Source organism: Emys orbicularis, chromosome 8 (assembly GCF_028017835.1).
Source record: "Emys orbicularis isolate rEmyOrb1 chromosome 8, rEmyOrb1.hap1, whole genome shotgun sequence".
NCBI classification, from domain to species: Eukaryota; Metazoa; Chordata; order Testudines; family Emydidae; genus Emys; species Emys orbicularis.
Genome location: NC_088690.1, coordinates 31,115,217 through 31,187,305, shown reverse-complemented (window position 1 = coordinate 31,187,305; position 72,089 = coordinate 31,115,217). Strand labels below are relative to the sequence as shown.

At 43.9% G+C, this 72,089-nt stretch overlaps 1 protein-coding gene across 1 annotated transcript; it reads right to left on the bottom strand.

Annotated features, from left to right (window-relative positions):
• Positions 1 to 22,967: 22,967 nt before the first annotated feature.
• On the bottom strand, positions 22,968 to 71,754 carry LOC135882437 (calcium-activated chloride channel regulator 1-like; the record flags this gene model as incomplete). Its single annotated transcript, XM_065409342.1, has 15 exons — positions 22,968 to 23,611; positions 25,643 to 25,876; positions 29,080 to 29,244; positions 30,307 to 30,577; positions 31,148 to 31,378; positions 39,737 to 39,843; positions 41,532 to 41,709; positions 42,629 to 42,853; positions 45,878 to 46,105; positions 52,967 to 53,144; positions 55,911 to 56,028; positions 57,679 to 57,829; positions 65,166 to 65,306; positions 67,372 to 67,516; positions 71,741 to 71,754. Coding segments are annotated over 15 exons (3,030 nt in total), but the record flags the coding sequence as incomplete, so codon positions are not given.
• Between the last annotated feature and the right edge of the window lie 335 nt (positions 71,755 to 72,089).

Here is a 72,089-nt window from a genome sequence, read left to right as displayed (position 1 = left end):
GAAGAGAGCAAAGTGGAGAGCCATCATGAGGAATCCCCTAGCTACCACCTGAGCTGGAACAAGAGCTGTACCAGGTGAAAGAATTGTGCCCAGGCCTGGCAGCTGTCCAGTCTGAGGAAAAAACTTACTCAAGCATCTCTAAGGGTGAGATTATCTGTATTCAGTTTGATTAGACATAGATTTGCGTGTTTTATTTTATTTTGCTTGGTGACTTACTTTGTTCTGTCTGTTACTACTTGGAACCACTTAAATCCTACTTTCTGTATTTAATAAAATCACTTTTTACTCATTAATTAACTCAGACTATGTGTTAATACCTGGGTGGGCAAACAGCCATGCATATCTCTCTATCAGTGTTATAGAGGGCGAAAAATTTATGAGTTTACCCTGCATAAGCTTTATACAGAGTAAAACGGATTTATTTGGGTTTAGACCTCATTGGGAGCGGGGCATTCGAGTGTTAAAAACAAGAACACCTCTGTTAGCTGCTTTCAGGTAAGCCTACAGCTGTTAGGGGACATGATTCAGACCTGGGTCTGGGTTTGCAGCAGGCTAGCGAGTCTGGCTCAAACCAGGCAGGGCACTGAAGTCCTAAGCTGACAGGGCAGGAAAGCAGGGGCAGAAGTAGTCAGGTGGCAGCTCCCAAGGGGGGTTCTGTGATCTAACCCGTCATAGGGAGCTCACTCAAATACAATATACACCAGAAATCTGTTAAGCCTTGAATGGAAGTACTCACATGCTTAAAGTTAAGCACATGCTGAAGTGCTTTGCAGAATAGGGACCTAAACCAGGAGTAACTCTACTAAAGTGTATCATACACTGCATTAGCAACTAAGATAGCCCTTTAATTTTATTTTGTAAAATTGCCAAATGTATCACAAGATCTTCATTACCTGTACCATTGTCTAAAAGTTCCAGGATAATTGAATCCCCCTTCTCTGGTTTGATAACACTGGTCTACAATTTTTGAGAAGTCGTCTGCTTCAGAGATAAAATGTGCTATTTATTATGTATTTTGATGTGCTGAATTCAAATATGACAATTAAAACAACTGATTGGCTACTGTTTCTAAGATATTTAAGTTTTTACATTTTATGTCTATGTATATTGTCTAGATAGTAGAGTTTTAATCATAAATTGTAAACCTAGGTCTTTTCATGTGTTTATGGTTGCTTTACATGATAATATTTCACCTGTCCTGTTTATGTAACACTTTAAAAATCAGCAAAAGGGTTATATAAATAAAATGTATTATGAAACAAAAGGCAAAAAACTATTCTGTACATAGTTTAGTCCTATTCAGTGTCTACTCGGCGCTTCTTGGCTTGTCTCTTGTATTCATTAAATGGAGCATCTCTTGTCACTGTTCAGCAATAGTCTGCAAGCATTGATGGGCTCCATTTGCCCTGATAGCATTTCTCCATTGTTGCAATGTCCTGGTGAAATCGCTCGCCGTGCTCGTCGCTCACTGCTCCGCAGTTCGGTGGAAAAAAATCTAGATGAGAGTGCAAAAAATGTATCTTTAGTGACATGTTGCAACCAAGGCTTTTGTATGCCTTGAGGAGGTTTTCCACCAACAACCTGTAGTTGTCTGCCTTGTTGTTTCCGAGAAAATGTATTGCCACTAACTGGAAGGCTTTCCATGCCATCTTTTCCTTGCCACGCAGTGCATGGTCAAATGCATCATCTCGAAGAAGTTCACGAATCTGAGGACCAACAAAGACACCTTCCTTTATCTTAGCTTCACTTAACCTTGGAAATTTTCCACGGAGGTACTTGAAAGCTGCTTGTGTTTTGTCAATGGCCTTGACAAAGTTCTTCATCAGACCCAGCTTGATGTGTAAGGGTGGTAACAAAATCTTCCTTGATTCAACAAGTGGTGGATGCTGAACACTTTACCTCCCAGGCTCCAATGAGTGTCGGAGTGGCCAATCTTTCTTGATGTAGTGGGAATCTCTTGCACGACTATCCCATTCACAGAGAAAACAGCAGTACTTTGTGTATCCAGTCTGCAGACCAAGCAAGAGAGCAACAACCTTCAAATCGCCACAAAGCTGCCACTGATGTTGGTCATAGTTTATGCACCTCAAAAGTTGTTTCATGTTGTCATAGGTTTCCTTCATATGGACTGCAGGACCAACTGGAATTGATGGCAAAACATTGCCATTATGCAGTAAAACAGCTTTAAGACTCGTCTTCGATGAATCAATGAACAGTCTCCACTCATCTGGATCGTGAACGATGTTGAGGGCTGCCATCACACCATCGATGTTGTTGCAGGCTACAAGATCACCTTCCATGAAGAAGAATGGGACAAGATCCTTTTGACGGTCACGGAACATGGAAACCCTAACATCACCTGCCAGGAGATTCCACTGCTGTAGTCTGGAGCCCAACAGCTCTGCCTTACTCTTGGGTAGTTCCAAATCCCTGACAAGGTCATTCAGTTCACCTTGTGTTATGAGGTGTGGTTCAGAGGAGGAGGATGGGAGAAAATGTGGGTCCTGTGACATTGATGGTTCAGGACCAGAAGTTTCATCCTCTTCCTCTTCCTCGTCTGACTCAAGTGAGAATGATTCTGGTGCATCAGGAACCGGCAGTCCTTCTCCGTGGGGTACTGGGCGTATAGCTGATGGAATGTTTGGATAATGCACAGTCCACTTTTTCTTCTTTGACACATCTTTCCCAACTGGAGGCACCATGCAGAAGTAACAATTGCTGGTATGATCTGTTGGCTCTCTCCAAATCATTGGCACTGCAAAAGGCATAGATTTCCTTTTCCTGTTCAACCACTGGCCAAGATTTGTTGCACAAGTGTTGCAGCATATGTGTGGGGCCCACCTCTTGTCCTGATCTCCAATTTTGCAGCCAAAATAAAGGTGATAGGCTCTCTTAACCATAGTGGTTATACTGCGCTTTTGTGATGCAAAAGTCACTTCACCACAAACATAGCAGAAGTTATCTGCACTGTTCACACAAGTACGAGGCATCTCTGCTCACTTTGGCTAAACAGAAATGTGTCCCTTTGCAAAAATCAAACACTGACAAATAAGCGAGCACGACACTGTATGATTTCTAGAGCTGATATAGGGCAATTTGTTCAGCAGAGTGATGTAAGCTTCGTTATGATTGCATCATCCATGACTTCTAGGAATAACATGATGCAATTCATATCATGTATGACGCAATACCAGCTTCAGATTGCATCATTCATTGTTTTGCCTAAAAAGCAAGTACTGTCCAAACCCAGTCATAGATTTATTCATAGATCCAGTCAAAGATGTATTTTAGTCATTTCTGGTTTAAATTGAGATCCCTTCTCTTTATAACTCACTTATCCTCCGCCATTCCCAAGTCAAGGGTCGTATATACTGACCCAATAGCATATCTTGAAAACTAGAGCCAATCAACAATTTTAAGCATCATTTTCGTTCTCAGTGACCCAGAATTAGTAAAGTTTGATTACATTTATTTCAGAAGCATTTTGGCTGTAGAGCAGTGTAATCACAGTCACATTTCAATCCTTTCAGTGGTAGATATCAGACAGGGAAATAAAAAGGAAGAAAATGGGCTCGCTGGATAGCAGTGAGGGTTGGGAGATATGGAGGTGAATTCTACTATACAGGAAATTTAAAGTAAAATGGATATAAGCTTTAAAGTGTCTTTTTTAAATCTAAAGAGACCTATTCCTCAGCTCAGTGCGTAAAATAAAGGTCATGAAATTACAAGGTGGAAGAGTCACCTTATCATACTCTGGTCAATGATTCCATATGTGAATACAATTTAAATAATTCATGTTTTACACATTGGTTATGATTATATGAGAAAGGAGAGAAGTTGATTTCTACCTCGATAATTCCTGGCATCTGGAGACGAGCTACCTGCAACACTGTATCAACCCCAACATCCTTATTCGTGAAGTTTTTTTCCTCTGGGAAGAAGGAGAGTGATCTTTGGTGGTTCACTAATCTGTCATGTGCTTTCACACTGTGCTATGAACAGTCACCGTCCTACAGAACTGCTTATAGCTCTCAGTCAGTCCTTTCAATCTATCAGAAAAAAATAGAATGACTAGATATCTATCAGTTCTAAAAGCACATTTTGCCCCAGATAAGACCTTCCATTTTCCCCTTAAAAATAAAATCTGATACTTAAAAAGAACAAAATACATATTAAGATATTTGTCTTAATGATTTATAGTCCTGATTTTCCTCTCACTCTGAGTATATTTCAGCAGTAATTCCACAGAAGTCAGAGAAGTTATACTGGTGTAAACAAAAAGGATCTTCAGGCCCAATGGCTTTCTTCCCATAATGGTGCACACAGTTCCCTCTACTAGATGGAATTTCTGCCATGATCAAGTAAGTGTATGTTGGAGTGATCCAGTGGATATAATGAACTTGGACTTTCAGACAGCCTTTAAAAAGGTCCCTCACCAAAGGCTCTTAAGCAAAGTAGGCAGTCATGGGATAAAAGGGAAGGTCCTCTTATGAATCAGTAACTGGTTACAAGATAGGAACCAAAGGGTAGGAATAAATAGTCAGTTTTCACAGTGGAGAGAAGTAAATAGTGGGGATCTGTATTGGACTAGTGCTGCTCAACATATTCATAAGTGATCCGGAAAAAGGGGTAAAAGTGTGGTGGCAAAGTCTGCCGACAATACAAAATAGTTGACGGCAAAAGATATAAAGCTGATTGCAAAAAGTTACAAAGGGAATCCCACAAAATTGGGTGACTGGGCAACAAAATGGCACATTAAATTCAGTGTTGATAAATGCAAAGTATAATACACATTAGAAAACATAATCCCAGCTAGACATACAAAATGATGGGGTCTAAATTAGCTGTTACCACTCAAGACAGATATCTTGGCCTTATTGTGGATAGTTCTATGGAAACATCTGCTCAATGGGCAGCGGCAATCAAAAAAAGCGAACAGAATGATAGGAATCATTAGGACAAGGATTGATAATAAGGCAGAAAATATCATAAAGCCACTATGTAAATCCATGGTACACCAACACCTTGAACACTGCATATAGTTCGGGTTGCCCCATCTCAAACAAAGATAATAGAATTGGACAAAGAACAAAGAAGGGCAACAAAAATTATTAAGGATATGGAACAGCTTCCATATTAGGAGATATTAAAGAGACTGAGAACATTCACCTTAAAAAAGGGACCACTTCTGAATCCTGTTCATTAAATACAAAGATGTTTTCTACTATACTGGATTTATCTATACAACTGTAACATTACAGCTATCAAATCAGCTGTAAAGTCATATTTTAAGTACATGACTGGGAAGTTTTATAGTAGATCTGGTATGTACTGTATAAAACAGGGCCCTGTTTTACAGGTGTAAATTTACTTCTACTTCAACAAGACTATATCAGGGTTGGTAATTTTTTGCTCTTGATGATGTGTAACTTTCAGCCATTTTATCTGACATGTTTAACAATTGAAGTAAAATGCACAATATAAGCACTGCCATTCCTCCGGACACCTCCCACCTCTGCCCTGGGATGTAGGGCCCGTTTCAGGAGCAGGAGCCGGCTGTGAGTGGCCACCGAGCACGGACCAATGCCCAGCCACCAGGCCCAACAGTGGCTGCCCTGCACCAGGCCGTGGCCTCCATGGCCACCATCACAGGCACAGTCCAGTACTGACCCAGAGCCAGTGCAGTGGTGGCTAGTCTCAGCTTGCCCCCACTGCTGGCACCTGCACTGTGCGGCTCAGGTAGGGAGACCAGATGTCACGATTTTATAGGGACAGTCCTGTTATTTGGAGATTTGTCTTATATAGGTACCTATTATCCCCCACTCCCACCCCAAATTTTCACACTTGCTATGTGGTCAATCTAGGCTCAGGAAGGTGTCTGTGTCAGCAGCCAACTTGTTCATGTTGAAGTTCATGAGGTTCATCCTCGGGAAGCCACCATGGCCGGAGGGGGGGGGAGAGGCAAGAGGGGACTGAGTCAGCACCAGCACAGATACCAACACCAGGTGCCACTCCCCTTCCCTGGTGGAGGCATCAGGTTCTGCCAGCCCTGGCCTGGCTATGAAGAACCCAAAAGCTGATTGGGCAGAGCCCAAAGCATCACTGCCAGTGCCCAGTCTAATGGCTGCTACCCGCATTACCACCCCCTGCCCTGAGAGGCTATGATAGATGAAAACCTTAAAGGGGCCCACACAGCCCGCCTTCCCTCAGGGGAATCTGTGGTGGAGGGAAATGGGGTGAGAGAGGAATAGTTGGAAAGAAGTCTCCCTGCTATGCAAAATCCACTGTTTTATATTGGTCAAATCCTGTTTGTCATCCAAGAGAGTAGTATCAGGTGTAAGCAGAGTCAGAATGAGCTCTACCCTGACATCTGGTGGTGAATTGTGGCGAGTTGTGGAAAAGAACTTCAGGGGCTGATCTTGTTTGCATTGGCACACCCAGCCTGCCTAGCATGAGCCCACAGGAGCCCAAATGGTCACTTTGGCTGCTGTTTTATCCCCAGTTTCTCTGTTATTGGGGCAGGAAGAATAAAGTGTTGTTACCCTGATTATGTGAATCAAGAACAGTGGAACTGTTTTATGACAGAGGGACTCGCCATCAACTAAGTAGCACTCGCTAGACAAGGGACATGGGTTTCTCAACCCAGTGAATTGAGAGGGGGGTGGTGGGTAGGTAGGTATTTGTACCTGATGGTATGGGTCCCTTTTGAGGGCCTGAAACACCAATTCCACCTTCTTCTCTCTCCACTGTGGCATATCAGAGCTAATTTTGATTCTATTAGTTAAAGGCTGCTGAGCTGGATTAACTTTGGGCCAATGGTGCTCCAGCACTGAGGCTCCCCTACTACAAGCTGAAATCTCTAAAGAGCTGAAATCACTGAGTGCTGTGTTAAGTAGTTGGGGGGCCTGAAGCTATATTGCGGAGCAGCTGGCAGAGCAGTTTGTGGAATGACTGGAGTGGCTCACAGGACCGCTGGTGAAGCGGAGCAGCTGGCAGAGCGGAGCAGTTTGCAGAATGGCTGGAGCAGTTCATGGGACGGCTGTGCGGAGCAGAGCGGCTGGCGGAAAGGCTCATGGTGAAGGCTGCAGCAAAACCCCATGGAGAGGTGGGGCAGTTGGCCTCAGGCCAAGTAAGGTGCCCCTTAACACCACTGTGCCCCCTCCTCCGTTGCCACCCAGGCTGGGAGGTAAAACTCTGCAGATAAACTTTTGAACTCTGGGGCTGCACTGACCAGGGACAGAGACTTTTGGGTTGCTGGACTTTTGGGTGATTTTTGGGTTGCTGGACTTAAGAACCTGAGGGGAAAAGGACACTGCCAAATTTACTCGGGGAGTGGGTCTTTTGCTCATGGTTTGTGTTATGAATCCTGCTTGTGGTGTTTCCCCAACATAATGCCGCATTATTTCCCTCTTTTATTAAAAGGATTTTGCTACACTCAGACTCCATGCTTGCGAGAGGGGAAGCATTGCCTCTTAGAGGCACCTGGGGCTGGTATGTAATTGTCCCAGGTCACTGGGTGGGGGTTCGAGCTGATTTTGCATTGTGTTATTGACACGGAACCCCTAGATACTGAACCCGGCCCTTGTTGCTGCCAACTCAGACGGGCAGAAGGATTACACAGAATAATTCATGGCAAAGTACATTCGGAAAGGCCTTGAAAAAGACTACAGAGAATAGTCCATTTCATATATATATAATGAAATTCATTTAGATTTATATACCTATCCATACACTCGAGGTGCCTTTAATGTAACTTTAAAATACATTAATATCCAGATATAACTTAAGTGCAGTAATAAATATAATATAAATATAGCTCACGACCAACAAATCAAGACAATGACAAGCTCAAATTACTCTACCACTTCAACAATTTTTCACTGTTAAAACTCCTTCCTCCCACCACCTCCTGACAATATTCAAATACTTGGGGGGGGAAATGAAGTTTGCTCATACAGATTAGTTTGGTGTTGGCCATTATAGGATGTAACATGTTGTATAAACAACAAATTGATTTTTTTTTTAGTTGGAAAATAAGTTTGTAAACCTGTTGCACTTATGGTGCTTACCCACCTACAGCAGCGGTGATTACTGGCTAAACTCAGTAAAACTGTTTTGCCTTCCATTTGCCCATGGGCAGAGAGATTCTAGAGCACTACGACAGGAAGCAAATTCCAGGAGGAGGAAGTAACCAAAACAATCAACTCATTCTTGTTTATATCCTTTCTATAGTGGGATTCCAGGAAGGGGAGGGGAAAACAAACCAACAAAAAACATTTTTTTTTTACAATGTTGCTATTGTACAAAACAGTTATTGAGCAAAACAGGACCTGAAAGCTACTGTGTATGTAAGTACTTGCTCTGCTTGAATGCAATTTACCATTCTTTACCTTTTATTTTAGCAAGTTTATATCTTTGTTAATTGAATGCTCCTTTCAAACCCTTTTTCTCCTGTTGATTTATCTCCAGTTTGTTGAAAGTATGTTTAGTAATGTAATGTGTCATTGGTTCATGATTGTCTTTCAAACCTCAGAGGAGGCAGCATGCTCCTGTAGTGACTATAGTGTATGGAGAGTGAGAGGAGCAGGTTTCTATTCCTAGTGCTGTCACACTGAGACTTTCTGAAAGTCAGTTAGGCCAAAGTTCTCAAACTTGAGCACCTAGATAAAAGTGGTCCTACTTTCAGGGGTTGAGTCCCTAGAGCTGCCATTGATCAAGTGGGAGTTGTGGTTGCTCGTTGCCTCCACAGACCAGACCACTTATACCTCTACATATGGATTTTGTGTACCAGTGTTTGAAAGACTGAGCTTTAAACTCAGTTAAAATGGGGGCTGAAAGCAACTGAGATCTCTGGATAGAAATGGCTACAGATTGAAGGTAACCCCTCGTTATCAGCTCAGTATTCAAGTTACCTTGTCCTGCCCCAACACCTAACTTCTCTGAAAAGTAACTGATCTTCCTCAAATTTTGCGTTCTTTCTCTCATTCCAGGATAGAATTTTTCTGGGAAGTTTGATTAAAAAAAAAAAAAACTAGTCAAAGCATTTTAAAGCTATGGTATTTTGAAAACTTCCCCAACATGCACTTCTTTTCCACATCCAAAATGGCTTGGCTGATGAACTCAAAATTTGTTTTGCGGGCCTTGCTGAGGAGAGATGCCTTTTAGTTTTGGGAGGCACATGATTGAAGAAAAGATATATAAAGAGTTGTTTTTAAGTGTACAGGTCACCATCCAATACCCATTAAAGTCAATGGGAGTGCTTCCAGATTCCTTCCGTTAACGTCAGTGTGTGTTGGATCTGGCACATAAAAAGCAACATTCATTGAATAATAGTTATAAATATTTACAGTAGAAAGGTTTTTTTTATAACTTAAATGTTTATTAACATAAGCAGCCTGTCTTCTGACCCCAGCTCCTGACTGTGTGAGAAATGGGGGTATGACCTGAAGAGCAGCAGACCAGGAGACTCAAGGCTTTTACAAAAGCTAAGACCATTAAATTCAGTTTAATTTCAATGGAAACCGATTTAAAAAACAAAACTTTCTGCAGTGTTTGTAACCCCAGCATTGTGCTAGCGCAGGGGTTCTCACATTCTTTATAGTGTGGACCACAGCTCCTGCCATTTGTGCCTCCTCTCCTCATCCATGATCACATAACATCCCTGTGGCAACTACAGCAATTGCTTACATGAAAGAGTCACACTGAGCAAGTATTTATGTACAGTATTAGTATTTTCTTTTAATGTAGTTTAGCAGCTGGAGATGAAAGGAAGAGCCACCCCCTTGTGACCAGCCACCCATTCACAGACTGCCAGCCAGCACTCTGCAGAATAGCAGTGGTCTAGGGACCAGTGTTTGAGAATTGCTGTGCATGAAATTAAAAAGTGACTAGACTGTTTTCATTATATCCACTGAGAGAAATACAAAAACTAAACAAGCAGCATGAGCAGTGGAAAATTAAAACAGATATTTAAAATTCTTTGTGTTATAATGATCAAAGTTATTAGTCACACAGGTCAGGCCATTTGTTTCTGTAGATATATAAAAATGCACAGGACTATATTCTCCCCTCTGCCAAAATGAACAGATGTGGCTCTGACCTGGGGGGTAACAAGGTGAGAGGCCATAAAAGGTGTAGGGCCAGCTCCATTACATATTTCCTCTTCCCACGCTCCATTGTATGAGCTTTGTGCAGTTAGGGCTCCATGGATATTTGAGGACGGGAGAGGACAGAGCCAGGCAGCAGCAGTTTCCCACAGCGTGCTTCCATCCCGAATCCATGGATATCTGAGTAGGAACTAATGATACTTCTCGCAGGATAAGATTCTACTGGTCCCTACAATAGTTGCAAGTGGTTATACGCAAATCTGATTGGAGAATCTGGTTGTTTGGAGGGTCACAGTGGACTTTGTTTCAGTTTCATCCCCATGACCTCTCAGAGATCACCAAGATTTCACCCGTTCAGATGGCTTGTGGTGCGCTAAAATGTGCTATAGCTAATGTGAGAGGCAAAGTGGGTGAGTTAATATTGTTTATTGGACCAACTTCTGTTGATGAAAGAGACAAGCTTTTGAGCTCCACAGAGGCATATCCTCTCTGAATGGGAGAGATTAACTCTCCCCACTTTGCAAAATCCACTGTTTTATATTGGTCAAATCCTGTTGTTTGTCTTCCAAGAGAGTTGTATCAGGATAATTCATGACAAGGTAGATTGGGAAAAGCCAAGAAAAAGACTACAGAGAACAGTCCCATTTGTATACATAATGTAATTTATTTATTTACATACATACATATAAATTTCCATACATTCTAGGTGCCTTTAGTGTAACTTAAAATACATTAATATCCAAATATAAGTAAAGTGCAGGCATTAATATAATCTAAATATAACTCACTAACAACAAACCAAAAAATTACAAGCTCAAATTACTCTCCCATTTAAATCATTTCCCACTATTAAAATCCCTTCCCCCACCAACTTCTGACAATTTATAAATGCTGGAGAAACAAATATGAGATTTGCTCATATAGATTAGTTTGGTGTTGACTATTATAGGATGTGACATGTTGCATAAACAACAAATTGTTATTTTTAGTTGGAGAATAATTTGGTAAATATGTTTCACGTAAGCCACACCACAGGCACAATAATTACAGGCTAAACTTAGTAAAACTGTTTTGCCTATGGACAGGGAGATTCTAGGGTACTAGGATAGGAAGCAAATTCCAGGAAGAGGAAGTAACCAAAACAATCAACTCAGTCTTGTTTACATTCTTCTACAATGGGATTCTAGGAAGGGGTGGAGGGAAAAAACAAACAAACAAACAAACTTTCAGCAAAGTTGCCATTGTGCAAAACAGTTCTTGATAAAGACAGGGCATGAAAGCTGCTGAGTATGATGTATGCACTTGCTCTGCTTGAGGGCATTTTACCATCATCTTTCTCTTTAGCAAATGTATGTATCTTTGCTGATTGAAAGCTGCTTTCAAACCCTTTTTCTACTGTTGATTTATCTCCATTTTGCTGAAACTATTTTTTGTAATATAACGTGTCATTGTTTTTCAAACCTCAGAGGAGGCAGCATGTTCCTGTAGAGACTATAGTGTAGTGAGACTGAGAGGAGCAGGGTTTTATTCCTAGTGCTGTCACTCTGAGACTTTCTGAAAGTCAGTTAGGCTAAAGTTCTCAAACTTGAGTACATAGATAAAAGTGGCCCTACTTTCAGGGGTTGAATCTCTATAGCTGCCATTGATCAAATGGGAGTTGTGGTTGCTCATCACAGGCCACTTATGTCTCTAAATATGGCTTTAATAGCTAATTTTAAGTAATAGTCAGTGTTTAAAAGTAGGGTTGCCATCTTTCTAATCCCTGAAACCTGAACACCCCTGCCCCACCCTTTCCCCCAAGGCCCCACCTCTTCCTCTGAGGTCCCGCCCCGTGCCCCACCTGTCCATCCTCCCCCGGTACTCGCTCCCCCATCCCCTGGGACTCACCTGCCACCTGCAGAACTGGGCTGGGAGGAGCCTGCCACTCTGCCCCATCAGGGCACAGCGGGGCATGGCAGGGGTCAGTCCCCGGAACGAGGGTGTGGGGAAATTGGGGCACAGCAGGATGGGAGGGGAGGGTCCGTCCCTGGAGCGAGGGGCTGGGGTGGGGAAATCAGGGCACAATGGGGTGGGGGGAGGTAGACATGTTACTCCCCCTCCCCCAGATGGCACTGGTACCCATAGGTGCTGGAACTAGGGGTGGGGGGATGCTGCAGCACCCCCTGGCTTGAAGTGGTTTCCAGCATATCCAGGATTTACAGTTTGATTCAATGGCTCTCAGCACCCCCACTATACAAATCGTTCCAGCATCCCTGCCGGTACCTACTTTGATGACTCCGGGAGCCAGCCAGTTCTCTCCATCAGGCTGGGGGATGGGAAGAGCAGCAGCTGCTAAGCAGGGCTGCTCCTCCAGGCTCCAGCAGCAGCTGCTGCTCTTCACACACCCCCACCCCGGGGTGGAGGCCAGTTACTGCAGGTAACCAGACTTTTAGTGTCTGTCAGTTTCCCTTTTCAATCAGACATTTTGGTTGAAAACCGGACACCTGGCAACCCTATTTGAAAGACTGGGCTTTAAATGCTCAGAAAAATGGGGGTTGAAATTAATTGGGATCTATGAATGGAAATCAGTACAGATTAAAGCTAGTCCCTTGTTATCAGCACAGTACTCAAGTCCTCCTTCTCCCCGACTCCCTGCACTTAACTTTTCCAAGAAGAAACTGATCTTCCTGAAATTTTGTATTCCTTGTCTCATCCCAGAATATAGTTTTTCTGGGAAGTCTGATAAAAAAAAAATCAGACAAAGAGTTTTAAAGCTATGGTATTTTGAAACCGTCCTTTACATATACTTTTCAAAACTTTTTTGTCCACATGCAAAATGACTTGGCTGATAAACTCAAAATTTGTTTTGTTGGCCTTGGTCAGGAGAGGTGACTTTTAGTTTTGGGAGGAGTATGAGGGATGTAAAGATATATAAAGAGTTGTTTTTAAGTTTATAGGTCACCATCCATTAAAGTCTATGGGAGTGTGTCCAGAGTCCTTCCATTAACCTCAGTGCATGTTGGATCTGGCACATAAAAAGCAACATTCATTGAATAATAATTATAAACATTTGTACTATAAGTATTTCATAACTTAAATGTTTATAAATATAAGCAGCCCTTCTTCTGATGTGTGTTAGAAGTGGGGGCATGACCTGAAGAGCAGGAGGCCATGAGACTCAAGGCTTTTACAACAGCTAAGACCATTAGATTCAGTTTAAATTCAATGGAAACAGATTTTAAAAACAAAACTTTCTGCAGTGTTTGTAACCCCAGCATTGTGCTAGCGCAGGGGTTCTCACATTCTTTATAGTGTGGACCACAGCTCCTGCCATTTGTGCCTCCTCTCCCCATCCATGATCACATAATATCCCTGTGGCAACTACAGCAATGGCTTACATGAAAAAGACATATTGAGAAAGTATTTATGTATTAGTATTTTTTTAAAGGTAGTTTAGCAGCTGAAATGAGAGGAAGAGCCAGCCCCTTGTGACCAGCCAGCCGATCACAGACTGCCAGCCAGCACTCTGCAGAATAGAAGTTGTCCGTGGACCAGGGTTTGAGAATCACTGTGCATGAAAATCTGAAGGTAAATTTGGTAAAAAATGGACTAGTTTATTGGTATTGTCCCCGCTGAGAAAAATACAAAAACTGAACAAGCAGCATGAGCAGTGGAAAAATAAAACAGATATTTAAAATTATTTGTGTTTTAATGATCAAAGTCATTAGTCATGCAGGTCAGGCCATTTGTTTCTGTAGATATATAAAAATGCACAGGGCTATATTTTCCCCTCTGCCAAAATGAACAGATGGGGCTCTAACCTGGGGGTAACAAGGTGAGAGGCCATAAAAGGTGTAGGGCCAGCTCCATTACATACTCCCCCTTCCCATACTCCATTCTATGAGTTTTGTGCAGTTATGGCTCCATGGAAATTTGGGGACAGGAGAGTAGAGAGTCAGGCAACAGCTGTTCCCTACAATGTGCTTCCATCTAGAAACGATGTGTGATGGGGTACCCAGGGTATAGCCTGGGACTGTGGGACCGCTGTGCCCCCTTAACTCTCCAGCCTGGGCTGTCTTTCACAATGCTTTGCTAGAGACAAGCAGCAAACCCCTCCAGGCGCTGTTATCACTCAGTACAACCGCATGTGGAGCCTCACACCCAGCTAGATTGCATGAATGCTCCCAGAGCCACTCATAAATCACACAGAGAAAGGCGCCAGCTGAATCCCCACAGCTCCCAGCCTTGTACCTCAGGAATACACCATCTTGCACTGCTCAAGACAAGCAGTGCAAGTTTATTAATTGGTTCACCACTTCATCAATGGAAAGTGGATATACACCAGCCTTTGTTAACCTGAGCAGATTTACCAAACACTTCAGGCAAACTCACTGGTAAAGATAAACAGTAAAACAAGTTTATTGACTACAAAAGATAGATTTTAAGTGATTATAAGTGATAGGTAAAATGTCAGAGTGGTTACCAAAATAAATAAAGTATAAGCACACAGTCTAAACTCTCAACCCAACTAGACTGGGCAACATTGAAATTAAGCAGTTTTTTTGACCCCACTGAATATTGCAGTTCATAGTACACAGGTTTCACCCTTGAAACCTGGGCCAGTCTCCTCTGTTGGAGTCTTCAGTCTTCTGAATGTCCTCGTTGATCGCAAGATAGGTGGTGGGAGGAGAAAAGGCCAAGCATGGGGTCACTGTGTTCTGTTTTATACCCTTAGTCCATGTGTGTCATAACTATAAAGGGAAGGGTGACAGCTCTCCTGTGTACAGTGCTATGGAATCCCTCCTAGCCAGAGACTCCAAATCCTTTTACCTGTAAAGGGTTAAGAAGCTCGGGTAACCTGGCTGACACCTGACCCCAAGGACCAATAAGGGGACAAGATACTTTCAAATCTTGGGGGGGGGAAAGGTTTTTGTGTGTGTCCTTTGTTTAAGGGGTTGTTCGCTCTTGGGACTGAGAGGGAACAGACATCAATCCAGGTTCTCCCCATCTTTCTAAACAAGTCTCTCTCATTTCAAAATTGTAAGTAAAAGCCAGGCAAGGCGTCTTAGATTTACTTTGTTTTCTCAACTTGTAAATGTACCTTTTACCAGAGTGCTTATCTTGTTTGCTATACTTTGAACCTAAGACAGAGGGGATTCCTCTGAGCTCTTTAAGTTTGATTACCCTGTAAAGTTATTTTCCATACTGATTTTGCAGAGATGATTTTTACCTTTTGCTTTAATTAAAAGCCTTCTTTTTTAAAACCTGATTGATTTCTCCTTGTTTTAAGATCCAAAGGGGGTTTGGATCTGTATTCACCAGGAGTTGGTGAAAGGAAGGAGGGGGGAAGGGTCAATTTCTCCTTGTTTTAAGATCCAAAGGGGGTTTGGATCTGTATTCACCAGGAGTTGGTGAAAGGAAGGAGGGGGGAAGGGTCAATTTCTCCTTGTTTAAAATCCAAGGAGTTTGGATCTGTATTCACCAGGGAATTGGTGAAAGGTTTCTCAAGGCTTCCCAGGGAGGGAATTCTTAAGATGGTGGCAGCGGACCAGAGCTAAGCTGGTAGATAAGCTTAGAAGTTTTCATGCAGGCCCCTACATTTGTACCCTAAAGTTCAAAGTAGGGATACAGCCTTGACAATGTGCTTGGAGAACACAAGTCCAGGCATATCTGGGAGGTATTGCTTGTCCCCGGGCAAGGTTGAGAAATTCCCTTGGTGTGGCCTTATGCAGGTGAGTCATTGAATTGTAACTCCCTTGCTGGACAATGGCTGGTGATGGTTGTTTGACACCCTCCCGGACGTTGGTTACTTTCCTTGCTGTTGTCTCTGGGGAACTAATATCTGGCCGATTCCCCAGCTTACAGCATTTTTTACTCACAACCATAAAACACATTCTCATAACTTCATATGCACTAATGATATACATATTTAGATAGAACGATGACTTTCAGCAGATCATAACCTTTCCCCTGATACCTTACATGGCATGCTTTACATGCAAGATCACAATTATATATAAATGAGGAATATGGGGGTTATAGGGCACTCCCCTGAAGTATAGAATGTTACGCCATGGATATCTGAGTAGGAATTAATGTTACTTCTCGCAGCATGAACTTCTACTGCCCCCCACTGTAGTTGCAAGTGTTCCATCTACTGTTCTCCAATAGGAGTTGTATTGGTAGAGGGAAGAGGAACACGAGAACTGTGTGGCGGGATTGTTACCCACACAAAATTCTCTGTTACTTGCACACTGTAGGGGCATCCACCTTTACCCCATTCCTAGGGCACATGGCATAAGCTTATGCTCTAGGGCACCCACCCCTTGTGTGGGCTCAAAGCATGACCCTATTAATTTAGGCACCCACCCTTACCCTTCTGTGGGCTCAGGGCGTAACCTTACACTCTGCGGGTTTGTGAGGTCTTTTACCAGTGAAAGAGCCTTATACAGTAATATCCTACTTAACCTCTCTTTATTAACACTCACCAAAACTGAATGCACACGCTAAGCTTACAATGTTCACCACTCCCAATAAGGCAGATGGACTTTTCTTGATGGCCAGTCAGGACCAGGTCATCTGGGGGACTCCAGCTTCTGCTCTGCACAGTGCGATTGGCAGGGTGTTGAGGTCTGGCAGCTCTGATCTTGGGGCTGTGTCCTGGAGTTGGTTCCCAAGAACTTCCTTTTGGACTCCAGTTTATATGGTGAAACTTGAGTCCTGCTTAGCTGTACCTTAACCAATCATTTTACTAAATTTTACTAAACAATTTTCTAACCAATCCTAACATATTGTAAAACAATTATTTAACCAATCATACCCCACCACCTTCATTGATTTACACCTAGCAAAATTAGTTATGCAACAGACAGAAACCACACAGATAAACAACAGAGAAGTGGGGACCATAAAGGCAAAACAATAGAAGTATAGATTTTACAATCATAAATGTTGATAAGTGATTTCTTGTCAGACAGAATGCTGTCAGACAAAGTTTTCTTTAACCATCTTAAGATTTATATCTTTATCCGGTGATGGTGGGTACTGTAAGGACAGGATCGCCTTCTTAACAGCCTGATATTACATTGTTTTAATGCAATTTACATGGAATGTGAGAATGTGACGTTCTGCTTTTTAGCTCATGGCTGCTGTTCTCCTAATATGGCTGCAGACAAAGGCCTCAGACCTTACAATATGGCTACAGGAAAAGGCCTTATCCTTACAGGATTGAGAAATGTATTGTAGGCAGCAATCCTGACTTCGCAGGGAGATGGACTGGATCGAACATGCACTGTTGTTATTATAACTCCTGTCCTTCCACTCCCCATCTTCCTTTTTTGTCCTTCTATGACTGTCACTTCTTGGCATGTCAAATTTAGGCTGTAAGCACTCTGGTGCAAACCCCCGCACCCCCCAAGCGCCGCGCTGGGCCGGCCAGACCCCCGACGCCCGAGCGCCGGGCCGGGCTACCCAAACCCCCAGAGCGCCGCGCCGGCCAGACCCCCCCCCCGAGCGCCACGCCGGGCCGCCCAAACCCCGGAGCACTGTGCCGGGCCGGGCAAATCCCCGCCCCCCCCCGGAGCACCACGCCGGGCCGCCCAACCCCTCCCCCCAGCGCTGCGCCACCGAAACACCCCCTGTGCTGCCTGGCCAAAACAAACAAACAAAAACCCCTCGAGCGCCGCCCCGTCAAACAAAACAAAAACACCATGAGCGCCCCCTGCCACCCCAACATTGGCCACCCCTTCTAAGGTGCCGCCCAAAGCACGTGCTTTGTCGGCTGGTGCCTGGAGCCGGCCCTGTCCACCAGGTCAATGTATATTTCAGATCTTACCTAAATACACACTTACAGCCAATTCTTATTAACTAACTAAGATAGAGAGTATTGCGATTAAAGATCATTATATAGAGAGATATATATAAATAAAGTTCTTAGGTCAGATTCATAGCAGAGATGGTGAGCTGCTGAGTTGTATAAAATCTTTCCAGAATCAGTTCATTAGGTTATAGTCCAAACAGGCAATCCATGTGCAGAGTCTGTTTAAATTCTTCCATGAAAAATAGCAGGGTAATCCAGACTGGAGCTGGAGACCTCAGTCTTGTGACTTAAACTTCCCCTGACCAAGTACAAGCAGATCAGGCCCTAGAGTTCTTTTATAGATCTCTAGCAGGCTAGGATAGCCTCTTGACAGCTGATAATACAGCAGGCATTCCTTGTAGGTAATATACATTGTTGCTTTGAAGTAAACCTCCTATTTCCTATGTATACATAGGTAAACTAGTAGTATTAATTAACATAAGGCAATTATCCATTCAAAATATCAAGGCATTCCATTATGGAACAGACAATTTAAGATGAAGACAATGTAAGTAATATTATTTCCTGCAATATCTTATATCTTTGATCTTAAGGATAACTGAACCATCCACATGCATAATATATTGTAATTAAGACATGGAAGGGAATTAGCATCCATAAACTAATCTCGTTACATTGTTAACATCTAATAAGATACAGATAAACACAGACAAATACAATTAGTATTTACCTCTAATTCTCTAACAGTACAGAAATCTCATCCATTTAACATGGGTTTGATTATCGTCTACAAGGAATGGCCCTGTTTACCACTTCAATATGTCCTTAAAGGTTGATTTTGGGTTATTTAGCCTTGCTGCCTCAGTATCACACTTGCATTTAAAAGAACAGTGTCATGTAGGGTTGCCAATTTTGGTTGGATGTATTCCTGGAGATTTCATCACATGACATAATATTTAACTAAAGAGTAATCGTAAAGTCCAGGAGACTCCAGGACAATCCTGAAGGGTTGGCAACCCTAGTGTCATGGTTGCAGACTGAAAATGTTATTTTACTTTAAGGGCTAAATTTTGGTGTTTGAATGCCAGTGGAGCACTGATAAACATGTGTGCATGAGGCGTCAAGCGCTCGTAGTGCACCAAAGGATGTGCACTGAGGTGTAAGGTTCTGTGCATAATGCTTGGCGTGTGTTCTAGTGGTTAGAGCATTGGACTGGGGCCTCAGGAGACCTGCGTTCTATTCCTGGTTCTGCCACTGGCCTGCTGGGGGAAATCACTTCATCTCTCTGTTCCTCAGTTTCCCAATCTCTAAAATGGGGATACTGATACTGACTTCTCTTGTAAAGTACATTGAGAGCTACTGATGAAAAGAATTGTATAAAATCTAGGTATTAATTTATTATTATTACAAGGGTGCGTGGGGACCATGTTTAGTAGCACTGTCTACTATACAAAATGTGTAGCTTTCACTCCACCCTGTGCTGCCCTTGTAGCTAACCAGTGCTAACTGTTGTGTGGCAGTACTGGTGGGTAGTCATGGTCCCACCCCACATTTCCTTTGGAACATACAGCACTGCCAACATGAGCCTGAACCAAAGCTCTTTGAAGTCAGTGGATCAGGCCCACTGTTAACAACCTCTCCTCTTGCACTCAGGAAGCATAAGCAGCCAAGTTACAAATGTGTTGGGGGTGAAGTGACTCACTACATTACATAGGCTGTGAGCTCTTTGGGGCAAGATTGTCATTTACACTGTGTGTGAAAAGCAGCCAAAGCAATGAAGCCCCAGTTGTAGTTGGGTCCTTTAGGTCAGAGGTAGGCAAAGTACGGCCCGCAGGCCCCTCCTGCCTGGCCCCTGAGCTCCTGGACCCAGAAGGCTAGCCCCCAGCCCCTCCCCTGCCGTTCCCCCTCCCCCGCAGCCTCAGCTCACTGCGCTGCTGGCGCAATGCTCTGGGTGGTGGGGCTGCAAGCTCTTGCCGGGCAGTGTAGCTGCAGAGCTGTGGCCTGACCCGGTGCTCTGTGCTGCGTGGTGGTGTGGCTGGCTCCAGCCGGGAAGCACAGCTGCATGTCCTGGTGCTCTGGGCAGCGTGGCTGTAGCGTTGCCAGCCACCGGTGGGGGCAGGGATTCTGGGGGGGCAGTCAGGAAGGAGAGGGGGGGTTGGATGGGACGGTGGCGGGGCAGGCAGGGGCAGGGGCAGGGGGTCCAGGGACGGTCAGGGAGAAGGGGTGGTTAGATGGGGCAGGGGTCCCGGGAGGGCAGTCAGGAAGGAGCGGGGGTTGGATGGGGCATTGGGGGGCAGTCGGGGGGGGCAGGGAGGGGTGTCGGGACAGGGAATGGGGGGGTTGGATGGCGCAGGAGTCCAGGGGAGGCCGTCGGGGGCAAGAAGCAGGGGGCGTCGGATGAGGTCGGGTCACGCCTGGTTGTCTGGGGAGGCACAGAAGTGGCCCTCCATACAATTTCAGAAACCCGATGTGGCCCTCAGGTTTGCCCGCCCCTGCTCTAGGTACTTGTGTAATATAAAGAAGAAGAAGAAGAAGAGCCAATCACAACTGATACATGAAAACTCGGCTCTATCATTTTTAACTGTCCCACTAAATAAGTATTTATATGAGAGATCAGTGCATCCTTGAAGGAGCAGTTTTGGTCTGTTGGGTAAATGTGAGATTTTGGAAACATAATTGAAATTTGTGTGTGTGTGTGTATTTTGACAATCCACTAGATGTCAGTTTAACCAAAGCATTAAGCTGACAGAACAACTCTATTAAATGGAGAACCAGGACAGGGATGTCTGTGGAACAATAGTTATGCTCTATCTTGCCCCATGGACACAATACATGTGGGAACTGCTACATTTTTATGCTACTCTAGGAAATATTTCCAGGAACAATCTCACAACTGATTACTCTGACTCTGTGATGTACTTCCTACCCATACAACTTCTGTGGAGTAGGAATGTAAATACTTCTGAGAATGATGAGCTGGTAGTACCCTCCAGTTTAGAGGTAGGATGAGCAGGCAAAATGAAGTGCTACTGAACAGGTGGAATGCCCCTAAAACTAGGGGCACTTGAGGGGGTTGATACCTGTGAATGTTGCTTTGTGGTTGTAATTTTTCACTTTATTCCTCCCCGAAAGGGGTCTTTCCAGCTTTTCTTCAGAATGTGATGACTATGCTTCCAGACATTGAGGAGTGGTCCTGGATCCCTCCAGAGATTATCAGGGCTGTTCTCAAATCAGCCAGAGAGATTGTTGCAAAGTGCTATGAGGTGCTTCCTCCCTAGGTTGAGGGCATTTTCTCTTTACAGTGCTCCTAGCTTTTGCCATGTCAGGAATGAAGGACCAGCCTCAAACACAGATCTTCAGATGCTAATCAAACTGTCATCACTAAGTCAAATGCTCCTAGGCTCCCAGGTCAATTTTTCTATCAGGAAACAGCTCAGATATATATGATTGGGCAGATCATAATGTGAGAAATCCCCTATTCTTAGAATATTTCTCACCAGGACTAGAGATTAATTAAAAAATAAAAAGTAAAACACAATCCCCAACTCCCATGATCTGTTTTGTTTTACTGGTGTTTATGCATAACACATGTGCATCAAGCGTCCAAGCCTTCTGTTTAATATACAGCTATTCTACTAATCACTCTCTTCTGTCCGATTCACCTATCCCCAAGAGAAGTGAAGAAAACCAACATGCACCAGACAAAACAAAAACGGGGAGTTAAATTGCCTTTATATTTGGAAGAGCAACTATGAGTTCAATTCAATTTCTTACTTTCACTTCATGCCATAAAGAAACCATGTGAGAAACATAGGAATTGCATTACCCAATCAGATCCATGGTCCATATGAGCCCAGATACCCTTCTGCGAAAGGGCTTGTCTTCACTAGTGATTTTCACTTAATATGTTTGTAAAAGCTAACATGGACATTCCCCAGTGTTTGGTCCAGGCATAGTCCAAATGTGGTAACTACCTTGAGCTAACTGTCAGTTAATTAAAATTGAAAAAAATCTGAGTGTAGGCATATCCATGTTGGCCCAATATTTCAATATTTTTAAGTAGATGTCAGTGGAAGCACCAAGAAATCTCATAATGGACAATTATGGAATAATTTGCACATGGAGAAGTTCCTCCCTAGCCCCTGCTAGTGATTAGCTGATGACCTGAAGCATGAGGGTTTATATACCTTATAAAATAATTTGATCCTATCTAATGTAATGATGGATGTTTTCATTATCCAAAGAATGGGTGATCCTTTCCCATTTCTGGAGCGTCACATCACAGGGTTCTACATGCCTTCACTTCTGTCACATGCTGTGGTAGGTGGCATTTCTGCTACCTAGGAATTTAGTGTTTTCTCTTCTACTATTTTGCTTTTGTTCTGTCATTTAGAGTTGGAATGTTGCATGTGTGTTTGATGATTATGTCAGGTAAAAAGTGTTTTCCATATGCTCATTTGTGGATAACATATGGCCCTGATCCTGTGAATATTTAAACACCTGCATTAGTCATAGGATGAGAGTTGAGTTATGCATGTACCTAAGCAGTTGCAGGCTCAGGACCAACAGATGTATACATTTATGTTTCCTACTCATTGAATATAACTGAAAAGAATGTATGAAAACCAAAGATTACAGATCTAATTTCTTCTTAAATCTCCCCTCCCTGACTGCTAAGCCACTGGAAAACAAAATTAGAAGATTTTTTTCCTATTTTTAAAAAAATAAAGCACAGAATACCTAATGTTGCAGAACTCTAGCAAGATTGTAATTAAAGTATACAATTAGATTGTCATTTATATGCTATTCATTATACTGATGTGTCCTAGTTTACTCAGTATATACTTTTAAATTCACTGTTCAGTCTACATACATGTACTGTAACATACTTTACACTCATTGAAAGCAGATCAAAATACATATAAATCCACCTCTATTTTAAAGTCAATGCACTTAATTTTCAAATCTATTACAAATTTGTCTTTCCTTATGTATTTTGAAAATCACAAATAGAACAAATTAGGATAAATATAAATTGAGCTTTCATCTTACAATTAGTTTTATTACATTCTGAGCTCATAGCCTCCCTTTCTATTTTTCTTATGTAAAATACAGATAGTTATACTTACAGCTATTAATACAGCTATTACAGACCCAGTTACTATTATTGAAACATTGACACCATCATTGATAACATCATTAGGAAGCGTATCAGACAAGGATCCCTGTTTAGGAACACTGTTAGTGATAACTTCAGTAGGAAGCGTATCAGGCAAGGATCTCTGTGTAGGAACACTCTTAGTGATAACTTCAGTAGGAAGCGTATCAGGCAAGGATCCCTGTGAAGGAACATTGTTAGTGATAACTTCAGTAGGAAGCGTATCAGGCAAGGATCCCTGTGTAGGAACACTGTTAGTGATAACTTCAGTAGGAAGCGTATCAGGCAAGGATTCCTTTGGAGGAACAAACAGAGCTGCCTGTACTATATTAGACACCTCTGAGGTCAGGGAGGCATTATCAATGGCACGTATTGCAATGTAGATTATGGTGCCATTTTCTATTGTGACATTTTCCGGTTTAAACTGAAATGATTCTTTGGTGCCGGCAGGTTTAGGTACCAGACTAGAGGTATTCACTGAAGTAGCATCCTCAAAGGTGTTTATTAGGTCCAGAAGACTTTCACTCATTTTTATTATGTATCTGTCAGCTGGAAAAAGCGAGGAATACAAGTGTGTGTTAGTATGCCTATTATATTACCTCTAAATGCAAGCACAGTACAGGATTTGTAGGTTTTGTATCTTTATAAGAACTCCAATGATACTCCATTACCATCCCTACCATTTTACCCATCCTCATTATTGATGGGCCTGCTTAATTGACTAACATCCGTTCTCTGTAGAGCTCTGGACAGGATTCCTGTTAGAACTTAACAGTTCCACATTTTATTTGGGTCAATAGTCTACTGTTAACTGATGTGGGGCATTTCCTCCCTTCATGAGCACTAACCACATTATATTACCACCACTCTTAGCTCCTGCTGTGCAGATGAGTCTTCCACATGGCAGTGCAGAGAACTGCCATTAAACTGCCCCCATCTATGCCTCTCTCCCCCACACTTCACATAAGTCTCTATAGTACTAAAATAGAAACATAACTTTTGGATGAGAAATGAAAATAGGATTTCTTTCACTTGTCTCTGTTGAGTTTCCAGGTCAAGTATAAGATCAAACAGTACAGGGAGAGATCCCTGCATCCTGGTCAGCATTCCTTCTCTTAATGTGAGCAGGTTCTAAATCATAGGCTGAGAGACAGCAAAATGCCTGCTCCATTTGCCAGCATAGTTAGTGTGTCAGGGATCTTGCTGCAAATGTGCCTGGCTTCCCACTGTCCACAGTTATCATTTCAAGGCTGTATGGTTCTGTTCTGCTTGTGGGTTTTCTAGTTCTTTGCTTGATCTGAGTTCTACTTCCTGCTCCTCATCTTCTTTTCTATCCCTTCAGAGATGGGGTAAGGGGTAGCATAAGAGTGATCAGAAGATCTTCCTAATTGAGGTTATTCTTCCATTGCTGGCTACTCTAGCTGTAAGGCTGTTTTGAGCCAGACGAGTAGCGCAAAGTAGCCACATAGAAGAACGTAGGCCAGTGTTTTGGGGTTTAATGGAGTTGTTGGTTTGTTCCCTGGTGAGCTGGTTGGCAAGAGCTGTAGGTGTATGTAAAGATTTTAATCTGAAGCTGCTCTCTGTGTGACTGCAGACTGTCTATCTTAACCTCTCTGGCTTGTGCTGATGTGCACACTGTAACACTGTGTAACACTGGTTACAACATACTTAAAATATACATTATGAACAAGACCTAACTGTGTCCCCATAAATGGACTAAAGCCTTGGACTGTCCATGTTGTAACTGGGTCCCCTGACTTATTTACAGTTGCAGTGTCGACAGGGGCTAAGCCTTGGAAGAGTTACTGGTGAGTATGTTTTTGATTTAATTGGTTTGCCTTTGTAAACTAGCATAAGGCTGGTTGGTATACAGGTTTTGCATTTTCTGTTGTACCAGGTTTGGGAGAACAGGCACTGACTTTTGTTTTTCTACACTACTGCTCCACCCTGAGGCCCCACCCTCAATCCACCTCTTCTCCTGAGGTCCCACCCTCACCCCACCTCTTCCCCTGAGATACCACCCTCACCCCATCTCTTGCCACCCCTACTCTGCCCTCTCCCCCGAGCCCCCACTTCTTCCCATCCTCTTCCCCTTCCTCTTCCCACTGTCCACTGCCCCATCCCCTTCTCTTCCCACCACCCCATCCCTCTACCCCTGGCCACCAAACAGCTGATCGGCAGCCAGCCTCGAGACCCTGGCGAGCCACTGTGACTAGTGGGTGCTGAGCTCCCCCTATTTTTCCATGGGTGGTTGAGCCCTGGAGCACCCCACGGAGTTGGTGCCTATGTTTGGGAGTGTTCCATGTTTCTTTAAACATTTATTTAAAGCATTAAGTGGGACTAACGTGAATATCATATTGAACATGGAATTTATTGGTTACACTGAGTCCTGATCTACACTAGGAAATTTTACAGAGAAAATCTAGAGTAGGTCAGGCCATAGTGATGGTCATATTTTTTGCAGATGGGAAAGACATAGCTTTTTTCCTCACCTCTCCTTGGCTGGCTCATTGTATGTAATTTCAGATAACTGACAATACTGCATCACTTCCAGCTGACTAAAACAAAACTTCACCTTACCTTGTCCCTCATCCAAGTCATTCCCGGGAGCCGTCCAAGACAAGTGAATTTTATCTTCTTCAAACTGAGCCTCAAGGTCAGTAATTTTACAGGGTGGGAACATATCAGTAATTCCTCCTGATGGAACATTCTTCACTACAAAAGAACCTCCTGTTGCAACTCGGTTGAAACTTCCTAGCTTTGCTTGAATTTCCTCACTAGGTTCAGGTCTCGGTGCATTCATTTTGATTTCACCTGCCCCCAAAAAGAAAAAAAAATTGCTCATGCTATTTGAACATTACAAAACTCCAAATCATAACACACTTTCTTTTTATCTAGCATTCCCTCTCTCTTTAATCTACTTTTTTTCTTTGGCTTATTGAAGTTTAGTGCAAAAATTAGCAAGGCTAAAAACCAAAGTGAACTTCAGGATCTTGCATCCTTGCACAAAACTAAGGCAGACCCCAAAAGCAAACCAGATTTCAAGTGCAGTTGAAAGTAGCAACAGTGCCCATTACCCGTTAGGGTATTTAAGGTATTAAGCAGGTGTCAATGGGAAGTGGTTGTGATAAGGTCGCTTCCACCCATCTCTTCCTAGATATTGCAGGCAGCATAAGAATTACAACCTTGAAGGAATTTCCTTACTTTTCTGGGTTTAAGTTGGACACATTTTTATGTACACTTTTTTATTCAGTATATTCTAATTTTCTAGGAATACAGAAAATTGTTTCTGTGTGTACGTGCACACACGTGTGCAAGAAGGAGGATATGAAATGCAAAAGCTAACATTAATCTAAAATTAAGGTTGAGAAATCAGGCACTCAAAAGTCAAGAAATTCCAAAACCTAAGTTTTCTGCCACCATAATATATCTATATCTATCTATCTATCTTTACTACTGCGGGAGTTCTGCATGACTGCATGCATGCATAATTAATGAGCCCCGCAGATTTTTATTTTTGTGTGCAGAAAAAGCTTCTGCTGAAATGTTGCTGCAGTTCTGCCTTTTTCCCACCCGAGGGCACTGTGGCGATAGAACAAAGCAGCAGCTCAGGCCAGCTAAAGAAGAAACAGCCTGCCTTCTTCCAAGCGCCTGTCAAGCCAGGTGAGGAGATCGGGGCTATGGGGAGACAGACAGCCTGGGGCGTGTGTGTGTGTGGGGGTCAGACAGGGGCTTATAAGGGCTAGTGGGGGAGAACAGACTGGGGCAGGGGCTGAATGGGAGTGGAGGCACAGGGCCACGGGGGGGGGGGGGGGAGCACGGAAGGAGGTGCAGGGCCACATGGTGATGGGGGAGGGGGTGCAGAGCTACATAGGGACAGGGGGTGGCTGGGTGGGGGCACAGACACATAGGGTTGGGGGAGGGTGTACAGGGACATATAAGGACAGGGGAATGGCTGGATGGGGGCACAGAGACACATCGGATGGGGCGGGGGTACAGGGCCACATAGGGACAGGGGGAGGGGATGCAGGGCCATATGGGGATGGAGGGAGTGGGTGTCTGAGTGGGGGTGGAGGGACACGTTGACAGGGGCAGATGTGCCTGACTGCATGGGAGAGGCTAGGGGTCAGCCAGGGTCTGCATGGGGGAAGCTCCCTAACAATCCCTCCCTGCCCCCCCCCCAGAAAACCCTTGTTCCATACTTTTCCCACCCATATCCAACAACCCTCCAGGTTCACACCCAGGCTCCTTCCCAGCAATTTACTTCCCTGTCCCTCAGCTCCTCCATTACCCCTGACTCCCCCAAGCCTTTGCACTGCTTCTGAGGGCTACGGGAAATACAGTTCCTTATTGTAGTTTAAATGAATTATTACTCAGAGTTCTGTATTAATATGCCTAGTAAGGAACCTACTTGTCAAAAAACATTTCCTGAATCTTTTTTGTTGTCTGTATTGTTACAGACATACTTGCTGACAGGTATTTTGAAATAAATGACCAAAAATAATTGAAACTGGTGTGATTATATTGTGTTATTTTGACAAATAAAATATGTAGAATTTTGCAGATTTTAAAATATTGTTTGCAGAATTTTTATTGTTTTGTTGCAGAATTTTTAAATTTTTGGCGCAGAATTTCCCCAGGAGTAATAATATATATATTTACCATCATATTGCACAATTTGCTGGGGTAGGGTTTTTTGGGGGGGGGGGGGGGGGCGTTACTGGTAAAATAATGTGAAGGTGTATATTTAACAAGGTAAACAGGAATAGGAAATACTACATTGTGTGATGTAGCCAAGTGAACACTGAGGTACAAATTTTAACTGTTGGAACCTCCTGAGGGTTTTGGGTGCCTAATATCTCAAGCTTGGAGTGTGGTTCTTACTCAGTAGAGCTGCCACTCTGTCTACCCAGAGTCAGATCTGCTGGATTAAATGGCAAAAAGTAAGTTACTATTTCCTCCCCCCCCCCCAACAAACCGTTGTTAACCAAGTTCCATTTGCAGAGCAAACTCTGTAATTAATGCCTTCAAATTATGCCCCCAGTTACATTTGTGCAATCCTACTGAAGGCCAGAGGGTTGCATAGATATACGGAGCATGGCATTTGGCCTGCAGACCCCGGTGACAATGCACAAGCCAGAAAGAACACAACTTGATTTTCAGATCCTAGGCTGAGTCTGTTGCTAATCTGTAACTAGAGCAAATTTGTTCTGGAGTGTTTGAGAAAACAAGTATAGAATTTGACAATACTATTTTTATAAAGTCACTTTTCAGAATAAAAGTATATTTTAATGATGAATTAACTGTTTTCATTACACTTGATTTCTTTGAGCCTTTAGATCAAAAAAGAGACATGCAAAAATAATGGAAAGATGAAAAAATATACTAAGTCACAACACACTCGTAACAGACTCACTGTAAAAGTATCATTAACTGACGCTCCACTGATTGAGAAGGCTTAAGCAGTAAGATCTTAATAGCAGTATCCATATCTGTGGTTTCAGGAACTGAGAATCTTTAACTCACACAGGCCTAATGGAAAGAGTCCTGAACAATGTGTACAGAAAACCCAACAGAAGAACAGAAAAATTCTCATGTGGAGGCATTAAATATAACTTTAAAATTTCATAACTTTGAAACTGATTCCCTGAAATCTCATTTTTAAGTCTCAGTGAAACACACATATTTAAAATTTCTAACTTTAGCTGTTTTTTTAATATGATTTTCACTTCCAGGATCTTTGGCAACTCCCATGTGTTCCAAAGAGCACTTAATTATTATAATATATATATTTTTATAAAACATGGTACTATACCTACTGTTCATATATAGCAAAAATACTGTGGTTCCAGCTACTGTTTTCTAAAAGTATAAACCACAATGGAAAAGATACATGTAACAAATGTTAAGGTTAAAAAGCTTTTTGTGAAGCTAAATGATCTCCCATTTACCCATATTTTTACACACGCAGAGAGAGAGAGAGAGAGAATATTTTCTATTTCATGAATGTTCCTTACCATTTTCTATGTAGCCTGGAACATACAAGGCTCGGCTCTGCCTGTGGCCAAGTCTGACAGTCTGATTTCTCTCCTGGATATGCACTTTTAAGTTGTATCTACCGTTTCCCTTGAAAGATGTAAAGTACTTTGAATAGATTCCATCATTCTTGGTAATATCAGCACCTAGACATACAAATAGTAATAATTAACCATCCAAACAAGGTACCTTTGTTAAGCAAGGGCATTTTGTGCTGTTCAGTTCAGAAACACATAGGGCCTACTCCTTCTTCTATTGAAATCAAGAAGAGCTTTGATACGGACTTAGGTGAAAACAGGATCGGTCTCATTGTGGTGACATGAGCTCATAACATATTACAATGTAGCATTAAAACATGTTACTGTGTATTTACTGTTGTTTCCAATAATAACCAATAGGCCAGTAGTTCTCAACGGCTTCTTAGTAGTTCTCCATAGTGGTCTGATCTGTGGAGCCCTTCTTGGTGGTCTGCAGACTAAAATACTTTGAGATTGAAGCAATACTGGAATGTGGGGAGGAGAGAGTCTACAGTTTGCATGACATGGTTCAGATAATGGAGAAGTTGGAGAACAATAGAACTGTGCATTTGAATTTCATCACCTCTGTAGGCACAGTAGATTGGAAAAGGAGAATAATAATCTATGTAATTCATACTTTCGAAGGAGATATTTTTAACATAGCTATACTTCCTATATAGCATGTGACAAGCTATAGAAACAGACTCTCGCTCTCCTGTTCTGCCACCTGCATCCCCTCTGCAGGGCAAACCAGTATGTAAAATATACATAAGTTCTAACAGTGAATATGGTTGAATCAGACCCACAAGGCAATAGACCCCCTTCTGTCCCTGTGCTGGCTATCTGCATCAGGGATAACAGCACAGGAGAGGGAGAAGGCTCTGCACAACCACAACACTCCCTTCTTCTTGGGCGCAGTTTCTCTCTCTCCTCCTTCCTAATACACCCAACAGTGTAAGTGCACCAGCATGTCAGGGCACACACGCTGTACCAGTTTAGACCCAGTGCAGTTTACTCTCATCCTGAAGCAGTGGGGGAGACCAGAGTTACCATCTCCCTCCACTTGCTACCCCTTGTTCTGTGCTCATGGCATAGGCATGACTGAATCCTTAGTGATAAGTTTGGAAGCGGCGTGCAGAGACATTCTAAAATGGGTAGACAAAAATGTAAGGAAAGTAATAATCAGATTACCGGAACCATCATCAAGGAGTTTGAGCTCCACTGCAGATCCAGTCTCTTGTTCAACAGTGGCCATCACGGTTGCATGAAGAACAGGCAAAAATCCTTGACTAACTTCTGCATAAATCACCATTGGATTAGGGAAGTTGTTTGTATCCTTATTCATGTGGGCTTTCACAGTCACTGGAGGCACAGCCAAAGATGCTGGTCGAGACGTTACTATCATTGATATGATTTGAGATTCTGTGTGGTTATTTTGAATCCTATAAAACCAGTTCCCGACCTGCAAATCAAATATATGAAGTATAAAAATATAATATAAGACTTCATTAGTTTAAGGGCAGCTTTGTGCTTCCCTTAGTTAATTATTATCATAGTTCAGGGGAGATTTTCCAAGGCACAAAGGGCAGTTACGGTATTGCTAGAGGACCACAGCTAAGGTAATTTGGGTACCTTACTTGTGATTTTTCGTGCTCTCAAATGTTTGGTTTCTTTTAAATTTAACCTTATATCTGAATTTGCTCAGTTTTAGTGGTGGATGATGGAGAATTATCAAATTCTTGAAAGGACTGGAACCTGTATATTATAGATATGATATCTTAACTTCCCCTGAATTCAATGTTTTGCCTCGCAGTCTTGTATACTTGGGATGTGTATAGAGCATAATAAAAAAATTAGGAAGAGCACAAACAACAGTTAGATACCCAACTTCCATTGCAAGTCAGTGGAGTTACACCAAGGATAAAATTGGTTCATTAGGAATATGTGTTTATAACTTCTAAAAAGAGAAGGTGCATTTTAGTCTATGAAAATGTTAACATATTTGGATAATAAAACAAAGTTTAGTCTTTACCTCTGCAATGCCTGCTATATTCAGTCGAGCTGTTTGGAGGTTTAGATTACTAACTGTGAAGTTTGACGTTCTATATTCTTTTTCTTTGGGGTCCCACAGAAAAATGTCTGGTGGAGATGTGCTTTGATCCCATGTAACTACAAAGAAGGTGTCCTTTCCCACAGTGCTGTCTACAGTCACTGTACCATCCATCCACTGCTTGACTGCGACACTCTGAGCTGTACTTTCAAGCTATTAGACAAATAAAATATGTTTTATGGCTAGTTAGCAGATAAACACTTAAAATACCAGTAATTTCAGACTGGTTCATTTTCCTCTTACAGGGGAAAACAATTCAATATTTTTTTTATTCAGAGGGCACCTTGACTGGCTGGTGGACAACTGGCCCACTGCTGGAAGAGGGGACAGAGGAGGATTAATGCTGGCACCACCCTGAGCAGGTCTCTGCTGTTCTGTGCAGAGCTCAGGATTGTGCAAAGGAGGCAGAAGCCTCCTGCCACTGTGCCTCCACACATGGGAACTAGCCGGCGGGCGAGGGTCACGTGGACTAGCCATTGAAGGGAGTGGAATGATGAAGTCCTGAGCAAATTTTTTGTAATGCCCATTTGCAGAGTACAATTGCTTAAGGATGTGAAAATATAGTAATGAAGGGTCTCCTGCCACTGCTCTATGTGGTCTATCCACCTAGCTATCAAATGATGTCTGTGCAGGAGATTAGTGCTAAATTTCCTCTCCAGCTGTCAGCCTGTTTCCAGAAAGACAGCACAATGAGAGAGCCATACAACCACAGGTAGGTACAACAGAAAAGCAATGAGAGACACAGACAGAAATAATAAAACACAGCAAGAAGAGAAACAAGATTTCCTTTACCAACATTGGTATTGCATATGTGGGCCACCAGAATTTACATATAAGCTACCAATATAAGTTTTATAGTGCACACTTCTGTTTTATGGATTAGAAAAACTACAATTAGAAAAGTAGCTTTTAATAAAATAACTTTCTGTTTAGAATAAAAATGGGAAACTAGATTCTGAAACTCTATTTCAAAGAGCATCTGGATGGACATTTGAGAGTCAGGTGTTCAGATATCATTAATGATTTTTTTTGGTAGCAGCTAGTCCAGGAACCCACAAAGGGAGATGCGTGTCTTTAATTATTTCTACATGGTTCTCAGGATCTGGTCCAAGAGGTGAATATAGCTGAACCGTCTGGCAATAGCACCAATACTGTAATTAAATATAACATTCTTGTAGTGGGGGAAATACCAAAGATACCCACCACAGCAGCATTCTGAAAATGGGAACTAAACAAAAATGAGGAGGTTAAATGGAAATTAAAAGGAACAGTCAGAGGAGTGAAATGCCTTCAAATTGCATGCAAACTTTTAAAAAACACTAAGATAGAGGCTCAAAAGATGTGTATACCTCAAATTTAAAAATGCTGTTATTTTTTGTCTCTCTTGCTAGCTGCTCTTCACATTCTTTATGGCTTTCCTAATTATACTTCTGCACTTGATTTGCAAGAGTTTGTTCTGTTCTATTTTCCTCAGTAGGATTTGACTTCCAATTTTTAAAACATATCTTTTTGTTTCTAACCACATCTGTTTCCTCTGATGTTTAGTCATGATGGCATTGTTTTGATCCGCTTCCTGTTTTGTTTGAGTACATCAGAAGCAGGAAGCCTGCCAACCAATCAGTGAGGCCATTGGGTGATCAAAGTGCTAAAGGAGCACTCAAGGAAAACAAGACCTTTGTGGAGAAGATAAATGAATTATTTGCATCAATCTTCACTGCAGAGGATGTGAGGGAGGTTCCCACACCTGAGCCATTCTTTTTAGGTGACAAATTTGAAGAACTATTCCAGACTGAGGTGCCAGTGTAGGAGTTTTTGGAACAAATAGATAAATTAAACAGTAATAAGTCACCAGGACCAGAAGGTATTCACCCAAGAGTTCTTAAGGAACTCAAATATGAAATTGCAGAACTACTAACTGTGGTATGTAACCTATTGCTTAAATTAGCCTCTGTACCATATGACTGGTGGATAGCTAATGCAATGCTGCGTTTTTAATAAAGCTCCAGAGGCGATCCTGGCAAATACAGGGCACTAAGCCTGACTCCAGTACCAGGCAAATTGGTTGAAACTAGTAAAGAACAGAATTATCGGACTAATAGATGAATGTGATATGTTGGGCAAGAGTCAATATGGCTTCTGTAAAGGGGAATCATGTGTCACCAATCTACTGTATTAGTATTCTTTGAGGGGCTCAACAAATGTGGACAAGAGTGATCCAGTGCCCATACTGTATGAGGACTTTCAGAAAGCCTTAGACAAGGTCCCTCACCAAAGGCTCTTAAGCAAAGTAAGCAGTCATGTGATAAGAAGGAAGGTCCTCTCCTGGATCAGAAATTGGTTAAAAGACAGGAAACAAAGGGTAGGAATAAATAGTAAGTTTTCAGAATGGAGAGAGGTAAATAGCAGGGTTCCCCAGGGATCTGTACTGGACTAGTGCTGTTCAACTTATTCATAAGTTTTCTGGAAAAAGGGGTAAAACAGGGAGGTGGCAAAGTTTGAAGATGATACAAAATATTTGACTGCAAAAGTTATAAAGCTGACTGCAAAGAGTTACAAAGGGATCTCACAAAATTGAGTGATTGGGCAACAAAATGACAGCTGAAATTCAGTGTTGAGAAATGCAAAGTAATGCACATTGGAAAACATAACCCCAACTATACATACAAAATGATGGGGTCTAAATTAGCTGTTACCACTCAAGAAAGAGATCTTGGAATCATTGTGAATAGTTCTCTGAAAACATCCACTCAATGTGCAGCAGCAGTTAAAAAAGTGAACAGAATGTTAGGAACCACTAGGAAAGGGATAGATAATAAGAAAGTAAATATCATAATGCTGCTATATAAATCCATGATATGCCCACACCTTGAATACTGTGTGAAGTTCTGGTAGCCCCATCTCAAAAAAAGAGATATTAGAATTGGAAAAAGTACAGAGAAGGGGAAAAATGATTAAGGGTATGGAACAGCTTCCATATGAGAATAGAATAAAAAGACTTTGACTGTTCAGTTTAGAAAAGAAATGACTAAGGGGAGATATGATAAAGGTATATAAAATCATGAATGTTGTGGAGAAAGTTAATAAGGAAGTGTTAGTTACCCCTTCACATAAAACAAGAACCAGAGGTTCAATGAAATGAATAATCAGCAAGTTTAATACAAACATAAGGAAGTACTTCTTCACACAACATACAGTCAACCTTTGCTTTGCGAACAGGGGCTGCTAACAGGGAGTTTCGCAAGGGAGTTTAGAAGGGGAGTGGGAAGGGAGTGGGAGTCCCTCGCCAGCCGTAACCCCATCCCCGTGGCCCCCCCCTAAAACCTATAAACCAAACCACATTCCAAAACTCCCTTCTGTAAACCACCCTTTCACTAACTAGGATACAATGCAGGCAGAAGCCCAGCAGCAGAGTGGGGGCTATCCAGTTTATTGCACCGACTGTTGCATGTATGATTACCTGCCCTGTGGGCGGGTGGCGTATGTGTGCAGTCGGTGCAAGGAGCTCCTGGCCCTCAGAGACCATGTACGGACTTTGGAGGCCAGGGTGGCGGAACTGGAGGAGCTGAGAGAGGCAGAGAGGTATGTTGATGAGGCTTTCCGGGACACTGTAGAATTGTCCCACCTCCGCTTAGACAGCACCTGTGCTGTTAAGGAGGAAGAAGGGCCCAGGGAAGTAGAGCAGTCAATGGGAGCAGAGGGAAACTTTCCCGTAGTTGGGACCCTCCTTCCAGATGGTTCTGGGGTTGCCTCTCGCACTGAGGTTGCCTCTCCGGGGGAGGGAACTCCAGTTTCTAGGAAAAGGCAGGTGTTAGTAATGGGAGATTCGATTATTAGAAATGTAGATAGCTGGGTCTGTGATGACCGGGAGAACCGTATGGTGACTTGCCTGCCTGGTGCGAAGGTTGCGGATCTCTCGAGGCATCTAGATAGACGTATGTGTAGTGCTGGGGAGGAGCCGGTGGTCGTGGTACATGTAGGTACCAATCACATAGGGAAGGGTAGGAGAGATGTCCTGGAAGCCAAATTTAGGCTGCTAGGGAAGAGACTGAAATCCAGGACCTCTATGGTGGCATTTTCAGAAATGCTCCCAGTTCCACGCGCAGGGCCAGGTAGGCAGGCAGAGCTTCAGAGTCTCAATGCGTGGATGAGACGATGGTGTAGAGAGGAGGGGTTCACGTTCATTAGGAACTGGGGAAACTTCTGGGATGGGAGGAGCCTATACAGGAGAGATGGGCTCCACCTAAACCAAAGTGGAACCAGACTGCTGGCACTAAACATTAAAAAGGTTGTAGAGCAGTTTTTAAACTAGGAGATGGGGGAAAGCCGACTGCTGCAGAGGAGCGTGTGGATCGGACACAGACTTCTCTTAGGGGAGAGTCTGATGATAGAGAATCTCCAGGTTATAGTCAGGAGCAGAGGACTGAAAAGTATAATGTAAGGGCCGGATCAGATGATAAACAGTCACATAAAAAAGAATCTGGCACATCAGAAAAAGGCAGGCTAATAAACAGGGACAAGTTTTTAAAGTGCTTGTACACAAATGCCAGAAGTCTAAATAATAAGATGGGTGAACTAGAGTGCCTTGTGATAAAGGAGGATATAGGTATAATAGGCATCACAGAAACCTGGTGGACTGAGAGCAATCAATGGGACACAATCATTCCGGGGTACAAAATATATCGGAAGGACAGAACAGGCCGTGCAGGGGGAGGAGTGGCACTATATGTTAAAGAAAGTGTAGATTCAAATGAAGTAAAAATCTTAAGCGAATCCACAGGTTCCATAGAGTCTCTATGGATAGAAATTTCATGCTCTAGTAAAAATATAACATTAGGGATCTATTATCGACCACCTGACCAGGACAGTAATAGTGATGATGAAATGCTAAGGGAAATTAGAGAGGCTATCAAAATTAAGAACCCAATAATAGTGGGGGATTTCAATTATCCCCATATTGACTGGGAACATTTCACTTCAGGACGAAATGCAGAGATAAAATTTCTCGATACTTTAAATGACTGCTTCATGGAGCAGCTGGTACGGGAACCCACAAGGGGAGAGGCGACTCTAGATTTAATCCTGAGTGGAGCGCAGGAGCTGGTCCAAGAGGTAACTATAGCGGGACCGCTTGGAAATAGTGACCATAATACAATAGCATTCAACATCCCTGTGGTGGGAAGAACACCTCAACTGCCCAACACTGTGGCCTTTAATTTCAAAAGGGGGAACTATACAAAAATGAGGGGGTTAGTTAGACAAAAGTTAAAAGGTACAGTGACTAAAGTGAAATCCCTGCAAGTTGCGTGGGCCCTTTTTAAAGACACCATAATAGAGGCTCAACTTCAATGTATACCCCAAATTAAGAAAAACAGTAAAAGAACTAAAAAAGAGCCACCGTGGCTTAACAACCATGTAAAAGAAGCAGTGAGAGATAAAAAGACTTCCTTTAAAAAGTGGAAGTCAAATCCTAGTGAGGCAAATAGAAAGGAGCACAAACACTGCCAACTTAAGTGCAAGAGTGTAATAAGAAAAGCCAAAGAGGAGTTTGAAGAACGGCTAGCCAAAAACTCCAAAGGTAATAACAAAATGTTTTTTAAGTACATCAGAAGCAGGAAGCCTGCTAAACAACCAGTGGGGCCCCTTGACGATGAAAATACAAAAGGAGCGCTTAAAGATGATAAAGTCATTGCGGAGAAACTAAGCGAATTCTTTGCTTCAGTCTTCACGGCTGAGGATGTTAGGGAGATTCCCAAACCTGAGCTGGCTTTTGTAGGTGACAAATCTGAGGAACTGTCACAGATTGAAGTATCACTAGAGGAGGTTTTGGAATTAATTGATAAACTCAACATTAACAAGTCACCGGGACCAGATGGCATTCACCCAAGAGTTCTGAAAGAACTCAAATGTGAAGTTGCGGAACTATTAACTAAGGTTTGTAACCTGTCCTTTAAATCGGCTTCGGTACCCAATGACTGGAAGTTAGCTAATGTAACGCCAATATTTAAAAAGGGCTCTAGGGGTGATCCCGGCAATTACAGACCGGTAAGTCTAACGTCGGTACCGGGCAAATTAGTTGAAACAATAGTAAAGAACAAAATTGTCAGACACATAGAAAAACATAAACTCTTGAGCAATAGTCAACATGGTTTCTGTAAAGGGAAATCGTGTCTTACTAATCTATTACAGTTCTTTGAAGGGGTCAACAAACATGTGGACAAGGGGGATCTGGTGGACATAGTGTACTTAGATTTCCAGAAAGCCTTTGACAAGGTCCCTCACCAAAGGCTCTTACGTAAATTAAGCTGTCATGGGATAAAAGGGAAGGTCCTTTCATGGATTGAGAACTGGTTAAAGGACAGGGAACAAAGGGTAGGAATTAATGGTAAATTCTCAGAATGGAGAGGGGTAACTAGTGGTGTTCCCCAAGGGTCAGTCCTAGGACCAATCCTATTCAATTTATTCATAAATGATCTGGAGAAAGGGGTAAACAGTGAGGTGGCAAAGTTTGCAGATGATACTAAACTACTCAAGATAGTTAAGACCAAAGCAGATCGTGAAGAACTTCAAAAAGATCTCACAAAACTAAGTGATTGGGCAGCAAAATGGCAAATGAAATTTAATGTGGATAAATGTAAAGTAATGCACATTGGAAAAAATAACCCCAACTATACATACAACATGATGGGGGCTAATTTAGCTACAACGAGTCAGGAAAAAGATCTTGGCGTCATCGTGGATAGTTCTCTAAAGATGTCCACGCAGTGTGCAGAGGCGGTCAAAAAAGCAAACAGGATGTTAGGAATCATTAAAAAGGGGATAGAGAATAAGACTGAGAATATATTATTGCCCTTATATAAATCCATGGTACGCCCACATCTCGAATACTGTGTACAGATGTGGTCTCCTCACCTCAAAAAAGATATTCTAGCACTAGAAAAGGTTCAGAAAAGAGCAACTAAAATGATTAAGGGTTTAGAGAGGGTCCCATATGAGGAAAGATTAAAGAGGCTAGGACTCTTCAGTTTGGAAAAGAGAAGACTAAGGGGGGACATGATAGAGGTATATAAAATCATGAGTGATGTTGAGAAAGTGGATAAGGAAAAGTTATTTACTTATTCCCATAATACAAGAACTAGGGGTCACCAAATGAAATTAATAGGCAGCAGGTTTAAAACAAATAAAAGGAAGTTCTTCTTCACGCAGCGCACAGTCAACTTGTGGAACTCCTTACTTGAGGAGGTTGTGAAGGCTAGGACTATAACAATGTTTAAAAGGGGACTGGATAAATTCATGGTGGCTAAGTCCATAAATGGCTATTAGCCAGGATGGGTAAGAATGGTGTCCCTAGCCTCTGTTCGTCAGAGGATGGAGATGGATGGCAGGAGAGAGATCACTTGATCATTGCCTGTTAGGTTCACTCCCTCTGGGGCACCTGGCATTGGCCACTGTCGGTAGACAGATACTGGGCTAGATGGACCTTTGGTCTGACCCAGTACGGCCTTTCTTATGTTCTTATGTTCTTATGTTCTTAACCTGTGGAACTCGTTGCCAAGGGATGTTGCGAAGACCAACATACAACTGGGATCTAGAAAGAATTAGATAAATTCATGGAGGATAGGTCCATCAATGGCTACTCGCCAAAACAGTCAGGGATGCAGCCTCATGCTCTGAGTGTCCCTAAACCTCTGACTGCCAGAAGCTGGGACTGGAGGACAGGCGATGGATCAGTCGATAAATTGCCCTGTTCTATTCATTCCCTCTGAAGCATCTGGCACCGGCCACTGTTGGAAGACAGATTACTGGGCTAGATGGACCATTGGTCTGACCCAGTATGGCCATTCTTAAGTTCTTGTCAAGACCAGTATACAATTGCACAGAAGCCAAGTAGTCCATGACCAAACCTATATTAGTTGCTATGCATGATTCAGATAAAGTGCAAAACTGGGTCCATAGCAGAGATTTAACAAAGTGAAGGATGAGTTCTTAAGTTACAGATAGCACAACCCAAGAGCTGTTGTAGAAATAGGAGAAGGGGATAACTCAGTACTACTAGTCTCAATTATTTTGAAGAAATCATCGCTGAGTTGAAATAGATCATGAGAAGTGCCAGGAAAACTGGGAATCAAAATGTTATCTATTGTGTAGAAGAGAAGCACTTGAGATAGATTTCTAATTATTGATAATGTTAGTTACAGCATTCTACAAAGGAGTGACTACACATACTATGGTATTTCTGCCTACCTCTAGCTATATAAGTCCCTTTGCATTAGCTAACTGTGAGAAATTTTAATTTTCTTTGTTTCATTATCTGTTTCATTTTATTGTTAATATAACAGACCACCAAAATTTTTTTAAAAAAAATTTCCACTGCTATTTCCAAATATCAGTTTATATTTTAAGATCAGTCACTGGCAGTACAATAGTTAAGATTACAGACTACTAAAATTACTCTTAATTGACCAGTAACTGATTATTAATGTGAAAAAAACAAACAAAATTTGAAACTCAGACCTGAATAGACTGTCCAGAAATATTTCCACTTCCTGATGAAATTCCACTGAATGCATCAATTAGGCCATTGGAATCAACTGTATCTGTGGCATAAAACTTTAAGCCTCCTGAAATGTGATTGTTAAAATAATCAGAATAGTCATTTACTGTAAAACAGTAGGTCTTTGTTATGTGCCTTATGCTAGTTTGGTTGTTGCTATAGAGCACAGTGTTAATTTGATAAATGTTGTTCCTTTATTATCCTTTATTCATGGGGCAGTGCAGAGAGGAACTGCTGGGTGGTGGGGAATCAATTAATACAAACACCCAGAGAGTTCCTGCAGAAAGCAAGTCTGACCTGGGAAATGATCTCATCTGTTCACATTTTAACTCCACCTAACTTGGTCTGACTAAGAATTGTCACCTGTTGCACTTCATCAAGTACAGTGCCCACTCATAGGCTGTTCTTGGTAAGTCTGGACTCTGAGCCATGGACCTATAAAGTGCAGTTCCACTCTGAAAAACACCTCTGTAAAAATGACATGGTGGAATTCCAAGATTATTGCTTCTCGGTGACTCAGATCAAATCTGCTTAGTTTACAAATACAACGTTTGGGCCTCTCTTTCATTTGTGCTGAGCACCCATAATGCCAATGGGAACTTCTAGTGCGCAGTGTCTTTGGAAATCTGGCCATTTATTTCAAACAGTGAGCCCTGCCCACTGAGACTGGGCTCTGAAAGACCAGCTGGGTTCTTTCTGGCTCACACATCAATCGCTTAACACTAAAGATTCTGTGATCAGAACTTAGTGAATTATTCTGTTATAATCAGAAGTCAAAGTAAGCCTGTCTAGTCCGGTCTGGCCGTGCCGGACTTGGACCGGCTTCTCCGGCAGTGATTTAAAGGGCCCAGGGCTCCAGCTGCTAAATATTGAAAGGCCCTGCCTCTTCCGGTTGAGGCCACGCCCCCACTCAGGAGTCCGGCGTACTGGTAAGTCCTTTAAGTTACTTTCACCCCTGGTTATAATACACAAACCAGAACTGAATTCAGGTTGTTCTCTCACAGCCATGTTGGTTGTACAATGCTAACAAGAGTAAAAAGCAGTACAATCTTATTTAAGTCACTAAAGCAAGCAGATGTGACTCTGAATACACAAAAGGAGCATCTCTGTTGACTAAGAAGGTGCAATTTATACATAGTCATTATTCAGAGTAAAGCTACATTCTAAATCAATACATGGAATTCCCATGGTAGTTGCCCTGTACTGCAGCATCACCCAGCACCCATCTGGCTTTCCTTAAAATAGCTGAAGTTCAAAGTAACAGTGCAGCTCCAACTCAAAGCAGAGCTGACTGAGCCTCCGAGTTGAAAGTATAGAGACTGTGGTTGCTGACTCCTCAGCTAGAGCCCTCCAGCTGTGACTGTTTGTGAGTTGGTCATTATTTAACTACTTAGGACATTAATAGGTTTGCATATCACTGCTATGTAAACATCAGAAATAAAATGTTAATCATTTAAACACTGAGCTTATCTTTTTGTTTAGAGGAACATCCGCCAGTAATATAATTATCAAATCTTGCTATTAAGCAGGATGTTATCAGTATACAGGTTTTTTAAAGCAACAACAGATATAAGATAAACAATTGCTCCCAATATTATTGTGTTTATTCAGCTGAAAATAAATATTCTGTATATACGACTGGAATTAGTTGACTTTATTTTTTTTCCCTTTTACAAGCTGTAAACCACTCTAGTTTTACATTTCATGCTTAAGGTGTGCATGCCAAAAATAGGATTAGTTTAGAAACTTACTTACCTGTCATGTCTGAAAATTGTTCTAGTTCTGGAGCAGCACTTGGCCCCAAGGCAATGGTGTGAATGATTGATCCACTGTCTTCCACCTCCTTAAGGCAAGTGCTCATACGTGAATCCTCTCCATCTGTCAGCAGTACAATTTCAGAACCATGGAGATTAGAGTATTTTTGTTTAATCACCTGAATTGAGAAGAAAATTTCAGGTATTAGCAATAGGACTTTATTGTAAATGTTAGCTGCTCTAACACAGGCAGTGTCTACATCAAGAGAAATTCTTAAAGTGCAAGTGTAAGGCAACATCTTTTCCTTACAAGTGTGAATTGTGCTGGTGTAGGAGGCTGTGTCATGTGGCAAGAGTTGAATTGAAGGTTTCTGAATTACATTGCCTTTACAGGGCAGGATGGTTAAGGGGAGAGGTGTCTAGCACACTCCTTACAGCACACTCCTTACAGCATTCCAAGTAGTAGTAATGTGTGTCTGCCAGCCCCCACTCCAGATCCTGCTGCCAATGACAGCATATGCACAGGGCATGTGGAAGCCTGTCCATGTCCATTCTGGAAAGTGACTTGAGAAATCATGGAGCATGAAGGTGCCATTTTACATAACCCCTTTTCAGAATAAAACCATGCTTAAACCAATGTTAAAATAAACAAAATTTGGATTTTCTATATGAGACGTTATATGATTTTGATCTTCTGCACAATGCCTGGAGATTCCAGCAAAACATTCTTGTAAGATTTTCTGAAAGCAATCTTAATTTTTTTGCTAGTATAAACATAGCAGGGCCTTGTTAATTTCTTAGGTCCTGAACCTGCTCCCACTGAACTAACTTGATTGAGCTTCCTAAATTTCTCACTATAAAACACATTTTCCAAAAATTTAATTGTTCTTGTAGCTGTCTTTCTGAACCCCTTCCAGTTTCCCCAACATCCTCTCTGAAATGTGGACACCAGAACCAGAGACAGTATTTCAGTCATAGTCTCAGTACTGCTGTACACAGAGGTGAAATCACCTCCTTACTCCTACTCACTATTCTCCTCCTAGTTCCATTTCATTATCACGGCATTCCAGGACACATTCCCCCCAAGTTCTCCTTCACCTCAAATCCTTTGCGTACTCCTGCGCAGATGTTAGTTCCTCCACCAGCTGATGTAGGCAGGTATGTGATAAGATTCTGGCGTACAGCCTCAGTGACTATTTGTTGTAGATTAATTTTAATTTGTGCTGTAGAATCGAATGTGACAATTCCAACCCAGGAATTCATTTCTATAATCTGTAGCAGGAATATCTCCGCAGCTTGGTAGAGACGTTTAATGCGGTTATTCTGCAGGTGAAGAAAGGGACGTACTTAGAACTACCAAGGCTTTTCAAGAGAGATAGCAAAAAGCAAGAATACAGCAATTACTAATGTTGTTCAGTTTGTACTGATAAATGGGAATGTACCTGCCATAGAGTAGATGAGAGATTTGAGGGGAAAATATGGAAAATTAGACAAATACCCAATATCTGGGTAACCCAAACTACCTTACATATCAACCCCAGGCATATTCTTTCCAGACCAGTGGAGATGTGTACTCTGTTCTGCTATCATGGAAGGGTATCTGCATATTGAAACATCCAGGAGATATATAACTGTGTCAACCAAACAGCATTCTAATAATGTGGTGATATTCCTCACAAATAAGGTTTTCTCTTTCACATAATTTGTTTAGGTAAAATGGCTGCAGCCTCAGAGAACAGCATTCAACCTACCTATGCTTTAGGATAGCCCCTCTATATCACAGGTTCCTGGCACTTTGAAAGTTGGTAATTGCAGTGAAAGGGTTTATTTTAAATGTAAATATTTGAACAGATTGCTGAAAACCAGCTGAGAAAGTTTACACTTGGAAGCTTTCCTTTCTCTATAAAACTAGCTGTCATTATTCTTGATCTAGTTAAGATCTTGATCTAGTCTCCTATTTTAAGATTAAGGGATGGGCTGATTTATATCTTTTATCTCTGGAAATCTAGTACTTGTTTGCCTTTCAATAGCTTTGGGTTGAATTTGATGCTAATGACAGTAAAATGCTCATAGTACTAGTCTACATAAGCTTTTCTAATTTGAAATCTCTCCAGAAAAAGGAATGCCAGCTGTATCAAAACATTTGGTTGTGAGATGGGGATGGATAATTATTAGAGAACACCACATTCACTTTCACTTGTGATCTAGAATTTGAAGTATTATCTCCAGAGAGAAAAGGTTGGTGCAGTTACATCTTTTGCCAGTCTCAATCTCTAGTTGGGTGATTTCATAGCATGTGTCATGCATGACAGACATTTATCACATCATAACTTCACTAGATAGTTTGGGGAAATTGTCAATCTTTGCTGAAGATCAGTCCCAGGAATGGATTTGTATGGTGTGGCATGGCAGGAATAAATTGTGTTGGCGGAGCAGTATAGGGGAAGCTTACACAGGGTATAACTGCCTTGTACCTGCTTTCAGACAGTGTTTAGTACTTTACTTTCAAGAGCACTGAATTCCATTCTGCTCAACTGTAGCTCATCACAAAATGCACCACTTATTTGAGATCCATATTTTTCTTTGTCACAAAGAAAATGAAATTATGATTTGATACTGAGAAATACTGAATTACAAAACTGAAAGCATATAAAACATTATATAGTAACCTGTAGGCCACAGAAATACGTCATATGCCATTTTAAGCATCTTCCTGTACATTTTCATTGAATTCATTATTGTGGGTTTGTGTCAAATATTTTAAGAGACGCTCACAACCTGTTTAAGCCCCATAAATTATCTTTCTGAGAAAGAAGATGGATACCATACACCATCCTTTACAAATTCCATATCATAAGCCTAAGATTTTTTGATCAAAACTTCATCATTTGGCTCCTCAGTGGAGTTATGTTGATTGTTGAACTGAAGACCTAAAATATTTGTATTTTAAAGAAAGTGATAGTAAAACTCTTATTTATACTATATAATAATATATATGGAGTACATGATAGTGTGATATAGCATGAACTGGGGATTCTAATGTTATTCCTTGATGATGAAATTTTGAGTGACCATATTTGATATGATAGAAAAAAGCATTCTTGGAATGTTTTAGAGAGGTTTTAATATTTTTATATTGGGACTACTTTTTATCCCCTACCTGTAAAAGCCAGCTGCCTTTGTTATTATTATTCAACCCATAGAGGGCTCATAGAGACTTCTAAAAATTACATAAGTGTTTTTCCAGACATTAAGATGCCACAATTTTAAAGCGAGATATCTGGGGCCTCTCCAGGGCACAAAAGGATGTTGTGTCTCCCACAGGGAAGCTGAGGATCTTCTCTTCCCAGAGATATACCGGTGGGAAGGTCCTATTTCTAGCCCCGAAGGTCTGTGAGATATCAAACTTGAAAGTTGTAACATATTTGAGAACAGACGTTGTCACTAGCTCAGGATTGAATGTTTGAAACAAATAAATTAGGGATGAGGAAATTCTGTATATTAGGGAAAGAATGCAACAGTGGTTCATATAAAATAGCTCTTGGAAGCTGGGTAGTGGTTTGGAATGTAAGCATAAAACCTGGGGAGATGGATTTATGGGCAGAAGGCAGGTGAAGCTTGAAAAGGTACAGGATAAATTGCAAAAAATGTGGCAAACTTATAAGATGTTTCTCACTTCTATGTGATATTTATACATATGAACACACCATATTCAGGGAGGTTATATTGGATTTACTTTAAGAATGGTAAATTTGAGGCCCTAAAGAGATTGAGAGTCTCTTTAAAGGCTCATATCACCTATAGCAGCCTCTGCAAGATGAGAATTGTGCTAAATTTAAACAAAAAAAGCCTCACCCTGATTAATCCAGCATCACTTTATGACAATCCAAATTCTTGACTCATTAGGATAAATGATTATGAGGAAAAGTATTTCTTTTTTATTTTGCTATGCCTAGTGACATATATTTATTTTTAAACTAATTTGAGAGAGTCACATATGAAAAATATCATGAAACTTGCATCTATGATATATTTTCTGTTTTGGGGAAGTACAGTGGTTCTGACATTCTGGATCTGAAACTAAAAAGAGGAGCACAAGTTATATTTTGTAAAGAAAAAGAGACCAGGTCTGGCATATCATTTTTAGGAATTTGATGAGTTTCCTTTTAGCAGTCCCTAAAAAGGTATAATGGGAGAAATAGTGGCCTCAATTTTTTCTTGAATAAAGGATGATTACGGAAATATTGACTAAAGAAAATATGGTAATATATATACAGCACATTGTTTTACAACTGCCTGTTTCTAAGCAGTTCTGCTAAAAAAAAGAACGTATATGTTTATTCTTACCCAAGCCATGCTCCCAGAAACATCAAGTACTAGACAGACTACACTGTCTTTGGTCTGCAGCAATGAGAAGGAGGTCTCAAATGGAGGACTTGCGCTATTTATTGGAGAGGTGTTACTGAAGTCAGTAGAGTTCATAATTACTTCCCAGGTGCTTTTGTAGTTGCACATTTTGTTCTGCATATTTGTAGCCTTTTCATTATGAGTACTTTGATCACAGAACTCAACCACCTAAAAAAAGCCAATTGGAAGAGAAGAATGATTACTGAAAAACAAGTGAACACGTGTAGTAGCAAACCCCAGTCTACTATTTTTCCATTGCTCACGACAACCACAAATACAGAAATTCTTTGCCTGCTCTAAAGGCTATAGAGAATAAAATCCTTCTATGTCCTTGTAGGGAGCCAGGGTGGCTGCCCTCCGAACCTGAGGGTAAAGGGCCTTTCTCTCAGCCTGAGTGGGCGGGGCCAGCCCAAGCTCGCTCCACCCCCCAGAAGGGGAGGGGTGGAACAGGAAGTATAAAGGGCCGGGCCCTTAGCTCAGTTAGGGCAGCACCAGGGAGGGAGGCAGACGCAGACCGCGGGCTGCTCCCTTCAGACCCTGCTGCCATGCCAGGGGAGGCCCTGGACCAGTGGAAACTGCACCTGGAGGACGGACTGGGGCTGCCAGGACTGCCCGCTGCCGAGTACCCAGAGGAACTGGAGGAGCCGGAGTGGGAGCTGGAGCTGCCAGCAGCCGAGGACCGGGAGGAGCTGGGGGAGCCTGAGCCTGAGGAGGAGCTGGAGCTGCCAACAGCGGACTACCCCGACGCACTGGCGGGACCAGAGGGATTCAGACGAGCAATCGGGTAGGAAGTAGCCCAGGGACAGAGCTGCACAGTGGTGAGTCTGTATCGCGGAAGGACCCCGCTGATCCAGTGGCGGGACCCTCGTCCTGCCACTGTCAGGGCCCTGGGCTGGAACCCAGTGGTGTAGGGTGGGCCTGCGTTCCCCTACCCGGCCGAGCCACGCTGGGACCTTTGCCGGCGCTCCCCTGCCTGAGGGGCGCGCTATTGACCTGTGCCGGCGCTCCCCTGCCTGAGGGGCGCGCTACAGACTCTGGCTGACGGCCTTCCCGCCGCTAATTCCCCGCTGGCGGAGGCGTGACCCAGGCCGGCCAGTGACGTCGTAGCTCCCCACCGCCCCTAGCGGGTAGGTGGACCGACGTCGATCACAGTCCTGGACCTTGGAAGAAGTCATCAAAGAAGAGTGTTCCCAAAGAATCTGTCTCAGGGGTTACACAGGTATGTCCACACTGCAATCAGCGGTATGACTGGAGCTCAGGCGGGCGTACACGTTCTATCTTTAATCCAGCTAGTTTGTCTATTGATAGAAGTAAAGATGTGGCAGCATGGGCTGTACAAACCCACCCAGAACCCTGGATATATGCTCCACATTGCTAGCCTGCACCAGTGCCCATGCCACCATGTCTTTGCTGCTATTTTTAGCCTCACTAGCTAGATTAAAGCTAGCACCAATATGCGTTCCTGAACTTCCGTCATACCTCTGAGGGCAGTGTAGACATACCTGTATTTAATCAGTGTTGTAAGGATGCCCTGGCAATGCAGACATCATCAGTAAAGTTCACAGTTATGTAGTTACTATGGAGTCTCAGTGCGTTGACACATAAGGCTCACCTGGGACACAACACACTCTGCCAGGGGAAAATCATGCAGAAGGAGAAAAAGTTTTCAAAACAAAACCCCTCTGATCTTCCTGGCTGGCAGGAATACTTTCAAAGAGGATGAACAGCTCGCTGTGTCTGTCCCCCCTTGCTACTCCCCACAGGGCAGAATTTAGCCCATAGAATATTTTCAAAGCTCCAGAAGTAAGGTGCGGAGTGTCTCTAGCAGGTTGCTGAGCACACTCAATATCCATACATGTTAGTGGGAGCTTAGCACATCACAGGATTAGACTGTCACAAAGGAATAAACCTTCTCAATGTTGTAACAGAAAATGCCCCAGCTGGGTAACTTTGTTATCTGACCCAAACGGGAGCAAAAGGTTCCACAATGTCAGGGTATTTCCATACACCTGTGATGGGACAGATAGGCCCCACACTGGCAATGAAAGGGTTAATGCGAACCTATGGACCCAGTTGGTCCCACCCCACTACACCAACAGCAAATGACAGGCATAGAGAGAGGAGCTAAAGGAAACTTAGCTAAACTCAGGGCTGCCCAGGAAGAAGAGCAGAACTCCGCTTCTCCAGAGAGAAGCCTGGTTGCAGATCAGAGTTTGAGCCAGCTTGCCGGCCTGACAAGCTCCTGTTAGAAGGGACAACCAGCTCCTGGGGGATCAGCAGAAGCAAGAACTGTTTGGAGACAAGCCTTGAATAGAAAGGCTGGGTTCCACATAAGTTTCATTGGACAACTCTGTTTTGAGTTGTGTTTTTTGTTGTTGTTTTGTTGTTCCTGATTCCTTTGGAAGGGGTAGGACTCAAGTGAGCCTTGGCCAGAGGGCAAAAGCAATGCTACTTTGGACCTCTTAGACATAGCAACATATCATCAGAGACCTGTAGCTAGATGAATCATACCCTGAAGGACCACAAGGGGGCACTACAGAGGCAGCCCATGCAGAACAAACTGGTGGGAGAATGCAGGCACAGATCTAGCACCAGGGGAAGGGAGGAGGTCAGGACATTTTTTTAAAAAATCAACACTCTCGGAAGAGACTCCCCAGCAATATGCATGTGGAGCAACTACTGAAATCAATGGTGGAGCAGGACACCCAGCAACACCAGCAGCAACAGTGGCTCCTACAGCAACTGGCCACTCAGCATCAGCAACGGATTTGAAACTTAGCTGCTCAGCAGCAACAGCGACAAAGGCTGGTGCAACAGGGCGTGACCTCACTGCAGCCTCTCACAATGGCCAGGCTTCCGCCATGGGTCTGGTGGACACGGACCTGGCCTTGGCCCTGGTACCAGTCAATTCATGAAGATGGGGCCTGAAGATGATTCAGTGACTTTTCTTGAAAATTTTCAATGGGTGGCTGTGGCACTGAGCAGTCTTACCAGTCACCTACTTGACCAGGACAGAACCACAGGCTGCCTATTGTGGGCTATACCCAGTGACAGCATGGGATTATGCCTCCGTTAGCAAAGTCTGTGGCAAGGTGGCCATTTTAAACTCATTGGATATCTCTAGGGGCCTGATCCTGCATGGTGCCACAGAAACTACAGGACTTGTGCTGGTGGCGCGGGGTGTGTGTGTGTGCTCGTGGGGCAGAGGACCGATAACAAGGTCCGGAGGACCTGGGGTGAGGGGCAGGCGGTGAGCACCCTCCTGCAGGATCTGCTCAAGGAAAAACTGAGAGGCGGGCGATAAGGCTGCCCGCACCTCCTGGAGTACACGTTGGGAAGTATGAGGGGTGGAGAGCCCCTTGTGCTGGCCAAGCGCCAGGGGATCCATCCAATCCCCCCTGGTCATAGTCCAAAAGGTCTCCAATTCTGGTCATTCCTGCCAGGACCAACCTCTGGTGTACCAAGTGGGACTCCGCCACCTGCAAACCAGGTTGGGGATTATGTAGCAGGGCCTCTGTGAGGAGATCTGCTGGTGGCCGCCACAGACCTGGTCACCAAAACCAGCTTTCAGGTCTGGAGGAGATCCTGGTAGAAGTCTTGTGGAAGACCCATTGGAGATAAAAGAGCTGCCAGTCATATTGGAGCCCTCAGATGTGGTAAAGGAAGGCATGCGCTAACGTGCTCCATGCTGAACTACCTGCACCATAAAGGAGTCTCTGCAGGGCCTGGAGGCAGAGGAGATGGACCTGACTGCAAAAGCAGAACGGGCTCTGTCCTTCCTCCTCCAGGGGAAGACTCAACCTCCCACTAGAGACACAGAGCAGTCCTGACCAAAAGAACTCTAGAGCTAACCTCTGGAGCCAGGCCAGGATATCCCAGGCTGGGCTCAGGGTGTTGAGCCGGTGCCAGAGCCTGGTCAGTACTGACTGGTTGACCACCAGTGCCCTCTCCCACAGGGAAAAGCACTGGAGCAGTCCTGTCCACCTCCTCAGCCGCTCAGCCACTCTGTCCTTCAAATCTTGCTTGTTCTCCAGCGGAGAGGGATGGGTGGCAGAAAGGTAAATGCCCAGATAGAGCAGTGGCCCCACGCTCCACCGAATGACCTGAAGCACGGGTGGGAGGGAACTCTCTACCAGCCGTCCCCGGCCACCAGGCCAGAGCTCTTGACCCAGTTGACTGCAGTGGAGGAGGCCAATCTGCGACAGGTCACCCAGGTCCTGGACCACGAGGAGTATGTCATCAGCATACGCTGACAGGACCACACACAACTCTGGCTCATGGAGCACCCACCCTGCTAACCTCCTACAGAAGAGACGGAGGAAGGGCTCAATGGCCAGAGTGTACAGTTGGCCTGACAGTGGACATCCTTGACACACCCTTCGCCCGAAGCTGACAGGTTCGGTCAGAGTCCAGTTGAGCCTGACCAAGCACTCCATGGAGGCATACAGGACCTGGAGAAAACCCACAAACTGGGGCCTGAAGCCGAATGCCCGCAGAGTGCCCTGGAGATAACCATGTTCTACCCTGTCAAACGCCTTCTCCTGGTCAAGGGACAGGAGGGCGAATGACAGACCATCCCTACACCCACGCTCGAGGAGGTCCCGGACCAGATAAAGATTGTTGAGGATAGGATGGCCCGGTGTAGGTCTGGTCGGATGGACCATATCCGCCAGCACGGACCCCAGCCACAGCAAGAGGGCCTTCGCTGTGACCTTGTAGTCCATGCTCCGGAGCGAGACAGGACGCCAATTCCGAAGGTCACGGAGGTCCCCTTTCTTTGGTAGCAAGGTGAGTACAGCTTGCCTGCATAACAGGAGAGGCACCCCACTTCCTAAGGACTCAGCCCAGATGATGGCAAGGTCCGGATTGAGGACGTCCCAGAAAACACGGTAGAACTCCACAGTCAGCCTGTCCATACCCAGAGATTTATTAGTGGGCATCTGATGGAGGGCTTCTGAGAACTCGGTCAGAGTGAGAGGCAGCTCCAGCCGGTCCTGGTCACCTGCACTGACCGTCAGGACTCCATCCCAGAGCACCCTGCAGGCATCGGTGTGGGTTGGACCAGGGAGAAGAGTCTGGAATAGAAGGTCTTGGCCCTCACGTGCATCTCCACCGGATCCGTGAAGGGGTGCCATCCTCTGCCAAAAGGCAGGTGACATGCTTCTTAGCCCCCTTCTTTTTCTCCAGGGCATAGAAGAAGTGGGAGCTGCAATCCATCTCCCAAAGGAAATGAATGCGGGATCGAACAAAGGCACCTCGAGCCCAATGGTCTTCAAGGACCCGGGGGAACCAACAGCTGAGCCAGTGCTTTGTACACTTAAACACCAATTAATTCCCCCCCAGGGTGGACCTGAAAGGGCCTAATTAGTGGATTAGAATGGGCTGGGGGAGGACTAATGAGCAAATTGGCTTATTAACGCAGGAGATAGAAAAAGGCACAGGAAGGCAGTGCAGGGGAGAGAAAGGCAGACTAGCAGAGCCAAAACCAGGAAGGATCACTGAGTAGAGAGATCCCTTCCCTCTCCTCTCCTCAGAGAACTGAGGAGAAACTGAAACTGTAAATAATTGTGGTGCATGGATCAGTAAGGGGATAGGAAGAGCAAATGCAAATAAACTGCACTGGGGTGTTTGACAACTTAAGGTCCCTAAGCTGGGGAAGGCCTATCTGTAGCTCATGTGAACCTTCTGTTAGGTGGTCTTAGCAGCAACAAGGGCCAGGTTCAATATCTGAGGTAGACAGTAGCTGAGGAGTGCATAGTCAGGTTCCAAGGCAGAGTCAGTACAAGGGTCAGAGTTCCAAGTCACATTTTGGGAGCCAAGTCACAAGGTGAAGTCCCAATCAAGCTGAGATCGGAGCAGGGAGACGTCATGGCAGCTACAAAGAATCTATGCTGTTCCCTGGACACTTCCTGGAATGCCCTTTAGATTTATATAGGATGGGGAGCCAATCAGGAGTCATGGGGCTGCCGTCTGTCAGACCCATGAAGGTGGGACTTCTCATGGTCTGTGTCCACAGCAGGTCATGGGCAGTGGCTGGCAGGATACTGCTACCAGTTTGTATCAGGATTCTCATCTATTGTGGCCTTTCTCAACAATCTGCTCAAGAACAGCAGCCTGAGAAAGATCCGTTGGACGGAAACCTGTGAGAAGGTCTTTCAGCCACAAAAGGCTCACCTCTGTAGGGAGCCCATTTTATACAGCCTGGACTTCACCAAGAAATTCCTCCTACACACTGATGCTTCTGAAGCTGGATGGGGCTGTCTTCTCCCAAGTGGTTGATAGTGAGGAGCATCCCATTCTGAGTTACAAATTGTTCCCAAGAGAGGCCTACTCCATTATAGAAAAAGAGGACTTAGCTGTGAAATGGGCCATGGAGGCACTCCAATATTACCTTCTTGGCAATTAATTCACCCTGGTCATGGACCATGCACCTCTACGATGATTCCATGCCATGAAGAACATCAACCCCCAACTCATGGTGATATCGCTCTCTCCAGACCTTCTCCATCTGTGTCTGGCATAGGACTGGGTTGCTCACTGAAATGCAGACTTTTTCTCTCAGTAGAGGGGAGCTGCAGGGCAAAGCAGTGCCCTAAGTAAGATCTTGTGTGTGTGTGTGTGTGTGTGTGTGTGTGTGTGTGTGTGTTCACACACGCCTCGGATGGGTGGGTGATGAGGCAAATAGGCCTGGCAATGAGAAGGTTAATGAAAACCAGTGGATTCACCTCACTATACTTCAGCAAATGTTGGGCATGGGGCGGGAGGACTGGAAATGTTGCTCAGAAAGCAGAGGGAAAGTTTTTTGGGCAGAGTGATGGCTTGAAAGAGGCTTGGAATTGTGAACAAAGAAAATACCTCCTGTTGTTTGATTCCTGCTGTCTTCAGAGTAACAGGACTTTGTGTATATTCTTTGTAAACTAACAAGATTGCATCAAAGAAATACTTTACTCCATATCAGGTTCTCCTAATGGAAACAACCCACAAGACCCCGAATATCCAATTGGGTCAAAAAGCAGTAACAATACTTACAGAAGGGAGGCTTTGCATGTACATTATAGATGCTGGGACATTTTGTGTTTTTTCTGGTACAAATTTACATTCAGCTTCATACAGCTTTGTCTGTTCATCATATTCACATTCTCTTGTTGTGCAGCTGTTTCCCGTGCAGCTTTGGACTATATATTTACCAGTGATATCAGCTGAACATCTGAAGGAAGGTGAGATAGAAAGAGGCTTAGCTAACAAGCCACATATAATCAACAAATAATATTCTGTTATTTATTATTTGAATCGTGGTAGGCCCCAAACCTCCAAACACAATTGGCATTAGTAGACACCATGGGCAGTGGGTGAACCATGGACTTGGGGAGGCTAGCCCCCCGGCCGCCCCATTCCTTCTGTGTGGGGCCCTGCCCCTCCTGCCCACCTTCCCCCACTGGAGCCCAGAGGCCTCCCCCCCCATTCCTGGAGCGCCGAGTGGGCGGGCAGCACAGCCCACCCCCCAGCCCCAGAGCGGCAGGCAGGCGGGTGGGCAGGCAGCTCAGCGTGGCCGCCAGCGCGGTGGACAGGCAGCATGCCCCACCCCCACTGGATCCCCAGGTGGGTGGGCGGCACGAGCACCGGCTCCAGCCGCCCAGAGTCCCTGGCTGCAGGCCGGCCCCCACTAGCCCCAGCCTGGGACAAGGGCCCTGAAGCCCTCCCAAGAGTGGGAGGTCCGGAGGCTCCCACCCAAGGTGGAGGCAGAAGCAGCCCCTGCTCGTGTCACAGGGCCCCCACCCAGGGCAGGTGGAGAGACGCAGGCTCCCCACAGCTTCCCGCGCAGCTCTCCCCGACCTGGCTCTTGCCAGGCGTGTGGGGCCTCAGAGCCACAGCCTGGCCATTATAAGAGCTGGGTGGGCAGCTGTGGGCAGGTGGAGGGTCTGTGGCTCCTCTTACCTGCGTGCGCGGCTCTTACCGTGGCCAGACTGCAACTCTGAGGCCCCCCCTGGCCAGAGCTGGGTTGGGGAGAGCTGTGCGGGCAGCTGTAGGGAGCTGGCCCGGAGTCAGAAACCCTCCTCTTGCCCCGGGCAGCCGGGCAGGGGGGGGACATGGTTCGGGGGTTGCTCTCGCCCCCCCCATCTTCTACCCGCACCCCAGGCAGGTGGAGGGTCTGCCACGGCTCCCCACAGCTGCCCGGGCTCCCCAGCTGGACTCCATGCTGGCCTGACCACGGGGTGGGGCTTGAGGGGGGAAGAGGAGGCGAAGGTGTGGGGTCCGGCCAGGCCCGTCCACTTTCAAAAAGTGGGAGGGCTATGGCCCCCGGGTCACTCCTGGTTCCGGAGCCACTGGCCCAAGGTCCCGGCTACATGAGAAGGAAGAGCCACAGCAGAGTGTGGCCGGAAGCAGGAGGGGGTCTAGGGGAAGAGTGTGGGTGGGGCCACGCAGGCAGTTTGGGTAAGCTTAGCTTCCCCTGCCTTTGATACCCACTGCCCATGTTAGACACCATCTCTGCTCCAAAGACTTTACAATCTAATTTACAAGTAGTCACAATAATAAAATACTGGTAGTCTTTTTTGTTTCCAGAGGCATCCTCACGAAATTATTTATAGGTTGTGTGTGAAACAACATTTATGTGAAGAATAACAATGCAAGTGCCTCCACTAGTCCATCAATATGCCTCAATCCAGACATGAAGGACCCTCTCCTGAGGTGAACGGGTACTACATTCTCCGTGCCCGTTCAATCACTGTCTCTGGGACAGAGTTCTAGGGCTAGAGCTGACCCAACACTCTGATCACAAAGGTACTAGCTATTCCCCCTGGAGTGGACTTAACTGGGAGATGGGTGCTCAATGGCTTAATTAGACACAGGGCTGATGTGCTAATGAGAGCAATCAACCCATCACCTGGGAGCAGTTAAGCAGCAGAAAGGAAGTGCAAGAGGGAGGATGCCAGGAGACACAGAAGCTCAGGATGAGGAGATCTTTCCCTCTGCCACCCCAGAGAGTGGGCTATGGGGAAGTTTATGTACACTCGTATGTTGCTGCCCAAAGCTGTACTGATGTACTAGTGGAAGGGACCTAATAAATAACACAGTTATGCTTATAAACCTGGAAAGTGTCCAGCCGGTTTGCGGTGTTTGAAAGGGCGGAGCAGGGAGCCCTGTCACAGTCTCCTTCAGTGGTGACTGGCAATTAGAGTGCCAACTGCAGTACAGAAGTTTGGTGATGTTGATACTTGTCCATTAGGAATTGGACTGAAAACACCAATTCATTTCACAGTGGTCAACAAGTGACTGGCAGATGGTAATGAGTTTTAGGCACTACCAAACTGGTTCCAGTTCAGATCAGTGCCTGAGAGGTGAAAAGTTCTGTATCCCATTTCAAACCCACTGAGATATCCAGTCTCACTCTGTTTTTTGTTTCTCATTGACAGAATTGAACATTTAAAAAAACCCACTTAAATATGCAGAATCTAGAGAACATTATCATAAGATAGTAATAGCGCTAAAACAGGGCAATAATGGGGTGTGTACTTTGACCATGTCTCTTTTTAATATTTAAATAATACTAAACATGAACTAGTAAGAATGTTTTGGAACTTCCAGGATCTCCTCCCCACCCCCGAGGAACTTGAGAAAACATTCTTATTTACTACATGCTAACTGCTATTTGATAAAGCCAGGGTAAATCAGAATGTAGAGAACGGGAACTCAAATCTGTAATAGCATCTAAATTAAAAGCTCATTCAGTGGTAAAAATGTGACACATTACAAAATGATAGTGAAGATTCAATGAAACTGATCTGTAGACAGCAATATTGTTAGTTAAACATTATTGTGTAAGCTTCTTTTTTAATCCTATGAACAACAACTTGCCAAAACTCTTCGCACGGGGCGCAAAGTACAAACTGAACACAGATAACCAGTATGTGACAAGTATCACTGAGATATTTAAAATTTCATCAGCTGAAGACAAAATATAAAACATTGGTACCTAGTTGCTTCAACAGTTTCTTTTCCAGAGTTTACAGACAAATAGAAAGGTGCATCGTTATTATATTCATCAAATACTCCCCAACGAAGATGGGCCCATTCATGGACAAAAACTTTAGCTGTGGAAGAGCAGGAGCATATGTGAATTCTAAATACAACACTTTACAGTTTACTTTATATTTCCATAGATCATTTAAACAAATTTAGGCCCAATCCTACAATCGCCTCTGCTTGGACATACCCCTGTGCCCACACAGGACTCACCATGGGATCCGGCTGGAAACCCAAATAGATCACTGTGTTCAGATTAACCCTCCCAGAATATTAACAGACCTAAAGTAAAGTTCTGTTTCCATACAGTAGCTTCTGACTATTCCAAGTATCAAGCAAGGTTTCTCATGTTACCCATGACTTTTAAAATCATAATTCTTGGCTCTTATATAATACAAAGGAAAAGGTGTATATTAGAAAACCATAGAGAAGTTAGTTTAACTTCAGTTCAGGGTAAAACTAAGGATTATGTAGATAGTTGAAGGCGGATAAAGTGTAAAAGGTTAGACAACCAGAATACTTTTGCAGAAAACCAAACTATCTCACCAAGACAATCTAATCCCTTTCTTGCAGGTGTTGGTAAAGCCATTGACATGGAGAATGTATATCATGTTGTCTAACTAAAGCCTTCAACTAAAGATGGGCCAAGGAAGCAGAGCTCAGCTCAGATTAAGTTTAAATCAGAATTCAAGATTTCAGTTCAATGCTTCCCCCGGCTAGAATTTGGGTTTGTATTTGACTTTACTAGAATCCAATGAATTATTCTAAGGAGATTTTTGTCCCAAACTGCCAGAAATCTGATGAGAAAGACCGTTCTTGTGAGATTTCCACCATTTTAGGCCAACAAACCTCTAAATTTTTGATCCAAGCTCATGCAGGTTTGTCTTGGATTTGAATCCAAATAACCTTGCACATTTACCAGGGTTCAGATTTGAGGGACTGGTTTTGACATAGCTCTGTTTTAAAAGAAACACATAAATGATTGATTCTAACTTGTGCATGGAACAGAGATAAATAAATTGGACAGTATATTGGTTAAATGGGCATAGGAGAAAGTCATTGTTAATAACAGCAGATTACACTGCACAAAACTGAGAGGTCTCTATTGGGGCTTTTTTATTTGCTTATGAATGGCCTCACATAGGCAATGCCCATGGAGTCAAAAAACATGCTGTTGAAATCAAAATGGGAATATTGTTAATTCCTTGTGAATGTACACTTACAAGAAGGGTAGTTGGGCAAATGTGACTTTCAGAAGTTCCAATAAAAACCTTCATGTCCTCAGAGGAGGATCCACTCATGAGAGTTTGGTCTATTCTAGAATCCTCTGGGACTGGTTTTACCTACATGCTCACCAGGTTACGCCCACTGCAACTCTCAGATTAGTTTTCGGCACTGTAATGTTAGGATATAGATTATTTCCAAGTCAAAGCAATGATTTACGAGGAAAAACAACCTTCATTTACTGTAAAATTATTAGCCAGTATTTTCAAGAGACTGGTCAGTTTAGGTGCCCCCATTTCTGAGTGTTCAACTTAAGACTCATCCAGGGAGCTTGATGTTCAACACTGTGTGAAAAAAGAGGCTCTTTTTAAAGTTTCGCAGATTGGGCAACCAAAACGGAGGCATCTCAAATCACTAGTCACCTTGCAAAATCTCGGCCATTGCATATTTATAACAACAAAAGCAGAAAATTAAGGTCCAATAGATAGTGCTACCTCGTGATCCATAGATGTTAATCAAAGTGTCATTTAACAGGAAGTTGGGAGTGAAATGAATGTATCGTCCCTTTTCCCCACATCTTCCATATTGCAGCGTGTAGGGATCATCTCCGTACTTCAAGAAAGGATTAGCCACGATAACATCTGCCTGAAAATAAAAAAGCCCTTGTTTAAAGAGCAGCAGGAAATGGAGGGTGGCAGATGATTCTCCTGAATGGGCTCATCCTGCAGCTTTTACTCACGGAACACTCCCATTGATTGTTTCCCTGGGTAAGGACTGCAGGACTGGGCACTAGAGGGCAATAAAAATTCTAAAAAGAGCAATTTATATTCCCTCGTTATTGGAAAAACTTAGGGCTTGTCTACACGGTGCGGTAACACGCACTACGGGGGGAGATTTCTAAAGTGCAGCACTACGTTAAAGTGCATCAGGGAATATTTAGTACACACCAGCAGGGTCTACAAGGATCAATTAATGAGCAACACGTTGTCATAACTATAAAGGAAAGGGTAACAGCCCTCCTGTGTACAGTACTATAAAATCCCTCCTGGCCAGAGACTCCAAAATCCTTTTACCTGTAAAGGGTTAAGAAGCTCAGGTAACCTGGCTGACACCTGACCCAAAGGACCAAGAAGGGGACAAGATACTTTCAAATCTTGGTGGGGGGAAGGCTTTTGTTTGTGCTCTTTGTTTTGGGGGTTGTTCGCTCTTGGGACTAAGAGGGACCAGACATCAATCCAGGCTCTCCACATCTTTCTGAACAAGTCTCTCATATTTCAAACTTGTAAGTAAACAGCCAGGCAAGGGGTGTTAGTTTATCTTTGTTTTCTCAACTTGTAAATGTACCTTTTGCTAGAGTGTTTATCTCAGTTTGCTGTACTTTGAACCTAAGGCTAGAGGGGGGTCCTCTGAGCTCTTTAAGTTTGATTACCCTGTAAAGTTATTTTCCATCCTGATTTTACAGAGATGATTTTTACCTTTTTCTTTAATTAAAAGCCTTCTTTTTAAGAACCTGATTGATTTTTCCTTGTTTTTAGATCCAAGGGGGTTGGATCTTGATGCACCAGGAGTTGGTGGGAGGAAGGAGGGGGGATGGTTAATTTCTCCTTGTTTTAAGATCCAAGGGGTTTGGATCTGTATTCACCAGGGAATTGGTGAAGAGTCTCTCAAGGCTACCCAGGGAAGGGAATTAGCTTTGGGAGTGGTGGCAGCGGACCAGATCTAAGATGGTAGTTAAGCTTAGAAGTTTTCATGCAGGCCCCCACATTTGTACCCTAAAGTTCAAAGTGGGGAAGCAGCCTTGACATGGTGGCAGAGCGGTGGGATCATTTAAAACCAAAAGCCAGTAAGATTTTTTTTTTCTCCTTTCTAGCTGCTTGGAAAGCAGAGCGGAAGGTAGATGCATATCTTATCTCTCCTTGCCTGAAGGCAGAGGTGTTAAGTTTTTTTTTTTACAAGGGTCTTTGTTAAGAGAAGGGTTCAATCAGTGAGCAAACAGCTGGTAAAAGGAATTTACAAGCTGAATTGTTTTTTTTCTTTCTACCTCTCGGGGATAGCTAGTTAGAAAGTCTCTGTTACCTCAGCAGCAGCCTGAGCTGAGTGCATCCCAGTTTCAGTCAACTGCAGAGGGGTGTGGCCCAGCACAAGAAAACAGGAAAATGACTACCAAAGAAGTAGCTAATAAACTAGAACTGGCCAGACTAGAAGCAGAAGAAAATGAAAAAAAACATCAGAGACTGCTTCAATTAAAAAAACTCGAGCAAGCAGCTGAAGAAAAAAAGATGGAGGAGAGGGAAAAAGAGAGGAAGCATGAACTGGAATTAGCAAGGGCTAGGCCGGATATACCAGCCAATCCTAGCAACCCCTCTCCAGGTACCACTTCCCATCCCAGAAAATTCCCCACCTACAAGGCAGGCGATGATACTGAGGCCTTCTTAGAAAATTTTGAAAGGGCCTGCCTTGGATACAGCATCACTACAGACCAGTACATGGTAGAGCTGAGGCTGCAGCTCAGTGGACCCTTAGCAGAGGTGGCGGCTGAAATGCCTAAGGAACACATGAACAGTTATGAACTTTTTAAAAACAAGGCCAGACTCAGAATGGGGCTAACACCCGAGCATGCCCGTCGGCGGTTCAGAGCCCTAAGGTGGAAACCAGACGTGTCATTTACCCGACATGCCTACCACATTGACAAAAATTGTGATGCCTGGGTATCAGGAGCAAATGTTAAATCTCTGGAAGATCTGGTTTCCCTAGTAAAAATGGAGCAGTTTTTAGAGGGTGTTCCTGAGGAAATAGAAAGGTACATCCTAGATGGGAAGCCCAAAACTGTAACCGAGGCGGGGGAGATTGGAGCCAAATGGGTGGAGGTGGCAGAAAAGAAAAAAACGAGTAGCGAATATCAGAAGGGGCAAGCCGAAACAAAACCTTATCACCGGGGACAACCCAAGGCCCCACCCACATCCCAAGGGAAACCCCAGACGCCTTCTCACCCCACCACTCCAGTCTCCACCAACCAACATCGCCCTGGTGATACCTTAGCAGGGCGATGTTTTAAATGTAATGAACTGGGACATATAAAGGCTCACTGCCCCAAGAACTCCAACCGATTACAGTTCATTACACCACAATCACACCAAAGATCCCCAGACCCAGATGCCTCTCTCATACCCTCAGAGCGAAGGGAAACCTTGAGAGTGGGTGGAAAGAAGGTTATCGCTTGGAGGGACACTGGGGCACAAGTGTCAACTATCCACCAATCCCTAGTGGACTCCAAACTCATCAACCCGGAGGTTCCAGTGACAATTCAACCCTTCATGTCACAGTCTGTAACCTTGCCTATAGCCAAGTTGCATGTTCAGTACAAGGGCTGGTCAGGAATGTGGACTTTTGCAATCTATGACAATTATCTCATCCCCATGCTGCTGGGGGAAGACTTGGCCAAACATGTGAAGCTAGCCAAGAGGGTGGGAATAGTCACCCGCAGCCAGGCTAAGCAAGCTTTCACCCCCATCCCTGTTCCTGAGCCATCCACCAGGGCCCCGTCTGTGTTACCAGAGACCCAAACAAAGGTGGTGGAACCGGATCCCCTGCCAACGACTGCAACAGCCGTAGTGGATCCAATCCCAGAGACCCAGCCAAAGCCAGTCCCAGAACCGGAACTGGCAACGCAACCAGCACCAGAACCATTGCTAGCACTGAGTCCGGCGCTTGCAAACCCGTCTACCACTCCAACGCCAGAGGGCACCAGCGAGCCTGAACTGGCAGAAGCAGCAGATAACCCTACCCAAGAGGCTCAGCCAGAGCCTGAAATACCACATAGTGCACCAGCGGACAGCGGTTCACAGTCAATGGAAACAGCCCCAGCACCTGCATTGCTTCCAGAGGGACCAAGCCCCAGTCCACAGTCCAAGGAGGAACTGATGTCTCCAGCATCAAGGGAACAGTTCCAGGCCGAGCAGGAAGCAGATGACAGCCTTCAGAAAGCTTGGGCGGTGGCACGGAGCACCCCACCACCTCTCAGCTCTTCTAACCGATCCCAGTTTGTTGTAGAACAAGGACTTTTATACAAGGAGACTCTTTCTGGTGGGCACCAGGAAGACTGGCATCCTCAAAGACAGTTGGTAGTTCCCACTAAGTATCAGGTAAAGCTCTTGAGCTTAGCCCATGATCATCCCAGTGGCCATTCTGGGGTGAACAGAACCAAAGACTGGTTGGGGAAGTCCTTCCACTGGGAGGGAATGGGCAAGGACGTTACTAATTATGTCCGGTCTTGTGAGGTGTGCCAACGAGTGGGAAAGCCCCAAGACCAGGTTAAAGCCCCTCTCCAGCCACTACCCATAATTGAGGTCCCATTTCAGCGAGTAGCTGTGGATATTCTGGGTCCTTTCCCAAACAAGACACCCAGAGGAAAGCAGTACATACTGACTTTCATGGATTTTGCTACCCGATGGCCGGAAGCAGTACCCTTAAGCAACACCAAGGCTAAAAGTGTGTGCCAGGCATTAGCAGACATTTTTGCCAGGGTAGGTTGGCCCTCCGACATCCTTACAGATTCGGGAACTAATTTCCTGGCAGGGACCATGAAAAACCTGTGGGAAGCTCATGGGGTGAATCACTTGGTTGCCACCCCTTATCATCATCAAACCAATGGCCTGGTGGAGAGGTTTAATGGAACTTTGGGGGCCATGATACGTAAATTCGTAAATGAACACTCCAATGATTGGGACCTAGTGTTGCAGCAGTTGCTTTTTCCTACAGGGCTGTACCACATCCCAGTTTAGGGTTTTCACCATTTGAACTTGTGTATGGCCGCGAGGTTAAGGGGCCATTACAGTTGGTGAAGCAGCAATGGGAGGGGTTTACGCCTTCTCCAGGAACTAACATTCTAGACTTTGTAAGCAACCTACAAAGCACCCTCCGACACTCTTTAGCCCTTGCTAAAGAAAACCTAAAGGATGCTCAGGAAGAGCAAAAGGCCTGGTATGATAAACATTCCAGAGAACGGTCCTTCAAAGTAGGAGACCGAGTCATGGTCTTAGAGGCACTCCAGGACCATAAAATGGAATCGTCGTGGGAAGGATCATTCACGGTCCAGGAGCGCCTAGGAGCTGTTAACTATCTCATAGCCTCCCCCACCTCCAACATAAAGCCTAAGGTATACCATGTTAATTCTCTTAAGCCCTTTTATTCCAGAGAATTAAACGTTTGCCAGTTTACAGCCCAGAAAACAGATGACGCGGAGTGGCCTGAAGGTGTCTACTACGAAGGAAAAAGGGATGGTGGCGTGGAAGAGGTGAACCTCTCCGCGACCCTTGGACGTCTACAGCGACAGCAGATCAAGGAGCTGTGCACAAGCTTTGCACCAATTTTCTCAGCCACTCCAGGACGGACCGAACGGGCATACCACTCCATTGACACAGGTAATGCTCACCCAATTAGAACCCCACCCTACCGGGAGTCACCTCATGCCCAAACTGCTATACAAAGGGAGATCCAGGACATGCTACAGAAGGGTATAATCCGCCCCTCTAACAGTGCATGGGCATCTCCAGTGGTTCTAGTTCCCAAACCAGATGGGGAAATACGCTTTTGCGTGGACTACCGTAAGCTAAATGCTGTAACTCGTCCTGACAACTATCCAATGCCACGCACAGATGAGCTATTGGAGAAATTGGGACATGCCCAATTCATCTCTACTTTAGACTTAACCAAAGGGTACTGGCAAGTACCACTAGATGAACCCGCTAAGGAAAGGTCAGCCTTCGTCACCCAGGCAGGGGTGTATGAATTCAATGTACTCCCTTTCGGGTTGCGAAATGCACCCGCCACCTTCCAAAGACGTGTAGATGGTCTCCTAGCGGGATTGGGAGAATCTGCAGTTGCCTACCTCGATGATGTGGCCATTTTTTCTGATTCATGGACAGAGCACCTGGAGCACCTGGAAAAAGTCTTCGAGTGCATCCGGCAGGCAGGACTAACTGTTAAGGCTAAAAAGTGTCAAATAGGCCACAACAGAGTGACTTACCTGGGGCACCAGGTGGGTCAAGGAACTATAAATCCCCTACAGGCCAAAGTGGATGCTATCCAAAAGTGGCCGGTTCCAAAGTCAAAGAAACAGGTCCAATCCTTCTTAGGCTTGGCCAGATATTATAGGCGATTTGTACCACACTACAGCCAAATCGCCGCCCCGCTGACAGACCTAACCAGAAAGAAACAGCCAAATGCAGTTCAGTGGACTGATGAGTGTCAAAAGGCCTTTAACCAGCTTAAGGCGACACTCATGTCTGACCCTGTGCTAAGGGCCCCAGACTTTGACAAACCGTTCCTAGTAACCACAGATGCGTCCAAGCGGGGCGTGGGAGCAGTTTTAATGCAGGAAGGACCGGATCAAGAATTCCATCCTGTCATGTTTCTCAGCAAGAAACTGTCTGAGAGGGAAAGCCACTGGTCAATCAGCGAAAAGAAATGCTACGCCATTGTGTACGCGCTGGAAAAGCTATGCCCATATGTTTGGGGACGGCGTTTCCAACTACAAACAGACCATGCTGCGCTACAGTGGCTTCATACCGCCAAGGGGAATAACAAAAAACTTCTTCGGTGGAGTTTAGCTCTCCAAGATTTTGATTTTGAAATACAACACATTTCAGGAGCTTCTAACAAAGTGGCTGATGCACTCTCCCGGGAAAGTTTTCCAGAATCAACTGGTTAAACATTGTTCTTGGAAAGTGAAACATATTGTTAGTTTTTAATATAATCAGTAGTATGCCTAAAGGTGCATGTGTCTTATTAACTCTGTTTTCTCCTAGAGCTCCAGGAAGAAATCACAGCCAGTGTGGAACCGGCTGTCCAACACTATCTGTGATTTGGGGGGCGTGTCATAACTATAAAGGAAAGGGTAACAGCCCTCCTGTGTACAATATTATAAAATCCCTCCTGGCCAGAGACTCCAAAATCCTTTTACCTGTAAAGGGTTAAGAAGCTCAGGTAACCTGGCTGACACCTGACCCAAAGGACCAAGAAGGGGACAAGATACTTTCAAATCTTGGTGTGGGGAAGGCTTTTGTTTGTGCTCTTTGTTTTGGGGGTTGTTTGCTCTTGGGGCTAAGAGGGACCAGACATCAATCCAGGCTCTCCAAATCTTTCTGAACAAGTCTCTCATATTTCCAACTTGTAAGTAAACAGCCAGGCAAGGCGTGTTAGTTTATCTTTGGTTTCTCAACTTGTAAATGTGCCTTTTGCTGGAGTGTTTATCTCTGTTTGCTGTACTTTGAACCTAAGGCTAGAGGGGGGTCCTCTGAGCTCTTTAAGTTTGATTACCCTGTAAAGTTATTTTCCATCCTGATTTTACAGAGATGATTTTTACCTTTTTCTTTCATTAAAAGCCTTCTTTTTAAGAACCTGATTGATTTTTCCTTGTTTTTAGATCCAAGGGGGTTGGATCTTGATGCACCAGGAGTTGGTGGGAGGAAGGAGGGGGGATGGTTAATTTCTCCTTGTTTTTAGATCCAAGGGGGTTGGATCTTGATGCACCAGGAGTTGGTGGGAGGAAGGAGGGGGGATGGTTAATTTCTCCTTGTTTTTAGATCCAAGGGGGTTGGATCTTGATGCACCAGGAGTTGGTGGGAGGAAGGAGGGGGGATGGTTAATTTCTCCTTGTTTTAAGATCCAAGGGGTTTGGATCTGTATTCACCAGGGAATTGGTGAAGAGTCTCTCAAGGCTACCCAGGGAAGGGAATTAGATTTGGGAGTGGTGGCAGCGGACCAAACCTAAGCTGGTAGTTAAGCTTAGAAGTTTTCATGCAGGCCCCCACGTTTGTACCCTAAAGTTCAAAGTGGGGAAGCAGCCTTGACACACGTTAATGTGTTTTAGAAATCATACCTCCATAGTGTGCATTATTCCACCTTGTAGACAAGACCCTATGCCGTAAGCGTATGAACACAAAAAATACTTTTGGTTTGTAATGAGCGCTCTAAGTCTTACCTTATCATATGACTCTGTTTTCACACTTAAATACTCAGGTTTTGGCGGCCAATGCAGAGGAATTATAATTTTTACAGCCTTGAAAAAAAATCTCTGTTTTGTAGCAGTGAACAAGTAAGTAGAAGCCTCTTTGACCATGTCCTGGTAGGGAAAGAAAATAAAAGTTTTATGAATTAAAAATTGAACAGTAGAGGCAATGAGTAGTTTAGCCTTGCCAGGAAAGAAAAATACATAAAGTAACACTAAGTATGTGAAGGCATAGAAAGAAACCAACCTTGGCCAAGGAAGGGGCTGGGACAGTTTATTTCCCTCATGGAGCAAGGAGAGACCAAATTGTAACTCTGAAAGACTCTGGAATGCTCCTAAGACAGTGCAAATATACACCGCCCCTTCCTCAGGGCTTATGATAAAAACCACAATCTATTCCTTAAAATAAAACCTGAAAGAGATCCTTCCAAACATGAAATTTCCTCAAAAAAGTTACATGAGCCTGAGGTGAAGAATGGTTCAGTCCTGGACCAGTCCTTTTCATTAATCTGTAAAGTGTACTGTGGTGCTTGGTGAATCAAATAAAATGATAAATAGTAAGTAATAACCTGTGGTTTCCTTTTTCTTCTCCCTGGGATCCTTTTATTAGAGTCGACTTTCGTCCTGCCTCTACAGTGGGCACTACTTTGTCACTATTTTCCTGTTCCCGTCCTCCTTGCTCCTTCCCCACCTCTCCTGAGTAGTTTGGGGGCCACTAGTTAATGGCTATGCCCGCCTCAGTTTATTGTTCTCTTTACAGCAAGTGAATGCTCAATGACCAGATCATGGAGCAAAGATCTGCATGGGGACTTTGAGAACTTAAAGAATAACTAAAAACAGAAATATCACTATATATATATATACACACACACAACCATACGTATACACACACCAAGGGGTTTAAAATGTTATACTTTTAAGAAGCACATGGGATCTTTAAAGAGGAGAAGGGGAAAACGCCGCATTTATTGAGAATACAGCAGTTAGCATATGCTTTTCAACAAACACACACATACACACACACCATGCACCCAGTCCTGCCAGTTGATGTTTATAGTTACCAGTCCAGAGTCTGGATCAATCTATTGGCCAGCCAGATTGGTCACAGAGGGGAGCCAGGGTCTGTCAGTAGCAATCTGATGCTCTTGGAGTATGGCAAGAGGAACCCAAAGTCCCCAGGCAAAGCACCCTGTTCTTATAGTCCTTGTTCTCTGCTGAAGTCTATGGATTTTGCTGTGTCAGTTTATGACCTGTTACTCCTTAATTGGTGGTATCTTTTCATGTAAACATTGCAATACACCTTCGTGTGGGTCATCCAGTCCTGGGTTTGATTTAATCAATTGTCCTGTCCTTAGGAGTGCTAGCCTTCACCTCAGGGTCGTCAATCTGCCCTTCCTTAATTATGGATGCACATTGATGGTTCTCCGGTGTCATTAAATCTCTTCGCTCCTTCTTCCTTGACCATCTGGCTATAACAATGGCCTTCATACCTTATCTTTTCCTCATGCATATATTCCTCATTCACACAAACAATCTTTTACAGAGACCTTCAAAGGTATACAGCAATTTTTATGTTGAGCAAGAAAAGGCAGTCTGTCAGATGCATTTCTACCAATGTCCCCGAGGGTCATTCCTTTCTGCTATTCAAAAAGGGTGGCTGGCAGGATGAAATCAAATCATACATTAATTCTCAAGTACAATTATAAAATCCTGCTCCTACATAAGAATACAGTGAATACCTGCAAGGACAGGAAGAAAGGAGGGATAAAAGCAAATGGCAAACATTGTAATGGAGGTGCAGTAATTGGTAATTAAATATCCATGTTCTGGAGATTCTCTAGTCTAAGATACTCATGTTTTGGAAAGAAGTAATTAAGAAGGAGGTGATACATAGAATCAGCCTGACCCTGAGCCATAATATTCCTGTTAAGCTTCAAGAGATGAGTACACTCATTTCATTAACAGCAGCACTTGAATAAAAATTCAAGCTAAGAACAAATTTAGTAACCATAGAATTGATCTAGTTTCCATGAAAATGAAAATGAAAAAAAAAAAAAAAAAAAAACGCTTGACATTAATGGGGGCTGGAACTGGTCTTTTAAGATTGCTGCTAATCTAGAGGTTGAAATAACCTGGAAGTCTGAATATCACTGAATGACAAATATACAAATGTTCTTACCTGTATGTTTCTAATGATATTGTGATCTTCTGGTAACTCAGGGTTAATTGCAATAACAATATCCTCATAGCCACCATTTTTCAGCTGTACCATAGAACCTCTCACCACAGGTACTAGAAATAAAAGAACCAAGCTCTTAAACACCCTCATTGTCCCGTTCCCCACAATTTTTTGTTATAAAAATGATGGCACAGCAGCGCTATTTATACAATTGCTTATTTACACAGAAGCGGGGCCGTTCTTAGCCATAGGGAGCACCCCTCTCTTCACCCTCCCCTCCGGTAGGGCTTGGTTGGGTAAAGCTGCTTGGGAGGGTTTGCTGGCTGCATGCGGAGGAAGTGAAGCTGAAAGTGACTCACTTCCTCGGCAGCCAGTCCAAGCAACAGGGGCTGGATTGGAATGCTCACACACTGCTGGCTGGGCTGGGGATAGGGTGACCAGATAGCATGTGTGAAAAATCAGGACAGGGGATTGGGGCAGGATGACCAGATGTCCCACTTTTATAGGGACAGTCCCAATTTTGGGGTCTTTTTCTTATATAGGCTCCTATTACCTCCCACCCCATCCTGATTCTTCACACTTGCTGTCTGGTCACCCTAGGTGGGGGGTAATTGGTGCCTATATAAGACAAAGCCACAAATATCAGGACTGGCCCTATAAAATCAGGACATCTGGTCACCCTAGCTGGTGAGGGCGTCTTTCCCCCGGGCTGGCAGTGATCCATCTCATCTGGAGGGAGCTGCGCAGGGCAGGATGAGCTGCTGTGGATCCATGGGTGCCCCATCCCTGAGATCAGATGCTGTGCTAACTTCACCATGGTCCGTGGGGCTGGCGGTGGTGCCCAGTGGAGTGTGATCGGACCTGAGGGTTTGCTGTTGATGTTGCCACTCTGCAACCCAAGAGCAGGGCCGGCTTTAGGCCGATTCAGCCGATTCGGCTGAATTGGGCCCCGCGCTGCAGCTCTCCACCCCGCCCTCAGCTCACTTCCCCCTCCTCCCCTCCCCTGAACGCTCCGCCCCCTCCCCTGCTTCCTGCGAATCAGAGATTCGCGGGAAGTCTGAAAAGAAGCAGGGGCGGGCAGGCAGCACCAGGTAAGTTGGGGTGGCGGGGGGAGCGAGAAGGGCTCCGGGGAGGCGCGGCCCGTTCCGGCCGAGCACGCAGGCCCCAGCGGCTCTGGCCCAGCTTGGCCCCAGCCCGGCCCCCATGGCGCGGCTCCGGCCCCGTCCCCGTCCCGGTCCCCGCAGCGCGGCTCCGGCCCCGGCCCGGTCCCCGTGGCGCGGCGCGGCCCCGGCCCTGGCCCGGTCCCCGCGGCGCGGCACCGGCCCCGGCCCCGGCCCGGCGCGGCCCCCGCGGCGCGGCGCGGCGCGGCTCCGGGCCGGACCCAAGCCCGGCAACCCCAGCCGGAGCGCGGCTCGATTCCTGGGGGCGGGGCTTGCAGCAAGCCCCGCCCCCAGGAATCGGGCCCCACTCTTGCTAAAGCCGGCCCTGCCCAAGAGGTGGATTTTGGGGTCCTGCAGCTTTCCACCTATCTCCTCCTCTACTGCAGCTGTTGGACCAGCAGGCTGGGGGTGAGCCAAGCATGAAAGCAGGACTGTGTTGTCATTTAACAACTTTGTTTGCCAAAAATGCTTGCTAACAATCCTGAATCCAATTTCAATATATATATATTTAAAAAAAAAAATCAATATCTTAGCCAAAAACAGAAAATTAAGTTGTTGACAATTATTTGTGACAAGTTTGGTTTGGGGCAGGGAGTGGGCCAGTTTTCATTAGAGGAACAAAAAATGTTGACTGGCTTTCCTATAGCCCTGTTACTGCTAAATAGAGCCTTCCAACAACTGTAATATGCTCATCACCTTACTAGTGTATAGAGCAGGGGTAGGCAACCTGTGGTACGCATCCCAAAGGCGGCACGTGAGCTGATTTTCAATGGCACTCACACTGCCCGGGTCCTGGCCACTGGTACGGGGGGCTCTGCATTTTAATTTAATTTTAAATGAAGCTTCTTAAACATTTTAAAAACCTTATTTACTTTACATTCAACAATAGTTTAGTTATATATTATAGACTTATAGAAAGAGACCTTCTAAAAACATTAAAATGTATTACTGGCACACGAAACCTTCAATTAGAGTGAATAAATGAAGACTCTGCACACCACTTTTGGAAGGTTGCCGATCCCTGGTGTAGAGTGACCATATGTTGTACTAAGATTCTCTTTCTTTTTTTCCCAGTGAGTCAGTATAGCTTTTGCCGGCCCAGAGGTTGGGCAGCCAATGTCTTACATTTTCACAATGTTTTGTCCAACTTCCATAAAGTAAATACATGGTTAATATGAGTTTAAAAGGCCAGGGACACGTCCTTGTGAAGAATCTGTGCAGCAGATCATCCTAGAGCTGTGAAAATGTCAATTTTTGATGGAACTTTAGAGGCAGTGATTTATCATGTATTTCTGGCAGTGCCCAAAATGTGCTGCTATTGCTAATGTCTTTCCAAACAAAAATAAGGCACACTAGGACTTCTGTGACATTTCTATGCTAGATGAGATGATTCTGTGCTGACTTCATTTTGGTCACTTTGTGCTTTACCTAGGAATAAAACTAGGGTTATGTTTTGCCACTGCTTGGAAACCCAGCTTATTAAACTGGATAATGCCGTTGATCTATTTACAGTATAAGGTTGATATAGAGATGTAACTAACATTAAGACTGATGCCCACTATACATTTAAAACTAAAAATGGCTTTGTAAAAATGGGTTTCCAGCTCTACTGTGTCTCAGTCAGGGTGGAGCGCCTTGTGAGGTCTCTTTACACTAGCTCAAGGTCACAGGCTCACGGCTATCCTATATTAATTATTTTAAATAACATTTCTGATAATCTGATAATAATTTTAACAGTTATTTCTTTAAAAAACACCCTTATAAGTTATGTCATATCGAAAACAACTTTCCGGGTCACAAAAGAGAAAACGGAAAGATGAAATAGGATTAGCTATACAAGCACAGAAGGGTTCTATACTTAAGTTTGTACGTCATGAAAACAACGAAGTTGATCGAGATCATCAAGTAACTGCCGAAGAAAATTTTTATGCAGACGAAGCTCAAGAAATGCAACAACACACGGAACAATCATTTGAAACAGATGCAGACACAAAACAAGAAATTACAACAGTTGAGACTGTACTAGCATGTGATATCAAAGATTGCTGGAGTCAGAGAAGCAGCATTGGCGTCGTGTTCTTGAACGTCTATTATTTATTGTTGAATATCTATCAACAAACAATCTTGCTTTTAGAGGAAGTGTTGAGAAATTATTCCAGGTCCAAAAAATTTTGGGGGCCTTGTACAACTGCTGGAAAAATTTGTCTCAGTGATGAGTGAAGAGTAACTGAAAATGAAATACATGACCTCTATTTGGGACCAAAAATTCAAAATGAACTGATCATGCTAATGATTGATAAAGTGAAAGACAAAATTGTTTCATTGGTTACTTTGGCAAAATATTTTGCCGTAATTCTAGATTGCACTCCGGACATAAGTCATCAAGAACAGATGTCGTTAGTAGTGAGATTTGTCAACATTAGTGATTCAGCACAGATTACAGTTAATGAATAGTTTATCACATTTTTAGAAGTAGAGGACACTACAGGTTTTGGACTTCTTCAAGCTCTCCTTGATGAACTAAAATGAATGGAATTGTACGTAATAAATATTAGATGACAAGGCTATGATAATGGTGCCAATATGAGAGGATGCATTTCTGGTGTGTAAACTAGATTGCTGGCAGAAAATCCATGAGCCTTTTCTGTTCTGTGTGCATGCCACAGGCTTAATTTGATTTTATGTGATATGGCCAAGTCTTCTGTAGAAGCTATTTCTTTTTTTGGTTTGCTGCAACTCATTTACGTGCTCTTTTCAGCTTCCACTCAACGATGGCAAATATTCAAAGCACATGTCAATGATATTACCATTAAGCCTATATCTGAGACACGCTGGGAAAGCAGAGTAGAAAGTGCAAAAACGTTGAGATATCAATCTGAGGAAGATTACGAAGCACTGGTTGCTATTTCGGAAGAAGCCAGAGATCCAAAAACTAAAAGTGAAGCACAGTCATTGGCCTCTGAAATATCCAGTTTCAAGTTTCTAACATCTGTCGTAATCTGGTATGACATTCTTGTTAAAATCTCAAGTGTAAGCAAAATAATGCAGAGTCCAATGATGCAGCTTGATTCAACACTTACCTTACTAAACAACACACAAGACTTTTTAGTGAAATACAGAGAAAATGGATTCAAAGAAGCACAGGTTACAGTGAGAGAGCTTGCACAGACACTCGGTGTAGAACCAAAATTTCCATATCTGAACGTGACACGAGTTTCAAGGAAAAAACGGCAAGTGGAATATGAAGAAGCAGATGAGCCCATAGAGGATCCAGAAAAGAAATTTGAGGTTGAATTTTTTAATGTTGTGATGGATAAAGCAATATCTGCTATTGATGAAAGGTTTAATATCTAACGAGTACACCATGAACAGTTTGGATTTTTGTATGACATAACTAAATTCAACGAACTAGGAAAACAAGAGCAGCAAATGACAAAGTACAAGAACCTAGAAAGCCTCCTGAAGCACGGTGATAGTTTTGATTTAAATGGACTTGAACTGTATGAAGAATTGACTACATTGTCATCAATGTTGCCACATGCAAAATCGGTGCTATTC